At 53.4% G+C, this 69,941-nt stretch overlaps 1 protein-coding gene across 1 annotated transcript; it reads left to right on the forward strand.

Moving 5' to 3' along the window:
* The first annotated feature begins 27,579 nt into the window (after nt 1–27,579).
* LOC146765965 (trifunctional purine biosynthetic protein adenosine-3-like) lies at nt 27,580–47,904 on the forward strand. The gene is made up of 14 exons (XM_085592799.1): nt 27,580–31,936; nt 33,348–33,443; nt 34,050–34,224; nt 35,599–35,710; nt 36,162–36,221; nt 37,031–37,156; nt 37,500–37,587; nt 38,322–38,407; nt 38,826–38,994; nt 42,316–42,547; nt 42,659–42,749; nt 43,430–43,564; nt 46,468–46,666; nt 47,471–47,904. The coding sequence occupies exons 1-14, from the start codon at nt 31,792–31,794 to the stop codon at nt 47,902–47,904; spliced, it is 2,148 nt and encodes a 715-aa protein (XP_085448925.1). The 5' UTR covers nt 27,580–31,791.
* Nucleotides 47,905–69,941: the final 22,037 nt, after the last annotated feature.

The raw sequence follows: 69,941 nt of genomic DNA on the forward strand, positions 1-69,941 counted from the left end.
ACTTCTGCAGCCCATGAAAGAGGGGAAGGCAGGAATTCTCCTTTCTTTCTGTCTTTTCCACACCAAAGGAGACTCCTGCAGTGGGAAAAGGAATTGTTCATGCTGGAGCTGCCCCGTGGGGCTCCAGCCCACAGGAGAGGCCTGCGGGATATCAGGTGTGCTCCCACCTGCAGGTCGGCACTTCATAGCTGTGCCAGGAGTGGAAAAATTGGAGAGAAAACAGATTGTCCAGAACCACACTTGATCTGTCTCCTCTCGGTCCCTGCACTTGCAGAAGGTGCAGGAAAAATGATGGAGGGCAAGTGTAGGAAATCGGGAGGAACTCTGATTTTACCCCCCGTGTGCTGCCGTGCAGCCTCGGAAAGGAGAGGAACTTTTGTGCACGGCTGAAGCGTGCGAGTCCTCCGGGAGTTCCACAACCATTCTGAAGCCTTGGACCCAGCTGTTGGTTCTTCCCTGATGCTGCTCAGTTTTTCTACAATGTGCCAAAAATAAAGAAGGTCACAGGAAACAAATTTAAACATTGTAAAAGGCAAGAGCAACAGGTGACAGGACAGTGTAAATTTTTGATAGCCTAGCTTTTAGATTTATTGAATCTTTTGTCAGTAGAGATGTTGCTAACTACTTGTTTACGACTTTTGACCCACAGGGACCTCTAATTATGACAGTTTAGAATTTATGATGTCTTTTCAAACCAGTGTACGACAGAACAGTGCAATCAAAAGCGGTTTTCTATCCCAAGGAGACTGAAACATTCATTTATATCTCCCAAGCAGACTAAAGCCTGTGGGCTTAGTGTCACATCCCACAGAGCTCAGGCCTGGAGCGCTGCTGCCGCGGCCGAGCGCAGCCCCGGGGCCGCTGTGCGGGTGCATTGGAAGGGCACGGACACAATGGCAGCGCCGTGTGTCTTTGTGCTCCAGGTTTGCGCTGCCCGTGCGGGCGGAGCGGGGCTGGCGGGAGCCGCGCTCCCCTCAGAGCCCCTGAGTGCGGCAGCGATGGTGGCGCCGCTCCCTCAGCGCCCGGCCCCGGCCCCGGCGGGCGGGGAGCCCTCGGCAGCGCCCGGCCGGCAGCAGGGAGCGAGCCCCGGCCCGGCCGCTCTGCCCGTGGGGCCGCAGGGGCGAGGGGAGAGCCGCAGGAGCCGCTGCCTCGGGCCCTGCCCCGGGCCGGGGGCAGCGGCCGGGCCCCGGCCCTGCGGCAGCGCAGGAGGCTCTGGCGGTGCCGCTTCTCCAGCTCGGCCCGGTGCCCGGGCACGGCCCCGGCCTCGGGGCTGCCCCTGCCCCGCTCGGCTGCCCGTGCCCTGCCCGGCCGCCGAGGCCGCGCTCGCTGCCCCCGGGTGCCGCTGCTGCGGGCAGGGCCGAGCCCCGGGGCCCGGGCACAGCCCTGAGGGACACCCCTGCTCCCCGGGCTGCCGCGGCTCCTGGAGCTGCTGCACACGAGCCCCCGGCACGGCCGTGCGGCCAATTCCTCGTGCCCTGGGCAGTGCAGCCCGCACGGCCAGGGCTCGGCACTGCGGGGCTGGGCTGCCGTGGGCCAGCGGGGCCAAAGCCTCGCAGGGCTCGGGGCACAGCAGGGCCCGCCAGGACACCGCTCCGGGGATGCTCCCGGCCAGCTCCTGCCCGAGCCCCCGGAACCCGGGCTGGCTCTGTGCGCTCCGGCAGCCACCACGGGAACGGCCAACAGCCGGGGACTGGGCTTTGCCCACAGCTGAACCTGCAGAGCTGCAAGCTCTGCCCTGCACGCTGTTACAGCCACGGCAGGGACCAGGCCAGGGAGGAAGGAGGAGCCTCTTTGCCTTCAGCTTCCACGGGGAAAGTTTATTCGAGGTGCAGGGAGCAGGATAAAAAAGTGCCCCTCACCCTCATTTGCAAGGGGTTTTGAAAGGAACAGGGTCTATGCTTTTATCAGTGTTCAGCTCTTTATTAAAAATTCAGCTCAGCAGGGGGGGTGTTGTAGCTTCTTCCAGTAGCCAAAGGGTAAGAAAGCGTGCTGAGTCTGTCCCTGGAGTCTCTGTGGCACAGTGGTAGCCAGAGGTGAAGAGGTGTCCAGTCTGTATCTGAAGTCCGGATCAGCATATCGTCCTCTCTCCTTTCCTCCTGGCACACTGGTAGCTGAAGGGTGGGGAGATGTGCAGAGCCTGCTGCCGAGGTCCAGCAGCAGCTATCCCTCTCCTTCCCTCCTGGTAAGACCAGGAAGAGTGTCTGTTTTCCTTGTGCCTGCTTCCCACAGCCCAGTACAGTCTGGTCCTCTGCAGGTTATGGTGACAGGTCAAACACAGATCTCCAACCTACACACCCATCTAGTCCCCTCTACTGTGCCCCTCTTATTCATTTTGGGGTGTTTTTCATCCCCAAAACCCCCTCCCATGATTCCACTGGGTTATTTTGCATCCCAGTCCTAGTTTGGGTGAGGGTGTAGGTGATTCCTAGGAGCAATTAGGTAATTAAAATTTCAATGTCCGTACATAGTTTAAGCCAAGTGTCATGGCCAGGCTGTTTTCTTCATAACACAGAGAGCAGGATAAAAAAGAGCCCTCCCCATTATTTGCAAGGGGTTTTGCTCACATCCAAGTCAGGCGGTGGGCACAAACAGTGAAGCAACAGGGAATCCTCAGGGCAGGAGTGAGGGGATTACATCAACACTGTGGGACCATCAGGATCAGGGGAGCAGAGGGAAAGGCACAGGGGCCAATGGGGCAACATGGATTAGGGGATTTCCAAGTGGGGGTTTCAATCAGGGGTTGGCCTTGGGGCTGAGTGGCAGGGAACATTCAGGAAAAAGGGGCAGGCTTGCCTGGACAGGCAGGGAAGGGACTGGGACAAAGGGAGGGGAATAACTTGGGGAACACCTATAATGGGAGTGTACAACTTAGGGAAAAAAAACAACTTGAGGAAAACATGGGCTGTCAACAGAATGTGACACTTAACAATAACTTAATGAAATAAACATAAACTGCAACAGGTTCCTGTCAGCTCCACTGCCGTTGGGGTGCCGGGGCTGGCCCTTTGTGATACGGCACATGGTGTCATGGCCCTTTGTGATGTGGGCCATGATGGTGGCCAGAGACCCTTGTGACATCAGGGAGCCCCACCCGGGCTGAGGGTCTCCAAGGGGCGCAGAGCCCTGGGGTGCCCAGTCCCAGGAGAGCCGCTCTCTGAGGAGGACGCAGCTCCCTGGCTCTGTCTGCGCCAGACGCCGACAGCGACAGCGGCCGACAGCGACAGACAGAGACAGCAGAGAGGAGAAAGCCAACTCCACCTCCCGGTCCCACAGCACCTTGCCCAGCTGGCTGGAAGCCACCAGCGAGCAGTGGTCAGGGGCAGTGGGCAGCTCAGTCCTGCCACTATCAGAGACTGAGGAGGAGGAGGAGAAACTCTTCGCCAAAATGGACCGAGAGCTTTCCCAGAGGGAAGATGTGCAAGAGAACCGCCCAAGAGGAGTTCCAGGAGTCCAAGAAATGTCCCGGAGGGGAGCCAGGAGCAGCCAAGAGCTGTACCAAGGCCAGGTGCGTGTGGGAGTTTGGGAAGTTTCTCAGTACAGAGGGGGGACACACCAAGACCTCAATGAATGGGAAGAAACCATCAGAGCTCAGGAGCTGTCCCAGTGGGAGGAGGACAGTGAGATGTACCAAGAGGGGTGGGAGAGGGAAGAACGTGTGACAACCCAAGAGATTTCCCAGTGGGAAATAGATGTGAGTGGGCGGCAGGAGATGGGATGGGGAGAAGACGAGAGATGCCACCAGGGCTGTCCCTGCAGAGAGATCTGAGTGTCCCAGAGGATTCCCAAGGGGATGATGTCCAAGACATGTCCTGGAGGGAAGGTGAGAGGTACCAAGACCTCTCAGCATGGGGAACAAGGTGTACACTCCCACATGTCCCAATGGGAAGACAAGAGAGAGCTGGAATTGTCCCAAGTGGGAGACAGCAGTGGCAGGGAGCTGTGCCAAGGACCAGGGCTGCAGCCCAAGAGCTGCCCCGGTGGGACGATGTGAGTGAGCGAAAGCTGTCCCAAAGGGAGGAAGATGTGAGCAGGCAGGAGCTGTCCCAATGGGGACACAACATCAGCTCTGAGATCTGGGACAGACCCTTGTGCCCAGGAAGGGACGAGGAGCCTCAGCCTTGTCCCCCAGAGGGGCCCAGCTCTGCCGGCCCCGTGGGCACAGAGGTGGCAGCAGAGGCAGTGCCTGCCCTGACCAGCGCCTCTCCTTCCCTGCAGAGTCCCACGGAGGCCGAGCCGGCAGCTGCTGCCCCGGCGGGAGCTGCTGAGGAGGAGGAGGAGCCCCCTGAGCCTGTTGTCCCTCAGGCAGAAAAGGCAGCGGAGCCTCCTGCCCCCAGGGAGGAGCTGCCATCAGCAGGGACACAGAGCTCGGTCCCTGCCCCTCCCAGCGCCCCGGGCTGCAGCCAGGCTCTGCTGGACTTGGCCTGGAGCATCAGCGGTAGGATCCTGAGCTGGGCACTGCTGCACATCCAGGGATGGAGGCAGCAGGAACAGAGGCAGCTGGGGGAAATGGAGGATCCAGCAGGGGCAGCAAGAGGCCCGGCAGAGAGGGCAGAGAGCCCGGTGCCTGCCCCACACAGCCCCCCCAGCCCCTCGTCTGCCCACCTGGGAGCCCTGGACCCTGGGCAGGAGCCAGAGTGGTCAGTGTTGGCGCTGCAAGGGCCAGTGCTGTCACAGCAATACAGCCTGGAGTCCTCGGCTTCGTACTGTGTCTGGGAATCTGACACTGAGGAAGAGAGTCCAGTGTCTGCCCCACACAGTCTCCCCAGCCCCTCATCTGCCCCGCTGGGAGCCCTGAACCCTGTGGAGGAGCCGGAGTGGTCAGTGTTGGCACTGCAAGGGCCAGTGCTGGCACAGCAATACAGCCTGGAGTCCTTGGCTTCGTACTGTGTCTGGAAATCCGATAGTGAGGAAGAGAGCCCAGTGCCTGCCCCACACAGTCTCCCTGGCCCCTCATCTGCCCCGCTGGGAGCCCTGACCCCCATGGAGGAGCCGGAGTGGTCAGTGTTGGCACTGCAAGGGCCAGTGCTGGCAAAGCAATACAGCCTGGAGTCCTTGGCCTCATACTGTGTCTGGAAATCCGATAATGAGGAAGAGGAAGGAGAAATAGAGCCAGAGCTGTCCCAGGGGACATTCTCTCTTGCCCAAAAGCTGTCCCTGGAGGAGGACGATGTGAGCTCCAGCTCTGGGGAGAAGCCTGTGGGCCCATTGAAGGAGGAGGACACCCAGCCTTCTCCCCCTGAGGGGCCCAGCTCTGCCAGCCCCGTGGGCACAGAGGTGACAGCAGAGGCAGCCCCTGCCCTGCCCAGCGCCTCTCTTGCCCCAGGCAGTCCCACGGAGGCCGAGCCGGCAGCTGCTGCCCCGTCCAGAGCTGCTGAGGAGGCAGCAGTGGGGTCAGGGATGGCACTGCAGGACAGCATAGATGACGAGGATTGGGATATGAAATTTTGGCAATTAATTGATGACCTGGAGCCTTTCCTGCTTGGAGACCCTGAGCTGTCCCACGAAGAGGCCTACTGTGCACAATGCACAGAGAAAGATCTGCCCCACGGGGAAGTCACAAGTTATCACCAACTCTTTGAGTGGGAAAAATATTTCGACCAAGACCTGTCCCAGGGAGAAGTCAGAAGCTCCCAAAACCCCTCGGACTGGGAAGACTGCATGGAGCAAGTGCTGTGCGGAGGAGATGTCTTCAGCTGTGAAGAACTTTCAGACTGGGAAGAATACATTGGCCAGAACGTGTCCAGTGGGAATGGCAGCAGACCCTCAGGACACTCCAGCTGGGAAGACGACAGTGACACGGGGCTCGTGCAGGAGAACTGGCCTGAGCACGTGATCTTGGCCAAGCCCTTGTGCCCAGAGGACGATGAGTGGGATGATGTGAGCCTCCTGGAGCTGCCCCCAGAAGACAACAAGGATCAAAAATGGAAAGTTTTTGTGTCAGAGGGGCTCGCAGTGCCCGTCCCTCGGGAGGCCTGGGCTGAGTGCCCGGCACAGGAGCCGTGCAGCCGAGGGCCGGCGCCTGCCCCGCACAGCCCCCCCAGCCCCCGGCCTGCCCGGCTCGGAGCCCAGGCCCTCCGCGGGCAGCCGGCTGCCCCCAGGAAACGTCCCTCCCGCTTCAGGCGGGCGCTGCGGGCGCTGCGGGGGCTGTTCCACTGTCCCTGCCTCAGGCCACGCACTGAGGAGTGAAAGAGACCCGGAGAAAGGTGAAGAAGATGAAGAGAAGGAAGGTGAAGAACAGGAAGAAGATGAAGATCATCGCTCCTGCCAATCCCGCTCCTCTGTGTTGGAGCAGCAGCTGTCCTGTTCAGCTCGAGGGGCTCAGAGATTGCTGCTGCAGCTCCTCCAAACCAGGGAACAGAAAAGCCTTTGGATGGGCCAAGCAAGCCAAGCAAAACCCAACAAGGCAGAGCCACGAATGCCTGGGCAGTGGGGCTTGGAAAATGCCCACCCAAAGAACCCAAAGCTCCCCCATCCCTGCCCCGCACACACCCGGCCCCGGGCTGGAAGGTGCAGCAACCATTTCTGGGGCACAAAGCAGAGGCTCCTGGAACAGACTCTCAGCACAAACCACTCCAGGACAACGGCAAAGACGACAAAGACGACAAAGATGACAAAGACAAAGATGAAGACAAAGACAAAGAAAAAAATGAAGAAGATGAAGACGACCTATCAGATGAAGAAGACGAAGACAGTGAAGAAGATGAAGACAAATAGGATGGAGAAGATAGCAAAGAGGAAGAAGACAAAGATGAAGACTAAAAAGACAAGACAGAGAATGTTTCTTTAAGAATAGATAGAAGAAGTATAATAATAAGAATTTAGAGATACTTAGAAGAAGAGTCATAGGAATAGGAATAAGAATGTCAAAATATGTAGAAAAAGAATAGGAATAGGAATAAGGATTTAAAAATATGTAGAAGAAGAAGAAAAATAAGAATAGAAATAAGAATATAAAAATACATACTAGTAGCAAAGAAGTATAATAAGAGTAGGAAGAAGAAGAAGAAGAAGAAAACTATAAGAAGAATAAGAATTGATATATGAAGAGAAAATTGAAGGAATAAGTAAAACTAGCAAATAATTTATTTTTATTACATATTGTATATTTCTTTCACAGTTATGAAATAAAAACATTAATGTACATTATGTTCTAATCACAATTCATTCTAATGTCCCCACGCTGTTCTCGTGATTGAAGAATCTGTGTGTTTCTAATAAAGTCTGTAGGGCACCAGAGCAGAGTGCCCGGATTCCATGTCCTGTCTCCCCGAGGTGCCGATGGATTGTCCCAGCCCGAGCCACGGAACACCCCGCGAGCAGCGCGGGTTCAGCCCCGGCGGCAGCGGGAGAGTTCCCGGCTGGGCCGGTGGGGCAGGGCTGTCGCTGCTCTCTGCAGGCAAACGGGAGGCGCAGGCTGAGCCCGGCTGGCAGAGAGCTGTGCCGGGCAGCCCTTTGCAGCAGGGCTGTGCAGCCAGCACAGCCAAGGCAGCAGAGCCCCGCTCTGCCGCTGCCCGTGGCCGGGGAGCCGGGCCGGGGCTGTTCCTGCAGCCCTGCCTGCCTCCAGCAGCCCTGGGCCGGGCGGGAGGGGTTCCCCCGCTGCAGCCCCAGCTCAGGCAGCAGCAGCAGCTCTGTGCTGCTCCTGGCACATCCCTGCGGCAGCAGCTGCACGGGGCTGGGCAGCCGCAGAGCCCAAAGCAGCGCAGCAGCAGCGCAGCAGCAGCGCAGCTCTGGGGCTCTGCTGCTGCTGCTGCTGGGCAGCTCCACAGGGCTCAGGGCTGAGCAGCCGTGCCTGGAGCCCGCTCCTGGCTCCTCCAGCCTCGGGGCTGCTCCTCTGCTGCTCCAGGGCAGGGCCTTTCTCCGGGACTGGCTTTTCTTTCTGCTGGGAGTACTCTCACAAACCCCAGGATCCCTGGGGCTGGAAAAGCCCTCCCAGCCCAGGGAGTCCCAGCTGGGCCCCATGCCCACCTTGTCCCCAGCCCAGAGCACTCAGTGCCACCTCCAGGGGACACCTGTAGGGATGGGCACTCCAAAGCTCCCTGGGCAGCCCCTGCCAGGGCCTGAGCACCCTTTCCATGGGGAAATTCCTGCTGCTGTTCCAGCTGAGCCTGCCCTGGCCCAGCCTGAGGCCGTTCCCTCTCCTCTCCCTGTTCCCTGGAGCAGAGCCCGACCACCCGGCTGTCCCCTCCTGTTCCAGGCTACAGAAGGATTGTTCCTTTCCTAGGCGTTCTCCTCCTCGTGTTCTCTGCTTTCCAAAACTAAAAAGGAATCACTGAATGATGACAAATCCCACGCGAATATTTGGGACTGGATGTTGGCCTGTTTCTTGTGTCCACAGGGACAACCAAGTGTCTTCCTCCTCCCGTTCCCAAAATCCAACAGCAGAGAGTCTCTAGGCCAGCATTCTCTCTGTGGGAGCAGCAGTGTCATGGTTTGACATGGAAAAAGAGTTTTATTGGAAAGAAGAGGTCAATTTGGATATTGACCAATTGAAGGTGGACACGCCTCTGAGAACACAGAGGGGTTAAAAGCAGAATTCCCAGGAGAACTCGCTCTCTTTGGTTCTGGTCGGGGTGCAGTGCAGCCTCTCCCCTGCCCGGCCGTGGCTGGGTGGGGAGGGGAAGGCCCATGGCCTGACTGAGGTAGTCTCAAGGGTGGAGGTTGGAACTGGGCTGGCCCCTGCAGATGGAAGGGTGGAGCAAATCTGGGATGACTCCTTTCCCCCCCCAGGGTTTCTCTCCCGAGAGGGAGAGAGAAAGAGACAGCAGCAGTTTTGTCAGCAATTTCACTGTGGGGAAGGAGGAGCAGGGGGAGCCGCAAGGTGCCCAGCTGCCTGTGAGAGTCGGAGAATCTGGACATCGAGCCATCCTGGGAGTCAGGACTTTTAACCCTTCCTTGAGAAATGAAAGCTTTGTGAATTTTTTTTTTCCCCTCCTCAGTTTGAAAGAGAGGAAGAGGGACACCTTGGACCCTGGGATGTTAGAAAGAGAAATTCTAGATGGGAGGGGAACATGGAGTGGCTTTTGGCTGGACTTTTCTGTGTTGGCCACAAACTGAACCAATCTTCTCCTTCAAGAGAGACTGTATTTTAGGAGGATGCCAGAGCAAAGTCAAGAGACCTGCTTCAGCTGGGAAAAGACAGAAGTGGAGTGAACAGAGGAAAATTAGGGGGTTTGTGCTGGTGCACCCTGTCCTTAGAGAAGGAGAGAAGAAGATCTCAGTTCTTGGACTCTCGGCGCCAGAGGAAAATGGTGGGGGACTGTGGTCCCAAAAAATGAAAAACTGAACTGTTGTTTTCTCCCCTCTTGGCAGGGCATACTTGAAAGGAAATATCTTAAAAGCAGTCTGTCCATCCATGCATTGGTGGTGAGAGCACTGTGCATGAAAAGGAGAAGTGTCACCATGGCAAACTTTTTTTTTCCGAGCAGTGCCATGTGTGACATGGAAGCACAGGATGTTCCAGCTGTGTTTCTTTGGGGGTCTGTGGCACAGGAGAGACTCTGTTCCCTCGATGGACGGAGTATCGATTGTCTGGAGGGTGGAAACCTGATTGAGGTCCAGATTGTGTCTCACTGTGGTTTGTTGGAGTTGGGTGGTGGGAGGAGGAATGCTTTGCAAAGTTTTCATTTTGATCTCTGTGTGTGTTTTTTTTCCTTCCTTTCTTTCTTTTATACTAGTAGCTTAATAAAGTTTTTTCCTGTTATTAAGTTTGGCCTGCTTTGCTCTGTTCTCGATTCCATTTCACACCATTCAATTGAGAGATTACATTTTCATGGGTGCACTGGCATTGTGCCTATGTCAAACCATGAAAAGCGGGAAGGAAGTTTGAGGACTTCTGCAGCCCATGAAAGAGGGGAAGGCAGGAATTCTCCTTTCTTTCTGTCTTTTCCACACCAAAGGAGACTCCTGCAGTGGGAAAAGGAATTGTTCATGCTGGAGCTGCCCCGTGGGGCTCCAGCCCACAGGAGAGGCCTGCGGGATATCAGGTGTGCTCCCACCTGCAGGTTGGCACTTCATAGCTGTGCCAGGAGTGGAAAAATTGGAGAGAAAACAGATTGTCCAGAACCACACTTGATCTGTCTCCTCTCGGTCCCTGCACTTGCAGAAGGTGCTGGAAAAATGATGGAGGGCAAGTGTAGGAAATCGGGAGGAACTCTGATTTTACCCCCCGTGTGCTGCCGTGCAGCCTCGGAAAGGAGAGGAGCTTTTGTGCACGGCTGAAGCGTGCGAGTCCTCTGGGAGTTCCACAACCATTCTGAAGCCTTGGACCCAGCTGTTGGTTCTTCCCTGATGCTGCTCAGTTTTTCTACAATGTGCCAAAAATAAAGAAGGTCACAGGAAACAAATTTAAACATTGTAAAAGGCAAGAGCAACAGGTGACAGGACAGTGTAAATTTTTGACAGCCTAGCTTTTAGATTTATTGAATCTTTTGTCAGTAGAGATGTTGCTAACTACTTGTTTACGACTTTTGACACACAGGGACCTCTAATTATGACAGTTTAGTATTTATGATGTCTTTTCAAACCAGTGTACGACAGAACATTGCATACAAAAGCGGTTTTCTATCCCAAGGAGACTGAAACATTCATTTATATCTCCCAAGCAGACTAAAGCCTGTGGGCTTAGTGTCACATCCCACAGAGCTCAGGCCTGGAGCGCTGCTGCCGCGGCCGAGCGCAGCCCCGGGGCCGCTGTGCGGGTGCATTGGAAGGGCACGGACACAATGGCAGCGCCGTGTGTCTTTGTGCTCCAGGTTTGCGCTGCCCGTGCGGGCGGAGCGGGGCTGGCGGGAGCCGCGCTCCCCTCAGAGCCCCTGAGTGCGGCAGCGATGGTGGCGCCGCTCCCTCAGCGCCCGGCCCCGGCCCCGGCGGGCGGGGAGCCCTCGGCAGCGCCCGGCCGGCAGCAGGGAGCGAGCCCCGGCCCGGCCGCTCTGCCCGAGGGGCCGCAGGGGCGAGGGGAGAGCCGCAGGAGCCGCTGCCTCGGGCCCTGCCCCGGGCCGGGGGCAGCGGCCGGGCCCCGGCCCTGCGGCAGCGCAGGAGGCTCTGGCGGTGCCGCTTCTCCAGCTCGGCCCGGTGCCCGGGCACGGCCCCGGCCTCGGGGCTGCCCCTGCCCCGCTCGGCTGCCCGTGCCCTGCCCAGCCGCCGAGGCCGCGCTCGCTGCCCCCGGGTGCCGCTGCTGCGGGCAGGGCCGAGCCCCGGGGCCCGGGCACAGCCCTGAGGGACACCCCTGCTCCCCGGGCTGCCGCGGCTCCTGGAGCTGCTGCCCACGAGCCCCCGGCACGGCCGTGCGGCCAATTCCTCGTGCCCTGGGCAGTGCAGCCCGCACGGCCAGGGCTCGGCACTGCGGGGCTGGGCTGCCGTGGGCCAGCGGGGCCAAAGTCTCGCAGGGCTCGGGGCACAGCAGGGCCCGCCAGGACACCGCTCCGGGGATGCTCCCGGCCAGCTCCTGCCCGAGCCCCCGGAACCCGGGCTGGCTCTGTGCGCTCCGGCAGCCACCACGGGAACGGCCAACAGCCGGGGACTGGGCTTTGCCCACAGCTGAACCTGCAGAGCTGCAAGCTCTGCCCTGCACGCTGTTACAGCTACGGCAGGGACCAGGCCAGGGAGGAAGGAGGAGCCTCTTTGCCTTCAGCTTCCGCGGGGAAAGTTTATTCAAAGTGCAGGGAGCAGGATAAAAAAGTGCCCCTCACCCTCATTTGCAAGGGGTTTTGAAAGGAACAGGGTCTATGCTTTTATCAGTGTTCAGCTCTTTATTAAAAATTCAGCTCGGCAGGGGGGGTGTTGTAGCTTCTTCCAGTAGCCAAAGGGTAAGAAAGCGTGCTGAGTCTGTCCCTGGAGTCTCTGTGGCACAGTGGTAGCCAGAGGTGAAGAGGTGTCCAGTCTGTATCTGAAGTCCGGATCAGCATATCGTCCTCTCTCCTTTCCTCCTGGCACACTGGTAGCTGAAGGGTGGGGAGATGTGCAGAGCCTGCTGCCGAGGTCCAGCAGCAGCTATCCCTCTCCTTCCCTCCTGGTAAGACCAGGAAGAGTGTCTGTTTTCCTTGTGCCTGCTTCCCACAGCCCAGTACAGTCTGGTCCTCTGCAGGTTATGGTGACAGGTCAAACACAGATCTCCTACCTACACACCCATCTAGTCCCCTCTACTGTGCCCCTCTTATTCATTTTGGGGTGTTTTTCATCCCCAAAACCCCCTCCCATGATTCCACTGGGTTATTTTGCATCCCAGTCCTAGTTTGGGTGAGGGTGTAGGTGATTCCTAGGAGCAATTAGGTAATTAAAATTTCAATGTCCGTACATAGTTTAAGCCAAGTGTCATGGCCAGGCTGTTTTCTTCATAACACAGAGAGCAGGATAAAAAAGAGCCCTCCCCATTATTTGCAAGGGGTTTTGCTCACATCCAAGTCAGGCGGTGGGCACAAACAGTGAAGCAACAGGGAATCCTCAGGGCAGGAGTGAGGGGATTACATCAACACTGTGGGACCATCAGGATCAGGGGAGCAGAGGGAAAGGCACAGGGGCCAATGGGGCAACATGGATTAGGGGATTTCCAAGTGGGGGTTTCAATCAGGGGTTGGCCTTGGGGCTGAGTGGCAGGGAACATTCAGGAAAAAGGGGCAGGCTTGCCTGGACAGGCAGGGAAGGGACTGGGACAAAGGGAGGGGAATAACTTGGGGAACACCTATAATGGGAGTGTACAACTTAGGGAAAAAAAACAACTTGAGGAAAACATGGGCTGTCAACAGAATGTGACACTTAACAATAACTTAATGAAATAAACATAAACTGCAACAGGTTCCTGTCTGCTCCACTGCCGTTGGGGTGCCAGGGCTGGCCCTTTGTGATACGGCACATGGTGTCATGGCCCTTTGTGATGTGGGCCATGATGGTGGCCAGAGACCCTTGTGACATCAGGGAGCCCCACCCGGGCTGAGGGTCTCCAAGGGGCGCAGAGCCCTGGGGTGCCCAGTCCCAGGAGAGCCGCTCTCTGAGGAGGACGCAGCTCCCTGGCTCTGTCTGCGCCAGACGCCGACAGCGACAGCGGCCGACAGCGACAGACAGAGACAGCAGAGAGGAGAAAGCCAACTCCACCTCCCGGTCCCACAGCACCTTGCCCAGCTGGCTGGAAGCCACCAGCGAGCAGTGGTCAGGGGCAGTGGGCAGCTCAGTCCTGCCACTGTCACAGACTGAGGAGGAGGAGGAGAAACTCTTCGCCAAAATGGACCGAGAGCTTTCCCAGAGGGAAGATGTGCAAGAGAACCGCCCAAGAGGAGTTCCAGGAGTCCAAGAAATGTCCCGGAGGGGAGCCAGGAGCAGCCAAGAGCTGTACCAAGGCCAGGTGCGTGTGGGAGTTTGGGAAGTTTCTCAGTACAGAGGGGGGACACACCAAGACCTCAATGAATGGGAAGAAACCATCAGAGCTCAGAAGCTGTCCCAGTGGGAGGAGGACAGTGAGATGTACCAAGAGGGGTGGGAGAGGGAAGAACGTGTGACAACCCAAGAGATTTCCCAGTGGGAAATAGATGTGAGTGGGCGGCAGGAGATGGGATGGGGAGAAGACGAGAGATGCCACCAGGGCTGTCCCTGCAGAGAGATCTGAGTGTCCCAGAGGATTCCCAAGGGGATGATGTCCAAGACATGTCCTGGAGGGAAGGTGAGAGGTACCAAGACCTCTCAGCATGGGGAACAAGGTGTACACTCCCACATGTCCCAATGGGAAGACAGGAGAGAGCTGGAATTGTCCCAAGTGGGAGACAGCAGTGGCAGGGAGCTGTGCCAAGGACCAGGGCTGCAGCCCAAGAGCTGCCCCGGTGGGACGATGTGAGTGAGCGAAAGCTGTCCCAAAGGGAGGAAGATGTGAGCAGGCAGGAGCTGTCCCAATGGGGACACAACATCAGCTCTGAGATCTGGGACAGACCCTTGTGCCCAGGAAGGGACGAGGAGCCTCAGCCTTGTCCCCCAGAGGGGCCCAGCTCTGCCGGCCCCGTGGGCACAGAGGTGGCAGCAGAGGCAGTGCCTGCCCTGACCAGCGCCTCTCCTTCCCTGCAGAGTCCCACGGAGGCCGAGCCGGCAGCTGCTGCCCCGGCGGGAGCTGCTGAGGAGGAGGAGGAGCCCCCTGAGCCTGTTGTCCCTCAGGCAGAAAAGGCAGCGGAGCCTCCTGCCCCCAGGGAGGAGCTGCCATCAGCAGGGACACAGAGCTCGGTCCCTGCCCCTCCCAGCGCCCCGGGCTGCAGCCAGGCTCTGCTGGACTTGGCCTGGAGCATCAGCGGTAGGATCCTGAGCTGGGCACTGCTGCACATCCAGGGATGGAGGCAGCAGGAACAGAGGCAGCTGGGGGAAATGGAGGATCCAGCAGGGGCAGCAAGAGGCCCGGCAGAGAGGGCAGAGAGCCCGGTGCCTGCCGCACACAGCCCCCCCAGCCCCTCGTCTGCCCACCTGGGAGCCCTGGACCCTGGGCAGGAGCCAGAGTGGTCAGTGTTTGCGCTGCAAGGGCCAGTGCTGGCACAGCAATACAGCCTGGAGTCCTCGGCTTCGTACTGTGTCTGGGAATCTGACACTGAGGAAGAGAGTCCAGTGTCTGCCCCACACAGTCTCCCCAGCCCCTCATCTGCCCCGCTGGGAGCCCTGAACCCTGTGGAGGAGCCAGAGTGGTCAGTGTTGGCACTGCAAGGGCCAGTGCTGGCACAGCAATACAGCCTGGAGTCCTTGGCTTCGTACTGTGTCTGGAAATCCGATAGTGAGGAAGAGAGCCCAGTGCCTGCCCCACACAGTCTCCCTGGCCCCTCATCTGCCCCGCTGGGAGCCCTGACCCCCATGGAGGAGCCGGAGTGGTCAGTGTTGGCACTGCAAGGGCCAGTGCTGGCAAAGCAATACAGCCTGGAGTCCTTGGCCTCATACTGTGTCTGGAAATCCGATAATGAGGAAGAGGAAGGAGAAATAGAGCCAGAGCTGTCCCAGGGGACATTCTCTCTTGCCCAAAAGCTGTCCCTGGAGGAGGACGATGTGAGCTCCAGCTCTGGGGAGAAGCCTGTGGGCCCATTGAAGGAGGAGGACACCCAGCCTTCTCCCCCTGAGGGGCCCAGCTCTGCCAGCCCCGTGGGCACAGAGGTGACAGCAGAGGCAGCCCCTGCCCTGCCCAGCGCCTCTCTTGCCCCAGGCAGTCCCACGGAGGCCGAGCCGGCAGCTGCTGCCCCGTCCAGATCTGCTGAGGAGGCAGCAGTGGGGTCAGGGATGGCACTGCAGGACAGCATAGATGACGAGGATTGGGATATGAAATTTTGGCAATTCATGGATGACCTGGAGCCTTTCCTGCTTGGAGACCCTGAGCTGTCCCACGAAGAGGCCTACTGTGCACAATGCACAGAGAAAGATCTGCCCCACGGGGAAGTCACAAGTTATCACCAACTCTTTGACTGGGAAAAATATTTCGACCAAGACCTGTCCCAGGGAGAAGTCAGAAGCTCCCAAAACCCCTCGGACTGGGAAGACTGCATGGAGCAAGTGCTGTGTGGAGGAGATGTCTTCAGCTGTGAAGAACTTTCAGACTGGGAAGAATACATTGGCCAGAACGTGTCCAGTGGGAATGGCAGCAGACCCTCAGGACACTCCAGCTGGGAAGACGACAGTGACACGGGGCTCGTGCAGGAGAACTGGCCTGAGCACGTGATCTTGGCCAAGCCCTTGTGCCCAGAGGACGATGAGTGGGATGATGTGAGCCTCCTGGAGCTGCCCCCAGAAGACAACAAGGATCAAAAATGGAAAGTTTTTGTGTCAGAGGGGCTCGCAGTGCCCGTCCCTCGGGAGGCCTGGGCTGAGTGCCCGGCACAGGAGCCGTGCAGCCGAGGGCCGGCGCCTGCCCCGCACAGCCCCCCCAGCCCCCGGCCTGCCCGGCTCGGAGCCCAGGCCCTCCGCGGGCAGCCGGCTGCCCCCAGGAAACGTCCCTCCCGCTTCAGGCGGGCGCTGCGGGCGCTGCGGGGGCTGTTCCACTGTCCCTGCCTCAGGCCACGCACTGAGGAGTGAAAGAGACCCGGAGAAAGGTGAAGAAGATGAAGAGAAGGAAGGTGAAGAACAGGAAGAAGATGAAGATCATCGCTCCTGCCAATCCCGCTCCTCTGTGTTGGAGCAGCAGCTGTCCTGTTCAGCTCGAGGGGCTCAGAGATTGCTGCTGCAGCTCCTCCAAACCAGGGAACAGAAAAGCCTTTGGATGGGCCAAGCAAGCCAAGCAAAACCCAACCAGGCAGAGCCACGAATGCCTGGGCAGTGGGGCTTGGAAAATGCCCACCCAAAGAGCCCAAAGCTCCCCCATCCCTGCCCCGCACACACCCGGCCCCGGGCTGGAAGGTGCAGCAACCATTTCTGGGGCACAAAGCAGAGGCTCCTGGAACAGACTCTCAGCACAAACCTCTCCAGGACAACGGCAAAGACGACAAAGACGACAAAGATGACAAAGACAAAGATGAAGACAAAGACAAAGAAAAAAATGAAGAAGATGAAGACGACCTATCAGATGAAGAAGACGAAGACAGTGAAGAAGATGAAGACAAATAGGATGGAGAAGATAGCAAAGAGGAAGAAGACAAAGATGAAGACTAAAAAGACAAGACAGAGAATGTTTCTTTAAGAATAGATAGAAGAAGTATAATAATAAGAATTTAGAGATATTTAGAAGAAGAGTCATAGGAATAGGAATAAGAATGTCAAAATATGTAGAAGAAGAATAGGAATAGGAATAAGGATTTAAAAATATGTAGAAGAAGAAGAAAAATAAGAATAGAAATAAGAATATAAAAATACATACTAGTAGCAAAGAAGTATAATAAGAGTAGGAAGAAGAAGAAGAAGAAGAAAACTATAAGAAGAATAAGAATTGATATATGAAGAGAAAATTGAAGGAATAAGTAAAACTAGCAAATAATTTATTTTTATTACATATTGTATATTTCTTTCACAGTTATGAAATAAAAACATTAATGTACATTATGTTCTAATCACAATTCATTCTAATGTCCCCACGCTGTTCTCGTGATTGAAGAATCTGTGTGTTTCTAATAAAGTCTGTAGGGCACCAGAGCAGAGTGCCCGGATTCCATGTCCTGTCTCCCCGAGGTGCCGATGGATTGTCCCAGCCCGAGCCAAGGAACACCCCGCGAGCAGCGCGGGTTCAGCCCCGGCGGCAGCGGGAGAGTTCCCGGCTGGGCCGGTGGGGCAGGGCTGTCGCTGCTCTCTGCAGGCAAACGGGAGGCGCAGGCTGAGCCCGGCTGGCAGAGAGCTGTGCCGGGCAGCCCTTTGCAGCAGGGCTGTGCAGCCAGCACAGCCAAGGCAGCAGAGCCCCGCTCTGCCGCTGCCCGTGGCCGGGGAGCCGGGCCGGGGCTGTTCCTGCAGCCCTGCCTGCCTCCAGCAGCCCTGGGCCGGGCGGGAGGGGTTCCCCCGCTGCAGCCCCAGCTCAGGCAGCAGCAGCAGCTCTGTGCTGCTCCTGGCACATCCCTGCGGCAGCAGCTGCACGGGGCTGGGCAGCCGCAGAGCCCAAAGCAGCGCAGCAGCAGCGCAGCAGCAGCGCAGCTCTGGGGCGCTGCTGCTGCTTCTGCTGGGCAGCTCCACAGGGCTCAGGGCTGAGCAGCCGTGCCTGGAGCCCGCTCCTGGCTCCTCCAGCCTCGGGGCTGCTCCTCTGCTGCTCCAGGGCAGGGCCTTTCTCCGGGACTGGCTTTTCTTTCTGCTGGGAGTACTCTCACAAACCCCAGGATCCCTGGGGCTGGAAAAGCCCTCCCAGCCCAGGGAGTCCCAGCTGGGCCCCATGCCCACCTTGTCCCCAGCCCAGAGCACTCAGTGCCACCTCCAGGGGACACCTGTAGGGATGGGCACTCCAAAGCTCCCTGGGCAGCCCCTGCCAGGGCCTGAGCACCCTTTCCATGGGGAAATTCCTGCTGCTGTTCCAGCTGAGCCTGCCCTGGCCCAGCCTGAGGCCGTTCCCTCTCCTCTCCCTGTTCCCTGGAGCAGAGCCCGACCACCCGGCTGTCCCCTCCTGTTCCAGGCTACAGAAGGATTGTTCCTTTCCTAGGCGTTCTCCTCCTCGTGTTCTCTGCTTTCCAAAACTAAAAAGGAATCACTGAATGATGACAAATCCCACGCGAATATTTGGGACTGGATGTTGGCCTGTTTCTTGTGTTCACAGGGACAACCAAGTGTCTTCCTCCTCCCGTTCCCAAAATCCAACAGCAGAGAGTCTCTAGGCCAGCATTCTCTCTGTGGGAGCAGCAGTGTCATGGTTTGACATGGAAAAAGAGTTTTATTGGAAAGAAGAGGTCAATTTGGATATTGACCAATTGAAGGTGGACACGCCTCTGAGAACACAGAGGGGTTAAAAGCAGAATTCCCAGGAGAACTCGCTCTCTTTGGTTCTGGTCGGGGTGCAGTGCAGCCTCTCCCCTGCCCGGCCGTGGCTGGGTGGGGAGGGGAAGGCCCATGGCCTGACTGAGGTAGTCTCAAGGGTGGAGGTTGGAACTGGGTTGGCCCCTGCAGATGGAAGGGTGGAGCAAATCTGGGATGACTCCTTTCCCCCCCCAGGGTTTCTCTCCCGAGAGGGAGAGAGAAAGAGACAGCAGCAGTTTTGTCAGCAATTTCACTGTGGGGAAGGAGGAGCAGGGGGAGCCGCAAGGTGCCCAGCTGCCTGTGAGAGTCGGAGAATCTGGACATCGAGCCATCCTGGGAGTCAGGACTTTTAACCCTTCCTTGAGAAATGAAAGCTTTGTGAATTTTTTTTTTCCCCTCCTCAGTTTGAAAGAGAGGAAGAGGGACACCTTGGACCCTGGGATGTTAGAAAGAGAAATTCTAGATGGGAGGGGAACATGGAGTGGCTTTTGGCTGGACTTTTCTGTGTTGGCCACAAACTGAACCAATCTTCTCCTTCAAGAGAGACTGTATTTTAGGAGGATGCCAGAGCAAAGTCAAGAGACCTGCTTCAGCTGGGAAAAGACAGAAGTGGAGTGAACAGAGGAAAATTAGGGGGTTTGTGCTGGTGCACCCTGTCCTTAGAGAAGGAGAGAAGAAGATCTCAGTTCTTGGACTCTCGGCGCCAGGGGAAAATGGTGGGGGACTGTGGTCCCAAAAAATGAAAAACTGAACTGTTGTTTTCTCCCCTCTTGGCAGGGCATACTTGAAAGGAAATATCTTAAAAGCAGTCTGTCCATCCATGCATTGGTGGTGAGAGCACTGTGCATGAAAAGGAGAAGTGTCACCATGGCAAACTTTTTTTTTCCGAGCAGTGCCATGTGTGACATGGAAGCACAGGATGTTCCAGCTGTGTTTCTTGGGGGGTCTGTGGCACAGGAGAGACTCTGTTCCCTCGATGGACGGAGTATCGATTGTCTGGAGGGTGGAAACCTGATTGAGGTCCAGATTGTGTCTCACTGTGGTTTGTTGGAGTTGGGTGGTGGGAGGAGGAATGCTTTGCAAAGTTTTCATTTTGATCTCTGTGTGTGTTTTTTTTCCTTCCTTTCTTTCTTTTATACTAGTAGCTTAATAAAATTTTTTCCTGTTATTATGTTTGGCCTGCTTTGCTCTGTTCTCGATTCCATTTCACACCATTCAATTGAGAGATTACATTTTCATGGGGGCACTGGCATTGTGCCTATGTCAAACCATGACAAGCGGGAAGGAAGTTTGAGGACTTCTGCAGCCCATGAAAGAGGGGAAGGCAGGAATTCTCCTTTCTTTCTGTCTTTTCCACACCAAAGGAGACTCCTGCAGTGGGAAAAGGAATTGTTCATGCTGGAGCTGCCCCGTGGGGCTCCAGCCCACAGGAGAGGCCTGCGGGATATCAGGTGTGCTCCCACCTGCAGGTCGGCACTTCATAGCTGTGCCAGGAGTGGAAAAATTGGAGAGAAAACAGATTGTCCAGAACCACACTTGATCTGTCTCCTCTCGGTCCCTGCACTTGCAGAAGGTGCTGGAAAAATGATGGAGGGCAAGTGTAGGAAATCGGGAGGAACTCTGATTTTACCCCCCGTGTGCTGCCGTGCAGCCTCGGAAAGGAGAGGAGCTTTTGTGCACGGCTGAAGCGTGCGAGTCCTCTGGGAGTTCCACAACCATTCTGAAGCCTTGGACCCAGCTGTTGGTTCTTCCCTGATGCTGCTCAGTTTTTCTACAATGTGCCAAAAATAAAGAAGGTCACAGGAAATTTAAACATTGTAAAAGGCAAGAGCAACAGGTGACAGGACAGTGTAAATTTTTGATAGCCTAGCTTTTAGATTTATTGAATCTTTTGTCAGTAGAGATGTTGCTAACTACTTGTTTACGACTTTTGACCCACAGGGACCTCTAATTATGACAGTTTAGTATTTATGATGTCTTTTCAAACCAGTGTACGACAGAACAGTGCAATCAAAAGCGGTTTTCTATCCCAAGGAGACTGAAACATTCATTTATATCTCCCAAGCAGACTAAAGCCTGTGGGCTTAGTGTCACATCCCACAGAGCTCAGGCCTGGAGCGCTGCTGCCGCGGCTGAGCGCAGCCCCGGGGCCGCTGTGCGGGTGCATTGGAAGGGCACGGACACAATGGCAGCGCCGTGTGTCTTTGTGCTCCAGGTTTGCGCTGCCCGTGCGGGCGGAGCGGGGCTGGCGGGAGCCGCGCTCCCCTCAGAGCCCCTGAGTGCGGCAGCGATGGTGGTGCCGCTCCCTCAGCGCCCGGCCCCGGCCCCGGCGGGCGGGGAGCCCTTGGCAGCGCCCGGCCGGCAGCAGGGAGCGAGCCCCGGCCCGGCCGCTCTGCCCGTGGGGCCGCAGGGGCGAGGGGAGAGCCGCAGGAGCCGCTGCCTCGGGCCCTGCCCCGGGCCGGGGGCAGCGGCCGGGCCCCGGCCCTGTGGCAGCGCAGGAGGCTCTGGCGGTGCCGCTTCTCCAGCTCGGCCCGGTGCCCGGGCACGGCCCCGGCCTCGGGGCTGCCCCTGCCCCGCTCGGCTGCCCGTGCCCTGCCCGGCCGCCGAGGCCGCGCTCGCTGCCCCCGGGTGCCGCTGCTGCGGGCAGGGCCGAGCCCCGGGGCCCGGGCACAGCCCTGAGGGACACCCCTGCTCCCCGGGCTGCCGCGGCTCCTGGAGCTGCTGCCCACGAGCCCCCGGCACGGCCGTGCGGCCAATTCCTCGTGCCCTGGGCAGTGCAGCCCGCACGGCCAGGGCTCGGCACTGCGGGGCTGGGCTGCCGTGGGCCAGCGGGGCCAAAGCCTCACAGGGCTCGGGGCACAGCAGGGCCCGCCAGGACACCGCTCCGGGGATGCTCCCGGCCAGCTCCTGCCCGAGCCCCCGGAACCCGGGCTGGCTCTGTGCGCTCCGGCAGCCACCACGGGAACGGCCAACAGCCGGGGACTGGGCTTTGCCCACAGCTGAACCTGCAGAGCTGCAAGCTCTGCCCTGCACGCTGTTACAGCCATGGCAGGGACCAGGCCAGGGAGGAAGGAGGAGCCTCTTTGCCTTCAGCTTCCACGGGGAAAGTTTATTCGAGGTGCAGGGAGCAGGATAAAAAAGTGCCCCTCACCCTCATTTGCAAGGGGTTTTGAAAGGAACAGGGTCTATGCTTTTATCAGTGTTCAGCTCTTTATTAAAAATTCAGCTCAGCAGGGGGGGTGTTGTAGCTTCTTCCAGTAGCCAAAGGGTAAGAAAGCGTGCTGAGTCTGTCCCTGGAGTCTCTGTGGCACAGTGGTAGCCAGAGGTGAAGAGGTGTCCAGTCTGTATCTGAAGTCCGGATCAGCATATCGTCCTCTCTCCTTTCCTCCTGGCACACTGGTAGCTGAAGGGTGGGGAGATGTGCAGAGCCTGCTGCCGAGGTCCAGCAGCAGCTATCCCTCTCCTTCCCTCCTGGTAAGACCAGGAAGAGTGTCTGTTTTCCTTGTGCCTGCTTCCCACAGCCCAGTACAGTCTGGTCCTCTGCAGGTTATGGTGACAGGTCAAACACAGATCTCCAACCTACACACCCATCTAGTCCCCTCTACTGTGCCCCTCTTATTCATTTTGGGGTGTTTTTCATCCCCAAAACCCCCTCCCATGATTCCACTGGGTTATTTTGCATCCCAGTCCTAGTTTGGGTGAGGGTGTAGGTGATTCCTAGGAGCAATTAGGTAATTAAAATTTCAATGTCCGTACATAGTTTAAGCCAAGTGTCATGGCCAGGCTGTTTTCTTCATAACACAGAGAGCAGGATAAAAAAGAGCCCTCCCCATTATTTGCAAGGGGTTTTGCTCACATCCAAGTCAGGCGGTGGGCACAAACAGTGAAGCAACAGGGAATCCTCAGGGCAGGAGTGAGGGGATTACATCAACACTGTGGGACCATCAGGATCAGGGGAGCAGAGGGAAAGGCACAGGGGCCAATGGGGCAACATGGATTAGGGGATTTCCAAGTGGGGGTTTCAATCAGGGGTTGGCCTTGGGGCTGAGTGGCAGGGAACATTCAGGAAAAAGGGGCAGGCTTGCCTGGACAGGCAGGGAAGGGACTGGGACAAAGGGAGGGGAATAACTTGGGGAACACCTATAATGGGAGTGTACAACTTAGGGAAAAAAAACAACTTGAGGAAAACATGGGCTGTCAACAGAATGTGACACTTAACAATAACTTAATGAAATAAACATAAACTGCAACAGGTTCCTGTCTGCTCCACTGCCGTTGGGGTGCCAGGGCTGGCCCTTTGTGATACGGCACATGGTGTCATGGCCCTTTGTGATGTGGGCCATGATGGTGGCCAGAGACCCTTGTGACATCAGGGAGCCCCACCCGGGCTGAGGGTCTCCAAGGGGCGCAGAGCCCTGGGGTGCCCAGTCCCAGGAGAGCCGCTCTCTGAGGAGGACGCAGCTCCCTGGCTCTGTCTGCGCCAGACGCCGACAGCGACAGCGGCCGACAGCGACAGACAGAGACAGCAGAGAGGAGAAAGCCAACTCCACCTCCCGGTCCCACAGCACCTTGCCCAGCTGGCTGGAAGCCACCAGCGAGCAGTGGTCAGGGGCAGTGGGCAGCTCAGTCCTGCCACTATCAGAGACTGAGGAGGAGGAGGAGAAACTTTTCACCAAAATGGACCGAGAGCTTTCCCAGAGGGAAGATGTGCAAGAGAACCGCCCAAGAGGAGTTCCAGGAGTCCAAGAAATGTCCCGGAGGGGAGCCAGGAGCAGCCAAGAGCTGTACCAAGGCCAGGTACGTGTGGGAGTTTGGGAAGTTTCTCAGTACAGAGGGGGGACACACCAAGACCTCAATGAATGGGAAGAAACCATCAGAGCTCAGGAGCTGTCCCAGTGGGTGGAGGACAGTGAGATGTACCAAGAGGGGTGGGAGAGGGAAGAACGTGTGACAACCCAAGAGATTTCCCAGTGGGAAATAGATGTGAGTGGGCGGCAGGAGATGGGATGGGGAGAAGACGAGAGATGCCACCAGGGCTGTCCCTGCAGAGAGATCTGAGTGTCCCAGAGGATTCCCAAGGGGATGATGTCCAAGACATGTCCTGGAGGGAAGGTGAGAGGTACCAAGACCTCTCAGCATGAGGAACAAGCTGTACACTCCCACATGTCCCAATGGGAAGACAGGAGAGAGCTGGAATTGTCCCAAGTGGGAGACAGCAGTGGCAGGGAGCTGTGCCAAGGACCAGGGCTGCAGCCCAAGAGCTGCCCCGGTGGGACGATGTGAGTGAGCGAAAGCTGTCCCAAAGGGAGGAAGATGTGAGCAGGCAGGAGCTGTCCCAATGGGGACACAACATCAGCTCTGAGATCTGGGACAGACCCTTGTGCCCAGGAAGGGACGAGGAGCCTCAGCCTTGTCCCCCAGAGGGGCCCAGCTCTGCCGGCCCCGTGGGCACAGAGGTGGCAGCAGAGGCAGTCCCTGCCCTGACCAGCGCCTCTCCTTCCCTGCAGAGTCCCACGGAGGCCGAGCCGGCAGCTGCTGCCCCGGCGGGAGCTGCTGAGGAGGAGGAGGAGCCCCCTGAGCCTGTTGTCCCTCAGGCAGAAAAGGCAGCGGAGCCTCCTGCCCCCAGGGAGGAGCTGCCATCAGCAGGGACACAGAGCTCGGTCCCTGCCCCTCCCAGCGCCCCGGGCTGCAGCCAGGCTCTGCTGGACTTGGCCTGGAGCATCAGCGGTAGGATCCTGAGCTGGGCACTGCTGCACATCCAGGGATGGAGGCAGCAGGAACAGAGGCAGCTGGGGGAAATGGAGGATCCAGCAGGGGCAGCAAGAGGCCCGGCAGAGAGGGCAGAGAGCCCGGTGCCTGCCCCACACAGCCCCCCCAGCCCCTCGTCTGCCCAGCTGGGAGCCCTGGACCCTGGGCAGGAGCCGGAGTGGTCACTGTTGGCGCTGCAAGGGCCAGTGCTGTCACAGCAATACAGCCTGGAGTCCTTGGCTTCGTACTGTGTCTGGGAATCTGACACTGAGGAAGAGAGCCCAGTGTCTGCCCCACACAGTCTCCCTGGCCCCTCATCTGCCCCGCTGGGAGCCCTGAACCCTGGGCAGGAGCCGGAGTGGTCAGTGTTGGCACTGCAAGGGCCAGTGCTGGCACAGCAATACAGCCTGGAGTCCTTGGCTTCGTACTGTGTCTGGAAATCCGATAGTGAGGAAGAGAGCCCAGTGCCTGCCCCACACAGTCTCCCTGGCCCCTCATCTGCCCCGCTGGGAGCCCTGACCCCCATGGAGGAGCCGGAGTGGTCAGTGTTGGCACTGCAAGGGCCAGTGCTGGCAAAGCAATACAGCCTGGAGTCCTTGGCCTCATACTGTGTCTGGAAATCTGATAATGAGGAAGAGGAAGGAGAAATAGAGCCAGAGCTGTCCCAGGGGACATTCTGTCTTGCCCAAAAGCTGTCCCAGGAGGAGGACAAGGTGAGCTCCAACTCTGGGGAGAAGCCTGTGGGCCCATTGAAGGAGGAGGACACCCAGCCTTCTCCCCCTGAGGGGCCCAGCTCTGCCAGCACCATGGGCACAGAGGTGACAGCAGAGGCAGCCCCTGCCCTGCCCAGCGCCTCTCTTGCCCCAGGCAGTCCCACGGAGGCCGAGCCGGCAGCTGCTGCCCCGTCCAGAGCTGCTGAGGAGGCAGCAGTGGGGTCAGGGATGGCACTGCAGGACAGCATAGATGACGAGGATTGGGATATGAAATTTTGGCAATTCATGGATGACCTGGAGCCTTTCCTGCTTGGAGACCCTGAGCTGTCCCACGAAGAGGCCTACTGTGCACAATGCACAGAGAAAGATCTGCCCCACGGGGAAGTCACAAGTTATCACCAACTCTTTGACTGGGAAAAATATTTCGACCAAGACCTGTCCCAGGGAGAAGTCAGAAGCTCCCAAAACCCCTCAGACTGGGAAGACTGCATGGAGCAAGTGCTGTGCGGAGGAGATGTCTTCAGCTGTGAAGAACTTTCAGACTGGGAAGAATACATTGGCCAGAACGTGTCCAGAGGGAATGGCAGCAGACCCTCAGGACACTCCAGCTGGGAAGACGATAGTGACACGGGGCTCGTGCAGGAGAACTGGCCTGAGCACGTGATCTTGGCCAAGCCCTTGTGCCCAGAGGACGATGAGTGGGATGATGTGAGCCTCCTGGAGCTGCCCCCAGAAGACAACAAGGATCAAAAATGGAAAGTTTTTGTGTCAGAGGGGCTCGCAGTGCCCGTCCCTCGGGAGGCCTGGGCTGAGTGCCTGGCACAGGAGCCGTGCAGCCGAGGGCCGGCGCCTGCCCCGCACAGCCCCCCCAGCCCCCGGCCTGCCCGGCTGGGAGCCCAGGCCCTCCGCGGGCAGCCGGCTGCCCCCAGGAAACGTCCCTCCCGCTTCAGGCGGGCGCTGCGGGCGCTGCGGGGGCTGTTCCACTGTCCCTGCCTCAGGCCACGCACTGAGGAGTGAAAGAGACCCGGAGAAAGGTGAAGAAGATTAAGAGAAGGAAGGTGAAGAACAGGAAGAAGATGAAGATCATCGCTCCTGCCAATCCCGCTCCTCTGTGTTGGAGCAGCAGCTGTCCTGTTCGGCTTGAGGGGCTCAGAGATTGCTGCTGCAGCTCCTCCAAACCAGGGAACAGAAAAGCCTTTGGATGGGCCAAGCAAGCCAAGCAAAACCCAACCAGGCAGAGCCACGAATGCCTGGGCAGTGGGGCTTGGAAAATGCCCACCCAAAGAGCCCAAAGCTCCCCCATCCCTGCCCCGCACACACCCGGCCCCGGGCTGGAAGGTGCAGCAACCATTTCTGGGGCACAACGCAGAGGCTCCTGGAACAGACTCTCAGCACAAACCGCTCCAGGACAATGGCAAAGAAAAGATAAAGACAAAGATGAAGACAAAGACACAGAAAAAAAATGAAGATGAAGACGACCTATCAGATGAAGAAGACAAAGACAGTGAAGAAGATGAAGACAAATAGGATGGAGAAGATAGCAAAGAGGAAGAAGACAAAGATGAAGACTAAAAAGACAAGACAGAGAATGTTTCTTTAAGAATAGATAGAAGAAGTATAGTAATAAGAATTTAGAGATACTTAGAAGAAGAGTCATAGGAATAGGAATAAGAATTTCAAAATATGTAGAAGAAGAATAGGAATAGGAATAAGGATTTAAAAATATGTAGAAGAAGAAGAAAAATAAGAATAGAAATAAGAATATAAAAATACATAGAAGTAGCAAAGAAGTATAATAAGAGTAGGAAGAAGAAGAAGAAGAAGAAAACTATAAGAAGAATAAGAATTGATATATGAAGAGAAAATTGAAGGAATAAGTAAAACTAGCAAATAATTTATTTTTATTACATATTGTATATTTCTTTCACAGTTATGAAATAAAAACATTAATGTACATTATGTTCTAATCACAATTCACTCTAATGTCCCCACGCTGTTCCCGTGATTGAAGAATCTGTGTGTTTCTAATAAAGTCTGTAGGGCACCAGAGCAGAGTGCCTGGATTCCATGTCCTGTCTCCCCGAGGTGCTGATGGATTGTCCCAGCCCGAGCCACGGAGCGCCCCGCGAGCAGCGCGGGCTCAGCCCCGGCGGCAGCGGGAGAGTTCCCGGCCGGGCCGGTGGGGCAGGGCTGTCGCTGCTCTCTGCAGGCAAACGGGAGGCGCAGGCTGAGCCCGGCTGGCAGAGAGCTGTGCCGGGCAGCCCTTTGCAGCAGGGCTGTGCGGCCAGCACAGCCAAGGCAGCAGAGCCCCGCTCTGCCGCTGCCCGTGGCCGGGGAGCCGGGCCGGGGCTGTTCCTGCAGCCCTGCCTGCCTCCAGCAGCCCCGGGCCGGGCGGGAGGGGTTCCCCCGCTGCAGCCCCAGCTCAGGCAGCAGCAGCAGCTCTGTGCTGCTCCTGGCACATCCCTGCGGCAGCAGCTGCACGGGGCTGGGCAGCCGTAGAGCCCAAAGCAGCGCAGCAGCAGCACAGCAGCAGCGCAGCTCTGGGGCTCTGCTGCTGCTGCTGCTGCTGGGCAGCCCCACAGGGCTCAGGGCTGAGCAGCCGTGCCTGGAGCCCGCTCCTGGCTCCTCCAGCCTCGGGGCTGCTCCTCTGCTGCTCCAGGGCAGGGCCTTTCTCCGGGACTGGATTTTCTCTCTGCTGGGAGAACTCTCACAAACCCCAGGATCCCTGGGGCTGGAAAAGTCCTCCCAGCCCAGGGAGTCCCAGCTGGGCCCCATGCCCACCTTGTCCCCAGCCCAGAGCACTCAGTGCCACCTCCAGGGGACACCTGTAGGGATGGGCACTGCAAAGCTCCCTGGGCAGCCCCTGCCAGGGCCTGAGCACCCTTTCCATGGGGAAATTGCTGCTGCTGTCCCAGCTGAGCCTGCCCTGGCCCAGCCTGAGGCCGCTCCCTCTTCTCCTCTCCCTCTTCCCTGGAGCAGAGCCCGACCCCCCGGCTGTCCCCTCCTGGCAGGGTCTACAGAAGGATTGTTCCTTTCCTAGGCCCTCTCCTCCTGTTCTCTGCTTTACAAAACTAAAAAGGAATCACTGAATGATGGCAAATCCCACACGAATATTTGGGACTGGATGCTGGCTCATTTCTTGTGTCCACAGGGACAACCAAGTCTCCCTGCTCCCGTGCCCAAAATCCGACAGCAGAGAGTCTCTAGGCCAGCATTCTCTCTGTGGCAGCAGAAAGGAAGTTTGAGGACATCTGCACCTCATGAGAGAGGGGAAGGCAAGAATTCTCCTTTCTTTCTGTCTTTTCCACACCAAAGGAGACTCCTGCAATGGGAAAAGGAATTGTTCATGGTGGTGCTGCCCCGTGGGGCTCCAGCCCACAGGAGAGGCCTGCGGGATATCAGGTGTGCTCCCACCTGCAGGTTGGCACTTCATAGCTGTGCCAGGAGTGGAAAAATTGGAGAGAAAACAGATTGTCCGGAACCACACTTGATCTGTCTCCTCTCGCTCCCTGCACTTGGAGAAGGTGCTGGATAAATGATGGAGGGCAAGTGTAGGAAATCAGGAGGAACTCTGATTTTACTCCCCGTGTGCTGCCGTGCAGCCTCGGAAAGGAGAGGAGCTTTTGTGCACGGCTGAAGCGTGCGAGTCCTCCGGGAGTTCCACAACCATTCTGAAGCCTTGGACCCAGCTGTTGGTTCTTCCCTGATGCTGCTCAGTTTTGCTTCAGTGTGCCCAAAATAAAGAAGATCACAGGAAACAAATTTAAAAGTTCAAAAAGATGAGAGCAACAAATGACAAAATTGTTAAGTTTTTCTAACATATTTTTTTGTCTGCCTCTCTGAGATCCTTCCCCTGGTAGGGGATATACAGTTGTTCTTGCTTGAGATCTGAGTACTGAGCTCAGCTTTGAGACACTTTGTCCCTGGGGCGTTTTCTCTGGGGCTGAATCCTATTTCCATGGTCAGACAGGCTGGTGGGAGGATCTGTTTGTGACCTTAACCAAGGAGGATGGAGGGAGAGAGAGGAGTATCCACAGTGCTGAGGACGGGGAGGACTTGAAGGGTGGGAGGCACCGAGGGGATGCTGCTGGGAATCCTCCGGTGACGGTGGAGGATCAAGGGGAACAGGGCAGCTGCAGGTCTGGCTGCCTCTTCCACCTCTTATGCTGTGCTTTAGGAGATCAGAAATCATTTGGAGCTGAAGCAGGAGCTGGAGGAAGATCCTTCTGGAGGACTCCTTTTGTGTGGGCAAACAGCAGAGTCTGACACGGTAAGGGAAAAGAATTCCACTGAGACGTCCCTCTCCAGTCTTTCTTCCAGCATCAGGAGTCCTTGAAGTTCTCTTTTTCTCCAGCAGCTCTGTCCCTCTCTCCAGCCTTCCCTCCTGGTCCAGCTTACTGACCAAATTTCCTCTCTTCCAGCATGCTTTTGCTTGGCTTTGCAAAAAACATCCTTAGTGTCCTCCCTGGGAGGTGGAATGGGAAAGTGAATTTTCCCCAAAGGGCTGGAGGCACTGCTCACTCTCACTGTCTTCCCAGCTGGGAACTTTAATTCATTCTTCTTTAGAAACTTCACAGAATTGTGAGATTATGGGCAGGGTGGGATGGGGGGGAGGGGGTGTGGGTGTGGATTGCTTTTAAAACCACTTTCCTTTTTATTGATAACTGTTGTACCATACTGGAGCCTCGCAGAGAGCATTGGTGCCCTTGTTAGAGACAGAACAGTTGTAACACATCTTCATATTCACAGCCACTTCCAGAGATTATTTCTCAGGCAGTGACAAAGGACAAAGCCTGACACTCTGGATTGTTACCCAACAAAAAGGCTAAGAAAAGTCTTTTGCAAGGAAATCAGTCTGTCCCTGGTAGAGCATGAAGCATGTGTTCTGTGTTTGTACTCCTAGAGCACAATAGCTTAAATTTAAAAGCAAATAACCCCCAAAACTCTGCAGTTCCAGGAGCTGGGCTCTGAGAATTCCTGACTTTGTACTTGGGCAATTCAAGAGCGATGAAACAGAGAGAGTTAAATTGGATTTTTTTGTGAGCTAAGGCGGTGTAATCCTGTCTCAGGAGCTCCAAGCACAATTCTAGCTGTATCACAGCTCTATGAACATCTTGCCTGGAATATTCTCCCTCAGTGTCACCATTTAGCTCCCATTTGCCTTCGGAAGCTGCACAATGAATTAAACCCAGGGGCTGTGATTCCTCAGGAGAAGGCAGCAGCACTTGCTGGTGTCTGTGGTACCTTTAATTTATGATCTCTCTCCTGGCTGGGGACTGGTTTCTCCATTAACACCCCTCTTAAAGGTCACATTCGGAGATGCATTTTTCTCTCTGACATTTGTCCACATGCAGCATATAGGGAGAAATTAAGTTTGCAGATGTGACCTATGATAACATTTCTGAAATAAATCCAAACTAATCTGCCACAAAATATTGCTGAGGAACTGCTTGAAATGTCAGTGTGCCAGTGAGATGAACAGTTGTCTTTTATTGAATGTGCTGCTCTGCTGAAGTGTCCTCCAAGCAATTGCCCGTGGATAAAATCTGTCCTAAAATCTGCCTTTGCCATTTATTGCCAAGCATGATTGCACTCTTAAAAGCTTCTAGACCAATCACAGCATTCAGAATGAAATATGTTTATATTAAATATGAAAAGAAGATCAACAATTACATTTTTATTTTTGCACATCTATTTATTATATAGTTATTCATTATATAGACATTCATTGCTTAGTTCTGTCTTATATATTTTATTATCACTTGTTTATTAGATATAAATTTCTTTATTTTTGTTCAGAAATAAATACATATATAACATATAAAATATATTAAAATATATTTTTAGAGCATTTGTATGACACTTTTATTCCTGTCCTGCGCAGTTGTACAAAGGACCCGATGAAACTTACTCAATTATTTCATATCTGTGTGTGCTTAAGAGATGAAATCTTGACTCTGCTGGAACAAGTGGGGACAATTCCCATTTGTTGTGTGCATTTCAACCAGATGTGACTGATGTGACCGATGTTTGAAGGAGCTGGGGCTGTTCAGCCTGGAGAAGAGGTGTCACCCTAATTCTTAAGATTTTCTAAAGCCTTCTGAGTTTACATTCTGTTGGAGATCTTTCCCACACAATTTCTATAAACAAGATATTGTTTTGCATTCCTTTATGGGGGTGTAGAAACTTGATGTACTAGCGGTTTGTCCAATGTCTTTGGACAGGTGGCTCATTCACTCTCCAATCCAATGTCACCTTTGGGAAAGTATAAAAGTTGGAGTCAGGGAATAAACTTTCTTCTTTACCTTGCAAATAGCAGGTGGCTCACATTGTGCTTTCACGTGTCCTATAGTGACAAAGAGGAAGCTCAGAGGTGCCCTCATTGCTCTCTACACTCCCTGAAGGGAGGTTCAGACAGGAGAGGTTGGTCTCTCCCACCAGGCAGCACTGACAGAACAAGAGGACACAGCCCCAGCTACTTCAGGGAAGGTGCAGGTTGGATATTAGGGAAAAATTTTCACTGAAAGAATAATAAAGCACTGGAATTGTCTTCCCAGGGAGGTGGTGGAATCACCATCTTTGGATGTGTTTAAAAAAAAGACTGGACATGGCACTTGGTGCTATAGTCTGGTTGAGGTGTTAGGCATGGGTTGGACTTGATGATCTTAGAGGTCTCTTCCAGCCTCATTATTCTAGGATTCTGTGATTCTCTGATTCTGTGACTCTGGAATTCTGGGATTCTGTGACTCTGGGATTCTGTGATTCTGTGACTCTAGGATTCTGGGACTCTGGGATTCTGGGACTCTGTGTCCATCCAGTGGCACCGCTGGCACAACCACCGTGTCCCGTGGCTACGAGCACCTTTGTGCCACAAACGGGGTTAAAATCACCTGGAACCTGCAGCAGTGGGTGGGATGTCTCTGTCTGGGCTCCCTGGTGAGGCAGTGGTGCTGCTGTGCTCCGCAGGGCCATGGCTGAGCGGGTGCTGGTGATTGGCAGCAGGGGCAGGGAGCACGCCCTGGCCTGGAAGTTGGCCCAGTCCCCACACGTCAAACACGTGTTTGTGGCTCCAGGAAACGCAGGCACAGCTGACAACGGGAAAATCTCCAATTCAGGTAAAAAGAAGGGGGTGAAATCCCAGAACAAGCAATCAGCACTGCAGCAGCTGGGACAAACCAGCTGTGCCAGAGCCCAGCACATCCCTCTGGCTGCCCTGGCTGGCTCCAGACCCTGGCACGGGGCTTGGAGACCCTGGCACAAAGTCAAAAATACTTGTGGCTTCAATTTTAGCCCATGGAAAAGGTTGCCAAGTTTATATGAGGAATTATAAGCCACAAGGGTTTGAGCAGTGTGATATTTGGATTAACACAGGGTGGAAAAGTAGAAATTTGGGGTTTTTAGAATGTAATTCAGGGGGTCAAGATGGAGGAATTTGGGCATGTCCTGACCTTCTTCTCCTTCTTCTTGCCCTCCATGTCTTGGTGTGATGGTGGCACTTTTCTGTTGGTTTAAGGTAGAGACACACTGTCCAACATAAATGATCGGCATTGGCACAATATTGTAAATATAGTACAGTAATTTTGAATATATAATATAAACTCCACCTGAGGCGAGAGGCAGATGGCCATGGCTTCCTTTCTAGACAGACTTGGGCAGGTCAGAGAAAGAATGTTACAGATAAGGAAAAGTAACCTTGAGAACTCGACCCTACACATTTCAGACTCCTCCTTTGGCTGCATGAGCTGGGAAACGAGGATTTGACACTCCTGGGGTCCCAACAGGCTGCCCCCGAGACAACTGGGCAGGTACCAGTTGCTGTCTTTTACTGGTGCCACAGATGATTGAGGGCACAGATTCCTTCTTCATTTTGTGCTTTGTTTCTGAATTTCAGAGCTGCCTCCTAAAACACCCTGCCCTGTTTGTTTTTAGCCTTGCTGCCTAAGCTAGCGAGGCTACTGCATTTCCACACCTCATCTCTTCCACGTTTGTGCTTGAATTCTGTGACCAGTTCCAGTGAAACTTAACCCAGAAGCAGAGGGCTCAAAGCTCTTAAATCTGAACAGAAACATCTCTGTGTCTGCCCAGGCTGCTCAGCGAAATTTAGCTGCACTATCCAATGCTTTAAGTGAATCTTTACTCAGCTGTTGAAATTGAGTTTCTTTCCCAATCTAAAAAATAAAATTGTTATTGTTAAAATTGTTATTGTTATGATAAGCCTCTTTTTTGTGATGTTGAATTGTTATTGTTCTGATAAGCAGCTTTTAAAAATATATCTTGATTACATACGGCAAGTAAAAGAGATTTAATCAGTTAGCAGATATGTATTAAAAACAGTAAATTGTGCAAATTGGAGCTGTTCCCGGGTCCTTTTGGACTCTGCTATTATTACATTGATATTCTACTTTGCCCTTAGTGGGCTGCTTCATGATTTTAATCACACTCTTAGGAGGATGGAAAAAAGACATTTTCATCTCCTGCCCCTTATTTAGGCTTTACAGCCATCAGTTAATTATTTTTCCTTTCCAGCTGTATTAGTGAGCAATCACACTATCGTTACCCAGTTCTGCAAAGACCACAACATTGGGCTTGTGGTAGTCGGCCCAGAAGCTCTTTTGGCAGCTGGTAAGTTAATAAAATAATTCAATAAACCTAATTTGACAGAAAAAATAAATAAACGGTATGATAATATTATAATATAGTAAATGAACGTAACATAATAATATCAAAGAATATATTAGGTTGAATTAAAATGGGGGGGTAACTTAATAAAATCATTCAATAAACCTAATTTGATAGAAAAAAGAAATAAATGCTATGATAATATAATCGTAACATAATAATATCAAAGAATATAATTAGGTTGAATTAAAATGGGGGGGGGGGGGTAACTGTGGGAGTGCTCAGGAAAGCACAGAGATAAAGAGCCCTAAAACCAGAGGCTGAGACGGGTCAGTGGATATTCAGAACCTCATTTGGAGGGTGAATGAATTACCTGAGAGTGGATATTCAGAACCTCATTTGGAGGGTGAATGAATTACCTGAGAGTGGATATTCAGAACCTCATTTGGAGGGTGAATGAATTACCTGGGTGGATATTCAGAACCTCATTTGGAGGGTGAATGAATTACCTGAGACAAAGGGAGGAGGAACACAGGGATGAAGGGAATCCCCTTTTGCCGCCCGGCTCCCCAAGAGCCCCCTTGGTGCTTGTGCTGTTCTGTGGCTCAGGGATCGTGGATGACCTGAGGGCAGCAGGAGTTCGGTGCTTCGGGCCCTGGGCCAGGGCAGCCCAGCTGGCCTCGGACAGCAGCTCCAGCAAAGCCTTCCTGGAGCGCCACGGGATCGCCACGGCGCGCTGGAGAGCCTTCAGCACGCCCCAGGAGGCCTGCAGGTTCATCACCAGGTACCCCTGCTCCTCTGCCTCCTACCTGAGCTTCCCACGGGGCTCGGGAGCTCCTCAGCTCTTGCCCTCCTGCAGCAGGTGTGGGTTAATCAGCTCTGTAATTAGAGACAGCTGATGGAGATGCAGGTGTGGAGCCAGCTGGGAGAGCTGGGGATGTTCAACCTGGAGAGGAGAAGCTCCAGGCAGAGCTCAGAGCCCTGCCAGGGCCTGGAGGGGCTCCAGGAGAGCTGCGGAGGGACTGGGGACAAGGATGGAGGGACAGGAGCCAGGGAATGGCTCCCACTGCCAGAGGGTAGGGCTGGGTGGGAGATTGGGAATTGGGAATTGTTCCCTGGCAGGGTGGGCAGGGCTGGGATGGAATTCCCACATTCCCCTGGATCCCTGGCAGTGCCCAAGGCCAGGTTGGACACTGGGCCTGGCACAGTGGGAGGTATCCCTGACATGGCAGGGCTGGCACTGGGTGGGCTTTGAGGTGTCTCCAACCCAACCCTTCCATGATTTCACAATTCTGTGAACTGCAGCAGGTTGATTTTTCTGTTCTGAATTCCCAGCTTTTCTTTTCCACCTGCTCCTTAAGGATACTCAATAAGTCATTTATAGACAAAAAATTGTCATAAAGAAAATATTTCAACGAATCTTTCAGTTAGTTAAGGGCTAAGAATGATTTCTACCCAGACAGATGCCAGCAAAACATTCTCTGAGGATGATTTGGAAGGTTTTGGTCAGATATCCATAACTAAAGGAGAACAGTCCCATTTCCTTGCCTGTGGGTTGCGTTCCCAGACTCCCTGTCCTTGCTGCCAAGTGCTCCATGTGGGATAAACTCATGGAACCTGTGGGGTTTTTTTTAATAAAACCCTTTTTATAAAGGTTGGGAATAAAACCAACTTTTTCACTGGTTTTGCTCTGTAAGAACACCCAGTTTATGTTGCTGCCACACAGAGACAAGGCCGACACCTTCTCTGTCAGCAAGTGCAAGGCTCCAAAGGGAAAACTGTCCCAGGTGTGCACAGCAAGATGGGGAGAAGGGGTGGGAGCTTGGGTGGTATAAACTGGGTTGAGGTTTAACCTAACAGAAATCATAGTGTGGAAAGGAGAGTGAAGTGTTCTTTCAGGAAAAAGGAAATTCAGCCCTTCAAAAAATGTTTTATTTGGCTGCTCACAAGCCAGAGGGTGAGTGGGTGAAGTTAAAATCCATTTATTACCAGGGTGATGCTTTGTTCTTTTTTAACTTCTGGATTTAGTTTGTGTTTTGGAGTAAGTGGGGAAACTCTGGAGGTACAGTGGGAGTGTGGGGGGGTTCCAGGAGCAGAGTGGTGCCTTCCCTGGATTCCCTGGATGCAGCAGGGATGTCTGACCTCTCTTCCCTTAAAGCACAGACTTCCCTGCCCGGGTGGTGCGGGCGCGGGGGCCAGCGGCCAGGAAAGAAGTGACCATTGCAGCCAGCAAGGAGGAGGCCTGCAGAGCTGTCCAGGAGATTATGCAGGTGGGAAAATCCTTAATTAATCCCTGCCAGTCCAAATCTTGGTGCTCTGTACTCTGGGAGTGTGTAATTCCTGCTGCAGGGGGCAAGAATTTCTGGGAGAAATTGGTTGTTCCACTCAAGAGTTTCCCTGGGTCTCGGATTCCACCTGTGTTATCCAGGCAGGGCTGGGAGATTTTGTGACTGAACTTCTGTTCCAGCCTCAGATGCCATTTCTCTGCCCCTCCAAATTGTAATTTTTCCTTGTCTCCCAGGCCTGATAAGGAATATTTCAGTGTTGCCTCCTTACGTCCAAATGAAATTCCATTGGCTTTCCCCACTGGCCTTCAAGCAAGCTGGCACTCCTCATACACATTGGTTTTTTGTTTGTTAAAAGAAAATTAAGAGAGTATTTAGGCAGTGGATTTATATCTGTTCACTGGAGGTTTCTTTTGTTTTGTTCTGTCTTTTACAGGACAGAATGTTTGGAGAGATGGTTGTTATTGAAGAACTTCTTCAAGGGGAAGAACTTTCTGTAGGTATTGATGGTGTGATGTGCTTTTATATTTTGGCATTATTGCTGTGCTTCTGTATAAACATACAAGTTTATTGTTTAAATTTTGTTTGTTTTATTTGCACCTTGAGAAATGTATACCTATTGCATATATATAGCATGCAATCTAAGCCGTGTCATGCTAACCAATGCATGTTGTCAGTAGATCTTTCTTCTACATTAATAATGACATTGCAGTGGTTATTTTAGGGGGGAAATGTGGGGTTTTTTCCCATAAAGTGACCTGAAAGTTTTTTTTATGGAATCTGCCTTGGTTATTTTTTGTTACATCAGTAACTTTGTGCTAATATTTAGTGCCTCTTTTAGGCTATTCACATGCCAGAGGACAGGCATGTGTCCATGCGACTCAAAATGTGATTCATCAAAAAGGAATTGTAATGAGAGCCGCCTTTTCTCTTGGTAATTTAAACATGAGAAAGGAACAATGAGAAAGAAACCTTCAGGTCAATGGGCTTGCAGCAGAATAAATGGATCCTATTGGATCTAAATGGATTCTGAGAAATTCTTTACTCAGAGCATAAAGGGCACAGGGTGCCCAGAGCAGCTGGGACTGCCCTGGATCCCTGGCAGTGCCCAGGGCCGGGTTGGATTTGGGGCTGGAGCAGCCTGGGACAGTGGGTGGTGTCCCTGCCCATGGCAGTGGTGGCACTGGGTGGGATTTAATATCCTTTGCAGTCTGGGCTTCTGCAATTTCTACATTTTCCAGCAGAACTGAGCCTCGCCCCGTGCCCAGGGTGTTGTCACCGCTGTGTCTGTGTCTCTCCCCGCAGTGCTCCTGCTTCACCGACGGTGTCACCGTGGCCTCCATGCCCCCGGCCCAGCCCCACAAGCGGCTGCTGGACGGGGAGCAGGGCCCCACCACGGCAGGGATGGGAGCCTTGTGCCCCGTGCCTCAGGTACAGCCCCTGCAGCTGCCCCTGGATCCCTGCAGCTGCCCCTGGATCCCTGCAGCTGCCCCTGGATCCCTGCAGCTGCCCCTGGATCCCTGCAGCTGCCCCTGGATCCCTGCTCCTGCAGCTGCCCCTGGATCCCTGCAGCTGCCCCTGGATCCCTGCAGCTGCCCCATCCCTCCTGCTGCCCCATCCCTCCTGCTGCCCCATCCCTCCTGCTGCCCCATCCCTCCTGCTGCCCCATTCCTGCTCCTGCCCCTGGATCCCTGCTCCTGCCCCTGAATCCCTGTTCCTGCCCCATCCCTGCTGCTGCCCCAGCCCTGCCTCGTGGCTTTCCTCTGGTTGTCAGGTTCCAGAAGCTCTCCTAGAGCAAATCAGGAGTGCAATCCTCCAGCACGTCGTGGACAGCTTGAGACAAGAAGGAGCAGCCTATGTAGGTGAGTGAGCAGCTGAAAACCAAGGTAAGCCCCTATCCAGGCCACTTCCATGGTCAGAGGCTACTTCTCAATGCCAGATGGTATTTGATTTAAAAAAACAACCCAGCAGCAGCTCATTTTTCATGCAGTGTTAAGCCCCACTCGTTTGGTTCACAGCTCTTTGGGAGAGTACTTTGGCCTCGTTTCCTTAAAACACCACGATTTTATGAAATTTTTTTTTAATAAAACAGATTTATTTGCAGTTCAGGGCAGAACATATACTTCAGTCCTGCAGTACTGCTCACTCCTACATACAACAATGTCCATTTTCTCCAGATCTTTATCCAGAGGCTGTTTTAGGAAAGGCAGGTGCCCACAGGTGTCATTTGATGCCAAGGGCTGCTGTTGACACTGAAGAGATCTCAGACCTCCAAAGAGTTGGGCTCCCACCCACATCTTCAGCTTCTGCTTTTTGGGGCCTTTTTTACAATGCCTGAGTAAGAGTGGAGTGGGAGTTGAGTAAGGATGGAGTTGGGTGCACGATGTCAGAGAACTTTGTGGCGTTTAAACTGTGGTGCCCTGCTCCTCTGGTGGCTGCTTGTCACCTTTATGGATATTTGGGAATTCTTATGGCTTGCAGAACTCTTGCCCCTAACGCCTTCTGATTTGCAGAATGCTCCAAAATATTTATTTTAACAGAGTTCTTGAAAGAAAGAAAGGAATGTTTAATTTCATTTGCTTGGCTTTGTGTCCAGGTGTGCTGCAAACAGGTTTGATGCTGACCAAAGAGGGGGTGAAGGTTTTAAACTTTAAATGCCAGTTTGGGGACCCCCAGTGTCAGGTGAGTGGAACACACTGGAAAATTAAAGATGCTACATTCTTTTACCTCTTACTGTTGTAGTTTATTTCTAGGGAAAGATCAGGATGTGAACATCTGAGGTAACTTAACATTTTGTCAGCTCCTGTGAGCTTTTTTATTAGTTTAAAAAATCTGTTCCTCAGATTTTGTTTTTTCTGGCTAGAATCAGAATGGGAGGGGCCTAAATTAATGTTCCTTCTACAGAAGCCCACACCTTATGTTTCTAAATTTATGACTGGTGCCAAAAGATGCTGCAAATTAAATTAAAACCCAGAGTTTCCAACTCTACTGGCTTGGCACATACAGATTGTATTCCATCAACTGAATTTTCCCTAAGGTGAATTTCAACAAGCAAGCAAAATAAAAATTAACTTACATCACTCTGAAAACTTTTCTACAGGTAATTCTCCCTCTGCTTAAAAATTATTTGTATGAAGTGATTCAAGCAACAATTGATGGCAGACTCTGCAGCTGCATGCCAGCCTGGCTGGAGAACAGAACTGCTGTGTGTGTGGTCATGGCCAGCCCAGGATACCCAGGAGACTCTGACAAGGGCATGGAGGTAACAGGTAACTCTGGGGGCTTGTTAATTATTTAATTACTCACAGGGCTCCAGAGTCTGGGCAAGGTGGGCATTGGGATATTCTGTATTTATGTAGGTATTCAATATTAACTTAGATATTAGAGATAGGTATTCAGTATTCATGTAGGTATTAGAATAGATTTTCTATATAGATACATTAGCTATAGATAGTCAATATTCATTTGGATATTTGATATTAAATATTCATATATATTATACATATGTATTCAATATTTATATGAATATTTGATAGAGGTATTCAATATTAATATAGATATTTGATATAAATGTTTGGTATTTGCATAGGTATCCAATATCTATGCATATGTTAGATACAGATACTCAATTATCATATGGATGTTTGACACTGATATTCAATCTTCATACAGCTATTAGAAATATATATTCAATATCCATATATATATTCAACATAGATATTCAGGATTCTACAGGTATATTCAATATTCATTTAGATGTCAATAGCATTTGGATATTGGATACAGATATTCAGGATTCATACAGGTATGCAATATCCACTTAGATATCAATATCCATTTGGATATTGAATAAAGATATTCAGGATTCATGCAGGTATTCAATATTCTTTTAGATGTCAGTACCATTTGGATTTTGGATATAGAAATTCAAGATTCATGCAGGTATTCAATATCCATTTGGATATTGGATATAGATATTCAGGAGTCATGCAGGTATTCAATATCCATTTGGATATTGGATATAGATATTCAGGAGTCATGCAGGTATTCAATATCCATTTGATATTGGATATTGATATTCAGGATTCATACAGATATTCAATATTCATTTAGATGTTAATACCATTTGGATGCTGGATATAGATATTGAGGGTTCATGCAGGTACTCAATATCCATTTCGATATTAGAATAGATATTCAGGATTCATGCAGGTACTCAATATCCATTTGGATGTTGGATATGGAAATTCAGGATTCCTGCAGGTACTCAATATCCATTTGATATTGGATCTAGAAATTCAGGATTCCTGCAGGTACTCAATATCCATTTGATATTGGATCTAGAAATTCGGGATTCCTGCAGGTACTCAATGTCCATTTTCTCTGTTCAGTACTCCTGGTTCAGGATCTCCTGAGATATTTGCAATGTTTACAAGCAGAGGGAACTCTTGCAGAACCATTTCCTGCCCTCTCAGCTCCTGCCCTGCCAGTCCCACCCTCTCCTGGTCTCAGCTCCTGGCCAGGGCTCCTGAATTTTGGCAGCAATTTTTGGCATTTTCTCTCTGGGAACCCTCCATGAACCAGGGACAAGGCTGTGCACTGGTGCTTTGTCCCTGGCAGGGTTTCTGACATCAAATAAATAGAATTCAATCCATTCTTTTATTATTCCTTTATTTATTATAATCTTCTAGTATTTATTTTATTAATTATAATGATATCATTATAATTATTATTATTTATTGAATTCTTATATTATTATTCCGTTATTATCTTCCACTTCTGAGTTTCATGGGGTTTATTAGTTTTTATTCTCTTTTTCACACTGAATCACATATTTTTGGATGATGCTTCCAGGGTGGGATTGTTGGGGTGTCCTGTGCAGGGTCAGGGGTGGGACTGGGTGATCCCTGTGTGTGCTTCCAGCTCAGGATATTCTGTGATTCTCTCCTTTTAATGGCTTGGCAAACGTTCTGTTCTGTAGTATTCCTTAAAACAGGATGCAAAGGGATTGGATTGCAGCAGGGCCAGGGGGGAGAATCCCCTGAGCCTGTAGCAAGGAGAAAACTGTGCTTGGTTCTCATTTCCCCAGGCGATGGCAGCAGTTCCTCCTCTTCTCTTCCCTCAAAATAGGAATCTAAAAAACCCCAAACCTTGAACAGTTTTGCTTCCCTGTGTCTGAGCAGCCACCTGTGAGTGTTTGTGGAGCACCAGCTCCAGGTGTTGTAGGGAATTGTGTGGAGGGGGCAGGATGGAATAGTTGGGGAGAGCAGAGGTAACATCAGCACTGAAGGTGGAATGTCAGGGAGAGGGGAGAATCCAGGCAGGAAATGGCTGTGGATTGTGATTTCCTGCAGGAAAACCCTGCACAAATCACCCACAGCTCCCAGAGAGAGCACAGCTTTCCTGGCACAGGGCAGGGATATGTGTGGTGGCTCCTGCATCCCATATTTCTGTCCCTATGGGATTTCTTGCTTTACTTTCGGGGCGTCCCAGATGTGGACATGTAGGAGAGGGCCCAGAGGAGGCTCCAGGATGAGCAGAGGGATGGAGCAGCTCTGCTGGCAGGAAAGGCTGGCACAGCTGGGATTGTTCACCTGCACAGGAGAAGCTTTGGGCTGAGCTCAGGGTGGCCTGGCAGGGCCTGGAGGAGCCCCAGGAAAGCTGGAGAGAGACAATTTCCAGGGATGGAGGGACAGGACACAGGGAATGGCTCCCACTGCCAGAGGGCAGGGCTGGATGGGAGATTGGGAATTGGGAATTGTTCCCTGGCAGGGTGGGCAGGGCTGGGATGGAATTCCCAGAGTAGCTGTGGCTGCCTCTGGATCCCTGGCAGTGCCCCAGGCCAGGCTGGACACTGGGGCTGGAGCAGCCTGGGGCAGTGGAAGGTGTCCCAGCCATGGCAGGGGTGGCACTGGACGGGCTGTGAGGTTCTTCCCAGTCCAAACCAGTCTGGAATTCCTTGATGCCTTAGTGCATGGCTCAGAAGGGGATTCCTGGGGTCTGTGCAGTGGGATGTCTTTCACTGGTGATGAAGGTTCTCAGAAAAAAGCAAAGGTGAAAATTTCTGTTGTTCCTTGACTGAATACAAGACTTCAATTTTCAGTGTTTGGTCCACAGAAGGGAAAGGATCTGGGGAAAGGTCTGGAAAATACATCCTGGAAGGAGCAGCTGAGGGAGCTGGGAGGTATCAGCTGGAGATGAGGAGGCTCAGGAAGGACCTCACTGCTCTGCACAGTCCCTGACAGGAGGGGCAGTGAGGGGGTCGGGCTCTGCTGCCGTGTCCCAAGGGAAAGGAGAAGAGGAAATGGCCTCAAATGGCACCAGGGGAGGCTCAGGTTGGAGATTGGGAAAGGGAATTTCCCTTCAGGAGGCGTGAGACCTTGGGATGAGCTCCCAGGGAGGTTTGGAGTCACTGTCTGTGGGAGTGCTCAGGAGGAGCCTGGGTGTAGCCCCTGGGGACAGGGTTTGGGTGATGCTGGTGGGGCTGGGGTGCAATTGGATGACCCTGAAGGGCTCTTCCCACCTTAATTCAGGACTGTCAGCAGAGAATGCAATTCAGAAGCCTCAGAGGATCCCCTTTGTTTTTGCAGGGCTTCTGCAAGCCAAGGAGCTGGGGCTGCAGGTGTTCCACGGGGCCACAGCGCTGAAGGATGGCCGGGTGGTGACAAGTGGTGGCAGAGTCCTGTCCATCACTGCTGTCAGGCAGGACCTGATGGAAGCTCTGGGAGAAGCCAACAGAGGCGTGGCCACCATCCACTTCCAGGGGGCCACCTTCAGGAGGGACATCGGGCACCGGGGCCTGCGGCTGCTCCGCCAGCCCCTGTACGTGAGCGCAGCCCAGATGTTCCTCCCTGCCCCTCACATCTGGGCCACCTCTGCTGGGCACTGCAGAAGGGTCCCTGCTGCTGCCAGCTCGTCCTTGCCTCCCCACAGGGCCCTGGTGTACAAGGACAGACACGTGGGAGCTGGAAGCAGGGAGGTTTTGAGTCGTCTGCCACAAACATCTTCTGTGAGAGGCTCCAGGGCAGATAGGACTGGGAAGAATGTGGGAATTCCCTCAGTATACTGGTTTTTTTATCCCTAGAGGTTGGGCAATGCACTTGTGACATTGAAACTGAGCTTAGGGAAATTGGGCTGGCATCAGCACAAAGAAAGAAAATTGATTTTTTTCTTGCCACTCCTCTCATGATTAATTACCAAATGCCTGCCTTGCCATGGAGGCGATTGTGCTTCTTAGAGGTGCAGAATGGAGAGGAATATAATGGAAATAAGTGAATAAATAAAATAATAGTAATTAAAACCCTGGGGAAAAGGAGGCTCAGGGAGGACCTTGTGGCTCTCACAGCTCCTGCCAGGAGGGGACAGCCGGGGGGTCGGGCTCTGCTCCAGGAACAGGGAGAGGAGGAGAGGGAGCCGGCCTCAGGCTGGGCCAGGGCAGGCTCAGCTGGAACAGCAGCAGCAATTTCCCCATGGAAAGGGGGCTCAGGCCCTGGCAGGGGCTGCCCAGGGAGCTTTGCAGTGCCCATCCCTGCAGGTGTCCCCTGGAGGTGGCACTGAGTGCTCTGGGCTGGGGACAAGGTGGGCATGGGGCCCAGCTGGGACTCCCTGGGCTGGGAGGGCTTTGCCAGCCCCAGGGATTTGGGGATAATTTGCAGTTCTTTTCTTGGAGAGAGTTTTGGGGGTTTTTATCTCCCATAAATGCAGTCCATGCCGTGTTTGTACCTGGCAGGGGGGTGCTCAGAAGGAGGAGGCTTTGCTGCTTTCTTTGACCTGAGGGCATCTGGTTATGATGATCCCATCCTGGTGTCCCAGACCAAGGGCCTTGGCCCCAAACTGCAGGTTTGTAACTGGCAGCTCCTCTGCAGCAAAGCTGATGTCACCTGCTGCTGATTTTTATGATTTTTAAATTATTATTATTGATTTCTAAAATAATTTTTATCTCTAGGAATAGAGGACTTCTTCTCTCTTTGGGGGTATAGGGTCTTATCATTTTCCCCTCTTTCTCTTTTTAAGCTTCCTCTAGATTACAACGGCTTTATTTTCTGTTAACTTTGGTATGGAAGCTTTTGTTTGATATCAGTTTGATCACTTTCATCTCTCTATACTTTCATCTGTTATAGGGAAAAAGAGTTTTTCCCTATAGTTTTACAAGAGTTTTTCTTAAGCCTTAAGATTAAGACATTTCCTCATCCTCCCTATTTGGTATTTGACTTTTTCTTTACTGACTTCGATGCCTTTATGTTGTTTCTTTACATGTTTGTATCTTGTTGTATCTTGGACTGAGATGTTTATTAGTTTTTTATTTATGTTACAGTTTTACAAGTTGTGAGTTTTACAATGCAAGGTAAAAAATGGAGTCGTATCTCTCTTTCTATAAGGTTTTTTAAGGATAAAGTGTCTAATTAAGAAATTACACTTAAGTTATTTTTACTTTTAACTTTGTAACTAACTAGTGACTCATAATGTGGATTTTTTTATCTAATTGCACAATACTGCTTAAACCTATGAAGAAGGTGAAGAAGAAGGTAAAGAAGAAGGAGTAGCTTCTGCTTAAAAACTTTTATGTTGTTTTATATCTATTACTATATGCTAAAACTTCAAACTGTAGGTTTTTTACCATGTGATATTACACAATTCTATTTAAACGATGCACCCATCATTTCAGTTTTATCATTTAATTTTGGAAGCTTTCTCCACAGTTTCAGGTCAAATGCAGTGTTCTCTTGGGGGCCAGTGTTTGGTGGCACAGAAAGTCTGAAATTCTCAGCAGCCAGGGTTCCAACAAGCTGCCAGGGCTGTTGCAGTGTTCCAGTCCCACCACCTGCACCCTGCTGAGTTCTACAAACACTCCTGAGCCCACCACAGGGGCACCTGCACTTGGAAAATGGTGATTTGTGCAAGGCCTGGGCATACTTCACTGGGCATGTGGATATTTTGTGGTGAAATGATAGCAGCCCAAAATGTAGCTGCAAACCTGAGGCACTAAAGCCCAGAATTTCTGCTCTAAATTAGAGGTTCCATTGGCTTTGAGGAGGATCTGTGTGGAGGAGCACAGGGAGTTGTTGAAATGAGAACTGGCAGGCTCAGCCTAATACATTGTGTGTGGAGAGGGAGAACAGGTACCTCTGCCAGGGCACTGGGGAAAGGAAGGATGGAAAAAATAAACATTAAAGAAGCTGAGAAATAAAGAATTTTAATTAGCCAAGAGCACACAGGATAAGCTGAGTTAGGAATATATTTATGTAGAGAATTGGGACAAATTGAACCAGGGGTATATTTATGTATTGAATCAGGATAAGTTGACCTGGAGATTTATTTATCTATTAAATCAGAAGGTTTTCAACCATCAGGAGATCTGAAGCTCCTTTCACTGTCAAGCACAGCCATGTCCCTTGTTTCAAATGATTTCTGCCTTTAATGCCAGGACAACGAACAGCAGGAGATTGAGCAGAGTCATCCCAAAGGTTTTTGGCAGTCTCACACCCTCAGGCACCTCTGAGCATGAAAAAGTGATTGCTGCAGGCTCTTGTGGGTCTTTGTTCCAACTGCTTGGCACAGAGACATCCCCAGCTGTGTTCCCAAGGTTCTTCCTTGGCCAAGGAAAGGTTGGCTGCTGCCTGCCAGGATTGCTGCTGGAGCAGTGGGAGGGAGGTGTTGTCATGCACAAAGGCCGTGGGGTGCCTGTTTCCATAGCACTCCTAAATCCAGCAGCCAGGGAAATCAATCAGGAATCCAAGCCCAGCCTTTGTTTGGGTGCTGCTCCCTCACCATTTGGAATCCAGTGGTGTTTATCCAGGTTTTCCCCTCGCCCATCCCTCTGTCTTGGGCTTTTCTGCACAGCTGGAGCTGTGTCAGTGAAAGTTTATCCACTGATGATAAAGGCCTTTTACACCCTAAATAATTCTCTGATTTTATAATTCCGTGATCCCTGTGTCACCTTTGTCCATGGCAGCCCTGTGAGCTGAGCAGGACACTCCAGGGTACCCCTGAGAGCTGGAAATGTCAGAACTTCATGGGAGCCACAACACCTGAGCCAGGTTTTATTACTTGTGAAATGCAAACACCCTGAGGACTTCTAAAAACAGACAGGAAGTTCCCTGAGGGAACTGTCTGTGCTTGACCAAAGACCTGCCAGGGCCTGGAGGGGCTCCAGGAGAGCTGCAGAGGGACTGGGGACAAGGATGGAGGGACAGGAGCCAGGGAATGGCTCCCACTGCCAGAGGGCAGGGCTGGGTGGGAGATTGGGAATTGGGAATTGTTCCCTGGCAGGGTGGGCAGGGCTGGGATGGAATTCCCAGATTCCCCTGGATCCCTGGCAGTGCCCAAGGCCAGGTTGGACACTGGGGCTGGAGCAGCCTGGGACAGTGGGAGGTGTCCCTGCTGTGGCAGGGGATGGGATGGGATGAGCTTTAAGGTCCCTCCCAACCCAAATCATTCCATGATTCTGTGATAATATTTCAGAAAGCAAACAAACAAACAAAAAAAAAATCTCAAAATGACAATTTCTAGGTAGCTATGGCTGAAATTCGAACTAATATTGAAAGAAACAGCAAAATAGATTTTTCTTTTTCTGTCTGCAAGAAAACTAGCTGTTTTCTCTTGATTTCTAGCAGGTAATGCACCAGGTTCTATCTTCCATGTGTGTCCTGCAGTGATTTCTTTCAGAGAAAAGAAGGTTTCTGCTGTTTTCACTGATGAATAATTGAGTTTTGCCTGTTTCTCATTCCCACCATGTCTTGCAGGTTGCCCAGGTCTGTAAAAGACACGACACCATCGGGCAGGACCTGGTGGCTCTGTGTGTCAACGACCTCCTGGCCCAGGGGGCTGAGCCCCTCTTCTTCCTCAGCCATTTGGCCTGTGCCAAACTCAATGCTGAGGTGATGGAGACAATCAAAGAAGGAATAGCTGAGGCTTGCAGGAGTGCAGGCTGTGCTTTCCTGGGTATGGACCCTCCTCTCCTCTGAGATGTGAAGGGGCTGAGGTTGAATTTATCACCAGAGAAATGGACTTGGCAGGAGGCAGAGGCAGAATGTGGCCCTGGAATTGTTGGTTTCTGTTTGGTGGGAAAAAAACAGTTGAGAATTTGTGCTTCAGTTCTTCCTGCTCTGTAAAATGGGTCAGCACAGAAAGATGGGGTTTAGTGCTTGTGCACGTGGATCCTTGTTCTTCCTTCTTTATCCCTGAACAAAGGAGAACAGAACTGGAAGCCTCACATTCCTCAATATTAATATTTCCAAGCCCTCTCCCATACTCAGGGAGGTGCCATGTGAGTACCAGAAACAATAATGACAAAACCACTTCTTTCATGAAGCTTTGTTTTGTTGGAGTCTTGAGGTGAAGTAAGAAACCAAGAAGAATTTAATAAGATATCTGAATCTTCTTGGGCTGTGTGTCCCTGGATGTGCTGCTGACTTTAGGAGATGCCATAAATTTAAAATGGTGTTACAAGAATGGCTTTGAGCTTAGGGAGGGCTGGCTGGGTGGGAGATTGGCAATTGGGAATTGTTCCCTGGCAGGGTGAGCAGGGCTGGGATGGAATTCCCAGATTCCCCTGGATCCCTGGCAGTGCCCAAGGCCAGGTTGGACACTGGGGCTGGAGCAGCCTGGCACAGTGGGAGGTGTCCCTGCCATGGCTGGGGTGGCACTGGATGGGTTTAGGCTCCCTCCCAACCCAAACCATTCTGGGATTCTGGGAGTCCAAAACGAGCAGAAGCAGGAGGTGCTGACTGCTCTCTCCCCTTGCAGGTGCGGAGGTGACAGAAGTGGCAGCTCCGTGTCCCCCGGGCCACTGTGACCTGGCCGGGTTCGCGGTGGGCGCGGTGGAGCGGGGCCAGAGGCTGCCGGGGCTGCAGAGAGCCGAGGAGGGGGACGCACTCCTGGGGCTGGGCTCTGCCGCCATCCATGGCCACGCCTTCGGCGTGGTGCGGAGGATCCTGCTGACATCCTCCCTGCACTGCTCCTCACCTGCCCCGGGCAGCTGCGGGGACACCACGCTGGGTGGGCACTGCTGCTTCCCCGGGCTGTGCAGGGCCAGGGCTGCTCCCATCCGGCCGGGCTCCTCAGCCTTTGGGGTCCGCTGCTCTCCTGCAGCACCCCTGCCTCCTTCCCCAGGCCTGCTGCAAGGACTGGGAGAGAACCTGCTCAGGGAAGCATTCCCAAAAACACCCCACGGCCTGTGAAACAAATTCATTGATTTCAGCCTGGGGAATGGGAGGCTCCGGGATTGCTCAGAGCCCTTCCAATTCCTAAAGGGGCTCCGGGAGAGCTGGAGAGGGACTTGGGGCAAGGGATGGAGGGACACGACAAGGGGGAAGAGAGGGGACATTTAGGCTGGATATGGGGTTGGAATTGTTCCCTGGCAGGGTGGGCAGGCCCTGGCACAGGGTGCCCAGAACAGTTGGGGCTGCCCTGGATCCCTGGCAGTGCCCAAGGCCAGGTTGGACACTGGGGCTGGAGCAGCCTGGCACAGTGAAAGGCGTCCCTGCCATGGCAGGGGTGGCACTGGGTGGGCTTTGAGCTCCCTTTCAATTCAAACCAGTCTGTGGTATTTTGATTCTCAACCTCTCCTGAGGTTTTAAAACAGGACTGAGCTGAGGCTGTTGTTTGCAGGAGATGTTCTGCTGACCCAAGGGAAGATGTTCAGCCCAGCTCTGCTGCCCGTCCTTCGCTCGGGGCACGTGAAGGGCTTTGCCCCCACGGCTGAGGGGCTCCTGGGGGGCATCTCCAGACTCCTGCCCGAGCACCTCAGCGCTGTCCTGGGTGAGTACCTGAGGTGCTCCTGTGAGACAGAACTCGGGCCCAGCACGGCCTTGACCTCCCAGCTGCAGCTGGAATCCTCAGAAACGTCCCTGCAGAGGGGAACAGCCCCAGGTGGGTGCTTCCCAAAACCATTCCTATTCCAACTCACGAGCCCCATTGTTTGTTGAAGGGAAATTCCAGAGAAGATTAAGGGCAGCACATCTCTAGGACAAAATGTGTTGGAGAAGATCTTGTGTTCTTCAGGACACCTCTCCAAACAAAACATTTTGACAAAATACTGAGGTTTGGTAGGGCAATAAATTTGCATTATTTTCTCCACACACACACACACATACACATTTAATGCACTTTTTGGTAGCCTCCCCATCACATCTGACATCTATGAGTAAGGCAGGACTTTTTCTGATGAAGCCAAAACTGGGAAAAGAATTTAGACGTTTGAAATACTAAAGAAAACCATGTTCATGTGAGTATAAAAATACAGTGGGGAGGGGGAAAGAAAGGTGTCTTGGGTGTGTTGGGATTGTATTTCTCTAGAATGAAGTTGGAAAGAAAGAAATTTCCAAGGCCAGGTTGGACACTGGGGCTTGGAGCACCCTGGGATAGTGGAAGGTGTCCCTGCCCATGGCAGAGGATGGATTGAGATGGGTTTTAAGGTCCCCTCAGCTGGAACAGCAGCAGCAATTTCCCCATGGAAAGGGTGCTCAGGCCCTGGCAGGGGCTGCCCAGGGAGCTTTGGAGTGCCCATCCCTGCAGGTGTCCCCTGGAGGTGGCACTGAGTGCTCTGGGCTGGGGACAAGGTGGGCATGGGGCCCAGCTGGGACTCCATGGGCTGGGAGGGCTTTGCCAGCCCCAGGGATTTGGGATTGTGTGGCAGCAAGAATTGCTCTCTACCAGCTCTTCTGACACATCACTGTCATTGCAGACAGTAAATAATAAATAATAACAAACATTTGTGGTGCCCACACACCCATTTCAATCTTTCCCAGATGCTCTCAGCTGGAAGATCCCTGAAATCTTTGGCTGGCTCTACAAGGAGGGGAACCTCTCTGCAGAGGAGATGGCTCAGACCTTTCCCTGTGGGATCGGGGCTGTCTTGGTCGTGCAGAAGGAGCTGGCCCAGCACGTTCTCCAGGACATCCAGAGGCAGCAGGAGGCCTGGCTGATTGGGAAGGTGGTTGCCCCTTGTCACACAGGTGAGCAGTCCCTTGTGGGACTGAAGAGACTCCCTGTTCCGAAGTCTGTGTAGTTCACACCACTTTCCTGTTGTTTCACTAAGCTGGAGACTGCTGGACACCTCCACATTTACATTTCAGTATTAAATAAATGAGAAATGAGTTCTTGTTTCAGAGTGGCAGCACCTGGATAACCTCTTCCCCTCCCTGAGGCTTCAGGGAATCCCTGTGCTGATTGTTCCAAAAATCAGGGCATATTTTTCCACACTCATGATGATCAGCTCCCCTACTGTCCAGCCACTCCCAGCTCACACAGACCTGAGTAAAGGTTGAGGAGAGGCCACAGCTTTGTACAGTCATGTGTGGTGATGGTCAGTCTGAATCCTGGTGTGTCACTGATTGACAACCAGCAGGACATGAACCAAAATCCCTCTGGAAACCCAAGAATTTGGACAGCCAAAATGTCACCTCAGCTCATTTTTAGTGTCCTTTTGCAACATGGGAGGTATAAAAGATGGGACTAATCCTTGCAAAGGCCATGCCTGGGCCTTTGTGAACAACTCTGTGAGCAGGTAACACCAGAGACTAGCACGGCTCCTGAGACCTGGGATCCCTCTGGAGCTCTATCTGTGCCAGCATAAATTCATTGCAGGCACAATTTCCTGTCGTTAAAACATTATTAATAAACTACACCAAGTAAGTTTAGAAGGAAAGGTAAAATCTAACCATTTTCTCATGTGTTTGGAGCAGGTTCTCACATTGAAGTGGAGAATCTTGCAGAGGCCCTGCAGCTGAGCAGCCCCCAGCAGCTGCTGGACGCCAGCACTGCCAAGATCCAGCCCCAGCCCAGGAAGAGAAAGGTGAAGGTGGCTGTTCTGGTCTCTGGAGCAGGTGAGTTGTCACTTGTCCTGGCACAGAGAATGTCCTCACACAGGAGAGGCTGATTCAGGTGTGTCCACCTGGCCTTTCTTCCAGTGGACTCTCCAGACCCCTCAAAGTCCAGGGTTTCACTTTGCAAGTCAAGGAGTTGTGTTGCACTGCTTAAAAACTGAGCTTTATCAGCGCCCCCACCCTCAGTCCTGTTTGTGGACCAGCAGATCTTTGTCCATGCAGCAGCTGAGAGCCCCTCCCAGGGCTGTGGTGTAGCAGAGTGGGGTTTGGCTGGTGGGTGCTGCTGCCTGTAATCCCCATTAAGCATCTCCAGGAAAAGCTGCTTGGGGAGGCATTCAGGCAAGGCAGTCAAGCCACCTGTAAAAAGCACGTTCACTCTGCTGTGAAAATGTAAAAGTTCAATAAAGGACAATGGGAGACAAGGATCACAGAGCAAAGGTTATTACTCGGGCAAGAGCACCCCATTATCTTCGGGGACACCCCTTAAATACCTTTTCATTACATCAGCCCTTTGCATATTCATAGACCCTTATGCACAGTAAACTTCTCCCCAAAGTTTATATGTTCCAAGAATTGTTTATTTTATCTTCTTGGAGGCACTTTTTTAGAGCATGTTTACTCTTTGATTGTGCTTTTAGTCCTTTTTTACATCCCCCCCAGTTCTGGGCCCTGGCCCACTCTGCCTTCAGAGGGTGAGTGCTGATGGCTGGCACATCTGTCCAGGTGTGCTCATCCTGTGTCCTTTGGGTGTTATCCCATCCCAGCAGGCATTTTAACACAGGCACACTGATAGCAGCTATTGCACTGAGCTTCATTACCAAGAGAAATAAAAACCATCTCTTTATAACAAAGTTGCTTTAACACCGCACATATGGAATACACTTTAATATCTGTGAAAAGCCAAAATTATAATGTGTATCTATAACATACCACAGCCAGCTCAGCCAAGAGGGGCAAAAGGGCCTTTTGCAGGGTCAGTTCCAGCGAGGTTTATTTCAGCAGGCTGAAGGGAAACCAGGGACAAAAGATGAGCCCATGTGCTGTGCACAAGGTTTAAGCAGGGGATGGCACAAGGGGCAGGGCAAAGGGCCTCGCCCTACAGGGAAGATGGGGCCACCCACCAGGGATACCACAGCCAGTGAGGGAACAGGGAAAGGAGAAACCAGGAGAATTTGGGACGTACGGGGAAGGGAACTGGGATGGATCCTGGTGTTGTACAAGACTCCATGAGGAAGTACTTTCCAGCTAGGGTGAACTCTACTGAAGTCTCTCCAAGGCAGGGCTCTGGGATTTCCCTGAGGGGAAAGGACTCGGAGGACTCCCCAGCGTGGGTGCTGAGGTGTCCCCCACCCTCTGCTCTCTCCCCGCCGGAGGCACGGCCCTGCCGGCGCTCATCGGCTCCGCCCGGGAGCCGGGCAGCTGTGCCCAGCTGGTGCTGGTCATCTCCAACAGACCCGGCGTGCAGGAGCTGCGGAGCGCCGCCCGCGCCGGGATCCCCACCAGGGTGAGTGCCGGGAGCGACCGCTCACTCGGAAAGTGTTCAAGGCTTTGTTAAACCTCAACAAAAATTACAGCACAAGGACTAAATAAGGGGAAATTGTAGCGCTGGGAGCTGCCCTCGTGGGTACCCGGGTACCGCCTCGTGGGTGGCTGGCTCATCTTCAAGATGGGTGCTCAGTCTTTTATACCCCTGGGGGTTGCATCAGCCACCCCGAGCCCTTCCCAAAGTCTGTCAGTCAGCTCTTCTTTGCTGTATTTCGGTGGATTGCTTTCTTGTAACTTGATTGGAGGTCAGGTGTTGTCATACCCTCCCCCAGCAACAAGCTTTTCCATTCCCAGCTGCCCCATGGAAGGGGTGTATGTACATGGCTTCTTTCTACCTGTCCTAAACAACCCAGGTGGGAACAATGCAGAGGGGGAGAAAAGGGGACTCTGGGGACAACAGAGGACATTTAAATAATAATAACTATACATCAACAAAGCCTCTCTTAATATACACACAGTATTCATCCCTTAATTGGGAGAGCTAATCATCTCATTATCCATCTGTAACAGTAAGGACACATCCCCTTCTCCTTTCTGTTCCCAGCTGCTGAGCCTGTGGCTGCGCAGGAAATGCTTCCTGAGCGTTGAGGTTTCACTTCAAAGTAAAACTTTCCCCCTGGATGCAGCACAGAGCTGGGAGTCCTCACTGGGCTCTGGCAGCTTTTCCCAGCTTGGCAATGAGTGCTGCATGCCAGGGAAGGGATTTCAATGGATGATTTGGGTCTGAGACTACAGCCCATGAGCCTCAAGCTTAAGCTGAAATCAGCCCAACTTCAGGTTCTGCAAAGCACAGGAATGTGTTGTCTCCTGGGTTTATCCCTCCTTGGAATCACAGAATCCAAAAATGCTTTGGGTTGGGAGGGACCTCAAATCCCACCCAGTGCCACCCCTGCCATGGCAGGGACACCTCCCACTGTGCCAGGCTGCTCCAGCCCCAGTGTCCAACCTGGCCTTGGGCACTGCCAGGGGTCCAGGGGAATCTGGGAATTCCATCCCAGCCCTGCCCACCCTGCCAGGGGACAATTCCCAATTCCCAATATTCCATCAAATCCTAATTTGAAGCCATTCCCTGGCTCCTGTCCCTCCATCCTTGTCCCCAGTCCCTCTGCAGCTCTCCTGGAGCCCCTTCAGGCCCTGGCAGGGCTCTGAGCTCTCCCTGGAACCTTCTTCAGGATGAAAACCTGTGTCTCACATTGTGCCCAGTCCCATACAAGTTTTCTCCTGCCTGTGGGCCACAAAGCAGCTCTTTGGGACAGGAATTTGTTCGGTTAGTTCCATAAAAACCCCTGGCAAGGACCATCAGCATTGTCTGAGAACATTCCATGACGGCATGTCAAAGGCAGGAACTCCCCCTTCTGACATCAAGTGGGTTTGAGCAGTTCTTACAGCTGTGCACAGGTGGAAATAAACTCTGCTAGAGGCTGTCCCTGCATGGAAAGGGTTCTGAAGCAGTTTCTTCAGCTCTTGGGTTGGATTCACATGATATTTTTCAAAATAAAAAAGTTATATCAAAATTCACTCACATTTTCACAGGTAAGGGCACAAAGTTTTGTGAGCCCCTTGTTTGCAGGTCCTCAGGAGAGTCAGGAATCAGCACTCACCTGGGGGGCTGAAAATGGGAGGTGGGGCAAGAATAAAGGACCTCCTCCTCCCCTTACCCAGAAGGCCTGGCCAACTGACTCCACTGCCTCCCTGGGCCACTCATTCCATGCCTGACCACTCTTAAAAGGGAAAAATTGTTTCTAATCTTCAATCCGAACCTCCCCTCGTGCAATTTAGGGCCAGTTCCTCTCAGCCTTTCACTTGGGACATGGCAGAAAGACTGACCCCACTTCACTGCACCCTCCTTTCAAATCATGGAGCATCCTGGAATTAATCTGGTTTGTTCCTCACTTGTTGCCCATTCCCACCTTTTGTTGTGTCTCACTGCTCCAGGTGATTGATCACAAATTGTACGGGAGTCGCTCGGAATTTGACAGCACCATTGACCGAGTCCTGGAGGAATTCTCTGTGGAGCTCATCTGTCGGTCAGGGTTCTTGAGAGTTCTGTCCAGCCCTTTTCTCTGAAAATGGAAAGGTAAGAAATTAAATGGAAAACAGAAACTAAAGCAGGGCTGGTTGGTCTCACCAGGATTCCACTGCCAGAGCTCCTTGTCCTTTGATTAAATCCCTCAGCCCTGCTGGCACTGCTGACATTCCGGGAAGGAAACCCTGTGCTTCCCTCTGGCAGTGGGGCTGTGGGAATTCTGGTGTGGGAATTCTCAATATGGGATTCTGCTTCCATTCCCTCTGGCAGTGAGGCTGTGGGAATTCTGAATATGGGATTCTGCTTTCCTTCCCTCTTTCAGTGGGGCTGTGGGCATTCTGGTGTGGGAATTCTCAATATGGGATTCTGCTTCCCTTTCCTCTGGCAGTGGGGCTGTGGGAATCCTGGTCTGGGAATTCTGCATGTGGGATTCTGCTTCCCTCTGGCAGTGAGGCTATGTTGGGATTCTGCTTCCAATCCCCCTGGCAGTGGGATTGTATTGGGATTCTGGCTGAGGATTGCCAAGGAACCCCTTGTGCTGCCTCAGCAGTGAGAGAGGGGCAAAGCAGGGCCGTGGGGTGGCTCTGTGCCTTCCCCAGGGAAGGACTTCAATCCCATCCTTTGCCAGGGAGCTGTGCTGGGGAGTCCTGCTGAACTCTGAGCCCCTGCAATTCCCACTCAGAGAAAAATGGGAGAAAGATGGATTTATCCATTCCCAGGAGGGATTTCTCCCTCCCGTGGTGCCCTGCACACCCTGACACAGCTCCGTGGGTGCCCCAAGTGAGTGAGGGGTGAGCAGTATCAGCTCCTGAGGCCTCGCTCAGGAGTTACTCACTCACTGACAGCTTGGACAGGCTCCTTTGGGAATGTTGCTGCATCCATGCTTCTGAAAGAGCAGAATTCCCCCAGAGCAGAGCAGTGCTGCTCAGGGCTTGGACTGATGAACACATCTCATTTTATTTTTAAGAAAATTCTGTTCAAATTATCTTCTTTTTTTCCTTTTTTTTTTTTTTTTTTTTTTTTCTCTTCTCACATTGATGTCCAGGGAAAATTTTGAATGCTTCTCCATCACTTTTTCCACTCATCAAGGATGGAAATGCCCAGCAAGAGCCCCTGGAAAGTGGATTCAAAGTCACAGGCTGCACTGTGCATTTCGTCCTGGTGAGTAGCCTCAGAACTGGGAAAATTAGGAAAATTAGGAAGTTAGCAATTTGCTTTTTTCCTTTTCTTTTTGGGGGCAGAAACAGGCAGAGGTAACAGCTGTGGGAAGGGGTGGCATTGTTACCGGTAAAGACCAGGCACAGCTGGGGTTGCTTGAAGCCTTGTCTTCTCCCCTTGCATTTTGGGGTGGGTTCTTCCCATTTCTCCTGCTGGCAGGAGGAGACGAAACCTTTTCTTCCCGCATGCCCACACCGCAGCCCTTGCCCCGCTCTGTGCCCGCAGGAGGAGCCGGGCGCCGGCGCCGCGATCCGCCGGGAGCCGCTGCCGGCGGCACCGGGCCACCCGGAGGCAGCGCTGGGCGAGTGGCTGCAGGAGGCCGAGCTCAGGGCGTTCCCCCTGGCCCTGCAGCTGGTGGCCAGCGGGGCCGCCTGGCTGGGAGCCCACGGAAGGACGTACTGGAGGAGGCGGGAGAGCCGCGGGATGAGCCCGGAGCGGGGGCACGGAGCGGCCTCGCCCGAGGAGCCGCTGGAACGCGAGGGGATCTGGGCGGGTCCCTGAGGGGCTGTGGGGGACCCTGAGGGGATCAGGGCAGTCCCTGAGGGGCTCTGGGCGGGTCCCTGAGGGGATGTGGGGGATCCTGAGGGGCTCTGGGAGACCCTGAGGGGATCAGGGCAGTCCCTGAGGGGATCTGGGCGGGTCCCTGAGGGGATGTGGGGGACCCTGAGGGAATGTGGGAGAACCTGAGGGGATGTGGGGGATCCTGAGGGGATGTGGGGGAACCTGAGGGGCTCTGGGAAGTCCCTGAGGGGATCTGGGTCAGTCCCTGAGGGGATCTGGGCAGTCCTTGAGGGGCTCTGGGCAGTCCCTGAGGGGATCTGGGTCAGACCTTAAGGGACTCTGGGCTGAACCTTGTGGGACTCTGTGCAGATCCCTGAGAGGATCTGGGCTGGACTGCGGAGTTGCGTTATTTGTATGTTTTATTATCCCTATATTATGTATCAGTTTGTTCCTTTGTACCCCCATGTACAACTTGGTTTGTCCCCAGTTTTCCTGCCTTGTCCTCCCTTCCCGCCTCTCCAGTGGCTGTCCATCACCCCGGAAGAGGCGCGGTCCTTCCCTCTACCCCCCTCGGGTGCCTTGTCTATCACTCGGTGCCCCTTCCCATCCATCCAGAAGCTTCTACTCAGGGCACCGGGTGATTGGGCGAAGACCTGGGGCTCCCCCCGTATCCTTCTCCCACTGGTCCACAGGTGCATTACCCCGTCCAGGAACCACTCCCTACCTCCATCCCTATTGGTTACCGGTTTTCCCCTCCCTTACAGTTTATAAGCCGGTGCGAGCACCTTGTGCTTGTTCCTGTTGGCCGGCACCATTCTAGGATATTCGGCCCCGTTGGGCTGCAATAAACTCGGACTTAGCCCCAGCAGGATCCGCTCTTCATTCACCACCGCGAGGCTTGCTAGCGCTGCCCAGAACCCACAAAGGCACTCTCCAAACCCCAACTGGGAGCGGCGGAGGGTGCCTCAATCGCCCACTCTCGCCCCAGGAAGGGAGCTAGCCGGGGCTGAGACAAAGGGAGCCGGGGAGGGAGCGCGGCAGCTGGCGCCCAACATGGGGCCCCGTTTTCGTGGCGTTGGACCCCTCGTTTGAGGATCTTAGGGTCGTGCGGACCCGAAGAATCGTCCTCCCTGGCCGTCAGCTACCCTGGCAGGCAGCAGACCCACGTTCTAGTGGGTGGCACTGTCAGGGACAGGATCGGCAGCTCCGGAAGGCACCGCCGGAGTCGGTCCTCTCGCGGAGGAATCCTACGATTGGATTTTTTTCTTTTCCGCCCTTCCCTCTCGGACCCCCTTGGTTTGTGAGTATAGGGGCCCCTGGGGCTTTCCCGGTCCTTTTTTAGTTAGTTCCTTTCCCCTAGGGTTTAGGGAAAGGATTCCTTTTTGGTGGGTTTCTTTTTCCCTGGGGTTCGGGGAAAAAGTCCCTGTTTTTCGTGCTTCCCTTCCCGGGCGGGAAGCTTAAGGACTGCGGCAAAGCCAGAAGTGTGGTCTTTTGTTTTTCGTTCGTGTTTTCCCAATCGTAGGCGCTGTGGCACGATTTAACATCTAACAGCATGGGTGCAAGGCTGTCCGTGCCGCAGAAGAGCATTTATTCCCAAGTTGTGGGTATCCTTTTAGTGGGGGGAATTAAGGTTAAAAAATCTGAAGTTAAGAGGTTCGTTCAGTGGTTATCGCAGACTTTCCCTGATATTTCGGCAGCTAAATTATACCAAGCCCCTTTTTGGGAACAGGTGGCGGGGGAGATCCTGCGACAGTCGGATCTCTCTCTCTCCATATTCACCCATTTGGCTCTCCAAATTTGCGATATTATTAAAAATCGCTACGAAAGTCTGCCACAGCCAGCCGCAAACAAACCGATCCCCAGTTCAGCTGTTAGCTCTGAAAATCCTACTCCGCTTTCCTCTCCCTCTTCCCCAAAGTCGGGTATTATCAGACAGGCATCCCGGCATTGCCCGCAGGCAGATTCTGGCCCCTCTGAGAATACCCTAGACTCCCCGCAAAGCGGTGCAGGCACTGTCTCTGCTTCTACCCCTTCCCCTTCTTCCCCGCGCTGTACAGCCCCGTCCCGTAAAGACTCTGTTCGGTTTCAGTTATTCCAGACCCCCAAAGATCCCTCATTCCCTACCCACCATCCCCACACCCCCCAAAATGGCTCCCCTTCTCCCCCCTTCCCCAGGACACAAGATGGCGGTGACCGCGTGGGTTTTCCTGCCACTCGTGCTTCTTCTTCCCATGATCTGTCCTCCCCCCTCCCATAACCCCTTCCGGCAGACCAACCCTTTCTGCTCCCCGGATTTCTCCGCCCACCTCCCTCCTCCACCCCCCGCCGACTCCTCCTGTCTTGAATTATTCAACACCCCACCCCTCAGCTCCACCCCCGGGGGGGGGAGTCCCCACCATACCACTCCCCCTGCTCCAAACCACGCCTCGTCCCCTGGTTCCCACAACCCTACTTCCAGTTCCCACGCTTTCGGTTCCGGGGGGGGGAGCGTGGGAACCCCGATCCACCCCAATCCCTACCTGCCTTCTCGGCCGCACCTGTCACCTATACCCCGCGGCGGGGGGGTAGGCCCCTTGCACAGTGGTCCCCCATCCCCCAGCAGACCATCAAAGAGCTCTGCAAGGCCTAGAAGGAGTTCGGGAGGGAAAGTGAATACTTCCGAGGCTTATTAAAAGCAAGCCTCTCCTCCAAAGAATATGTCCCCGCGGACATTCGAACTCTCTTCTCCTGTTTAATTACCCACGGAGAATTCCTCATCTGGGAGTCCGAGTGGAAGCGGGAGATACAGGAGGTGTTGCCTGATCTCTGGGCCAATGCAGATAGCTCTAGGGATGAGGATGGGGCTGTAATATCGCTAGACCACTTGTGCGGGGAGGGGGATTGGAAAATGGGGACCAAGCAGGCGGAAAAAATCCCCAGAGAGGCGCTGCAAGTCAGCACCAGGGCGGCAGAGAAAGCGTTTTTTAAGTTAAGACCCAGCGGTACGGTTATTAACTTCTTGTCCCTAAAGCAGGAACCCCTAGAACCTTTTGTCGCGTTCGTGGATCGCTTGCATCACGCGATGGAGGCTCAGGTCCCGGACGAGAGGCTGCGAGAGGGGATGCTTGCCACAGTTGCGAGGCAGAACGCCAACGACGCGTGCCGGCAAGCCATCCTCAGCCTGCCCCTGGATCCTGAGCCTACCCTTCAAAGTATGCTGCAGGTCTGCGCGTGAAAGGTGACAGCCCCTGCTAGGGACACTCCAAGGACTCCTGAACAACCTACTAGGAGTGTAGCCTTCGTTGAAGCCGTAACACCGCCAGCCACCCCTTCTCCAGATCGCCGCCCTACAGGAGCACCCCCGAAGGGACAACAGCACCATCAGGCCTGCAATCTATGTAGGCAGAAGGGACATTGGGCTTCCCAATGCCCGCTGAGGGACGAGTTTTTTAAGTTTAAGCAGCAGCGACAGGGGAGGAGTGCCCCCAACTCGGGGGGAAAACAAAAAAACTGAGTGATCAGCGCAGTCCCTCCCTGCGCGAGGACATAAATATGGTGGGCTCTATAACATCAGAGGAGGGGAGGGATGACTACCTGCAATGCCCACCTGAGGACATTTCACTGGACTTGACACACCGGACTATGGCTGACAAACCAGTCTATATGAGGGAGGATGTGGATTTCATTCCCACTGCCTGGCTGGGTCGAGGCCCGAACCAGCCCAAGCCGGTACTTAACACCCCATCTGATTTCTCCCCATATAGGTTGGCCCTGACTGAGGCACTGCGCCTAAGGCACAGCAACTGGCACTCCATCACTGTCGACACAGAGGACCTGGGAACCTGGAGGAACCTCCACAGTAAGTATATCGTTCTTGAGGACACAAAATTCATGCCTCTCGAAGTCACTATTGCACCATCCCTAACATCTAGGAACACCGAGCAATTAGTGGTGTGGCTGCACTGCCCCCATCCTCCAGTCTTCCTTCCCAAGGGCCAAATCATCGCCCAGGCCATTCCAGCATCTGGGCCTCCGGTACACCCTGAGGATCTATGGAAGAAGTCAGCTAAGAAGAGCTACCAGGTGTGCCAGGCCCAGGTCATAGGGAAGGAAAGACCAAAGCTCTCCTGCTATATGCGGAAGGATGGAGAGTACAAACACCTAAGCGGTCTCCTGGACACAGGGGCAGACGTGACGGTCATCCCCACACGGGATTGGCCATCACGCTGGGAGCTGCAAAACGTGGCAGGAAAAATTCAAGGTGTAGGAGGCACCCAATTGGCCAAACAATCGAAAAACGTCATAAAATTTGAGGGGCCGAACGGGCAATCAGCTTATTTATGCCCGTTCGTTTTGGACTACACGGAGCCCCTGTGGGGGAGAGACCTGATGGCCCAGTGGGGGGTCACAATTGACATCCCGACCCCTCAGGTTTTTCGGGCAACAGTCACTGAAGAGCGTCCTACCCGAAAACTTAATTGGCTCACAGATACACCAGTGTGGGTAGAGCAGTGGCCGCTCAATAAACAGAAATTAAAAGCGCTTCAGGAGCTCGTGAAGGAGCAACTCACCAAAGGGAATATCCAGGAAACAACATCCCCCTGGAATTCCCCCGTCTTTGTCCTGAAAAAACCTGGCAAAGACGAGTGGCGCCTCCTCCACGACCTTCGTGCCATCAACAACGTAATAGAAGATATGGGTCCTCTCCAGCCAGGGATGCCGTCCCCTACGATGTTACCGGAAAATTGGGAATTGGCTGTGATTGATATCAAGAATTGTTTTTTCCAAATTCCCCTACACCCTGATGACGTGCCACGGTTTGCCTTCTCGGTTCCTTCCATCAACCGAGAAGCCCCAATGGAGAGATACCACTGGAAAGTTCTTCCCCAAGGCATGAAAGTCAGCCCAACCATCTGCCAGTGGTACGTCTCTTCATTGCTGTCCCCTGTGCGTGCAGCCACCGAGGGCGTGATCATCCAGCATTACATGGATGATATCCTTATTTGTGCCCCCAACAGCGATCTACTTACGCACGTGCTTGAACTGACAACCAGTGCGTTGGTTGCTGTAGGGTTCGAGCTGCGAGAAGATAAGATTCAAAAGATGCCACCTTGGAAGTACCTAAGTTTGGAGATAAACAAGCGGACCATTGTTCCACAGAAATTGGCAATAAAAAATTCAATTAGGACTCTAGCTGACGTGCAGCAGCTGTGTGGGTCTTTAAACTGGGTAAGACCCTGGTTAGGTATTAACAACGAAGACCTAGGCCCTCTTTTCAATTTATTGAAAGGGGGGGAAGAGCCTAGTTCTCCCAGGGTACTCACTCCAGAGGCCAAAGCTGCTTTGCAGAAGGTCCAGGAGGCAATGTCTGCCAGGCAGGCCCACAGGTACAATCCGGGCCTGCCCTTCAGATTCATCATATTGGGCAGACTGCCACACCGCCACGGAGTCATCTTCCAGTGGGCAGACACCCTAGGAAAGGGCAAGGATCAGGACAAAAGGGACCCACTCTCCATCATAGAGTGGGTTTTCCTGAGTCACTCCAGATCCAAAAGAATGACACGGCCACAAGAGCTGGTGGCAGAACTAATCCGCAAGGCAAGAACGCGGATTCGGGAGCTGGCGGGGTGTGACTTTGATCACATCCACATTCCTTTGAAATTGGAATCGGGCCAATTCACAAAGGCAATGTTAGAACACCTGCTGCAAGAGAATGAATCATTGCAGTTTGCACTAGACAGCTACACCGGAAAAATTTCTGTTTTGAGACCGGCCCACAAAATTTTCAATTCGGAAATCCAATTCACTTTAACAACAAAACAGATTCAGAGTAAAAAACCCTTAAAGGCTCTAACAGTTTTTACGGACGCGTCCGGAGGGTCCCACAAGTCAGTAGTGACTTGGAAAGATCCTCAAACTCAGCAGTGGGAGGCAGATGTTGTTGAGGTGGAAGGATCCCCTCAAGTAGCTGAGTTGGCCGCAGTCGTTAGAGCTTTTGAGCGGTTCTCTGAACCTTTCAATTTGGTCACCGATTCGGCCTATGTAGCAGGTGTAGTGTCCAGAGCACAGGATGCAATCCTGCAAAGTGTCTCCAACGATGCCCTCAATAGGTTGCTCTCAAAGCTAATAAGGCTAGTCTCCCACCGAGAGCAACCATTTTATGTGATGCACATCAGGTCACACACCGACCTGCCGGGGTTCCTGGCCGAGGGCAATCGGCGTGCCGATTCCCTCGCTGCCGCCCCTGCACAGCTGGCGCCGCTCCCGGACAAATTCCAGCAAGCAAAAATAAGCCACCAGCTCTACCATCAGAATGCGCCTGGTCTGGTCCGGCAGTTCCATCTAACCCGGGACCAGGCCAAGGCCATTGTGGCCACATGCCCGTCCTGTAAGTCGCTCCCTCTACCATCGGTGAGCGCAGGGGCTAATCCTAGGGGTCTGAAGTCCTGTGAGGTGTGGCAGATGGACATTACTCATATCCCCTCCTTCGGGAGGATGAAGTACGTCCATGTCTCCGTGGACACCTTCTCTGGAGCAGTTTTCGCCTCTGCCCACACAGGGGAGAAGGCCAAGGACGTGGAGAAACACCTGATACAAGCCTTCTCCATGCTGGGCGTCCCAAAACTGATAAAAACAGACAATGCCCCTGGGTACACGTCCAAGGAATTCGCAGGCTTTCTGCAGCAATGGGGAATAGAACATAAAACTGGCATCGCCTATTCCCCGACAGGTCAAGCCGTAGTGGTGGAACGGACTCAACAGAGCATTAAAAGAATGCTCAAACAACAACAAGCGTCAGCTAAAAATGAGTCCCCACAGGTTCAGTTAGCGCGGGCCCTTTTTACCATCAATTTCTTAAACTGTTCCTTCGAGTGCCTCACCCCCCCCATCGCGAGGCACTTTAATTCCTACGAGCAGAGCAAGGTCAGGGAGAAGCCGCCAGTTCTCATTAAAGACCCTGAGACCTGGCAGCAGGAAGGACCCTATGACTTGGTCACCTGGGGACGGGGGTACGCTTGCGTATCCACGCCCTCAGGCCTGAGATGGGTCCCTTCCAAATTCGTCAGACCATATGTCCCTAAGACCCAGAAGAGAAAACCGGACAGTCCTCAGGTTCGGCACGCCGCCCTCAGACGGCGGAGAAGGTCCCCCTCACCTGATCCCCCCTCTTCCCTCTCTGGCTCCTGGGATTCTCTGTTCCCCTTTGAGTTAGAACTCCCCTACCTCGATTATTGATTTATATTTCAGTTGTTTTCCAGACACACACTCCACCCTAAAACCACCCAAGATGCTGTCATCTATGAGCCTCATCCTTCTGGGCATCACCATCGCCCTAAGACCCCCCAGCATGTGTGGATCGTTCCTCAGCCTCCAGCAAAAGTTCCAGGGCTGAGGACGTCCGCACTTCCATCGCTTCAGGATGACTGGGGTCGCTGTTTGAAGGATGAGGACTCTCTGGGTGGGTTCAATCAATTTTAAAAACAGGATTCCTGCTGCTGCTAGGACTCATTGTGTTTATCATAAGCTTCAGCGTAGTGAAGAGTTTAATTTTAAAAGCAATTAACTCCACCATCAGTGTCAACCACGCTGCACTGACAGTGCCTTACAAACTGGAACCATTAAATCAGGAAGGGTTCAAAAAGAAGAATTCCTGAAGAAGACAACATCTAGTTTCAGGATGAGCCCAGAGACTGTGCAGCCCCCGTTTAAAGACTCATTTTGCCCATTTCCTCTTTCTTTTTAAACAAAAAAAGGAGGAGATGTGGAGTTGCGTTATTTGTATGTTTTATTATCCCTATATTATGTATCGGTTTATTCCTTTGTACCCCCATGTACAACTTGGTTTGTCCCCAGTTTTCCCGCCTTGTCCCCCCTTCCCGCCTCTCCAGTGGCTGGAAGGGGCGTAGTCCTTCCCTTTACCCCCCCCCCCCGGTGCCTTGTCTATCACTCGGTGCCCTTCCCATCCATCCAGAAGCTTCTACTCAGGGCACCGGGTGATTGGGCGAAGGCCTGGGGCTCCCCCCATATCCTTCTCCCACTGGTCCACAGGTGCATCACCCCGTCCAGGAACCACTCCCTACCTCCATCCCTATTGGTTACCGGTTTTCCCCTCCCTTACAGTATATAAGCTGGTGTCAGAACCTTGTGCTTGTTCCTGTTGGCCGGCACCGTTCTAGGATATTCGGCCCCGTTGGGCTGCAATAAACTCGGACTTAGCTCCCAGCAGGATCCGCTCTTCATTCACCACCGCGAGGCTTGCTAGCGCTGCCCAGAACCCACAAAGGCACTCTCCAAAATCCCAACTGGGAGTGGCGGAGGGTGCCTCAATCGCCCACTCTCGCCCCAGGAAGGGAGCTAGCCGGGGCTGAGACAAAGGGAGCCGGGGCGGGAGCGCAGCAAGACGCTGCAGCCCAAGAGCTGCCCCGGTGGGACGATGTGAGTGAGCGAAAGCTGTCCCAAAGGGAGGAAGATGTGAGCAGGCAGGAGCTGTCCCAATGGGGACACAACATCAGCTCTGAGATCTGGGACAGACCCTTGTGCCCAGGGAGGGACGAGGAGCCTCAGCCTCATCCCCCAGAAGGGCCCAGCTCTGCCAGCCCCGTGGGCACAGAGGTGGCAGCAGAGGCAGTGCCTGCCCTGACCAGCGCCTCTCCTTCCCTGCAGAGTCCCAGGGAGGCCGAGCCGGCAGCTGCTGCCCCGGCTGGAGCTGCTGAGGAGGAGGACGAGCTGGGCTGGGCAGTGGCAGAGCGGACAGGGGCAGAGCTGGCAGAGGAAGACAGCGTGGAGACCTTGACTTCTGACAGTGATTGGGATGCCGAGAGTGAGGAAGAGAGCCCGGTACCTTCCCCACACAGTCCCTCCGGCCCCTCGTCTGCCCCGCTGGGAGCCCCGGCTCCCGGGGAGGAGCCGGAGAGTGCAGTGGCAGAGCGGAGAGGGGCAGTGCTGGCAGTGGAAGACAGTGTGGAGGCCTTGGTTTGGGCAAGTCTCTGGGAGTCAGACAGTGAGGAAGAGCTCTGCCAGGAGACACTCTGTCTTGTCCAAGAGCAGTCCCAGAAGAACGATGATGTAAGCTCCAGCTCTGAGGAGAAGTCTGTCAGCCCAGTGAAGGATGGGGACACCCAGCCTTCCCTCCCTGAGGGGCCCAGCTCTGCCAGCCCCATGGGCACAGAGGTGACAGCAGAGGCAGCCCCTGCCCTGCCCAGTGCTTCTCGTACCCCAGGCAGTCCCACGGAGGCCGAGCCAGCAGCTGCTGCCACGTCCGGAGCTGCTGAGGAGGCAGCAACTGGGTCAGGGATGGCAGTGCAGGACAGCATAGATGACGAGGATTGGGATATGAAATTTTGGCAATTCATGGATGACCTGGAGCCTTTCCTGCTTGGAGACCCTGAGCTGTCCCACGAAGCGTCCTACTGTGCACAATGCACAGAGAAAGATCTGCCCCACGGGGAAGTCACAAGTTATCACCAACTCTTTGAGTGGGAAAAATATTTCGACCAAGACCTGTCCCAGGGAGAAGTCAGAAGCTCCCAAAACCCCTCAGACTGGGAAGACTGCATGGAGCAAGTGCTGTGCGGAGGAGATGTCTTCAGCTGTGAAGAACTTTCAGACTGGGAAGAATACATTGGCCAGAACGTGTCCAGTGGGAATGGCAGCAGACCCTCAGGACACTCCAGCTGGGAAGACGACAGTGACACGGGGCTCGTGCAGGAGAACTGGCCTGAGCACGTGATCTTGGCCAAGCCCTTGTGCCCAGAGGACGATGAGTGGGATGATGTGAGCCTCCTGGAGCTGCCCCCAGAAGACAACAAGGATTAAAAAAGAAAAGTTTTTGTGTCAGAGGGGCTCGCAGTGCCCGTCCCTCGGGAGGCCTGGGCTGAGTGCCCGGCACAGGAGCCGTGCAGCCGAGGGCCGGCGCCTGCCCCGCGCAGCCCCCCCAGCCCCCGGCCTGCCCGGCTGGTAGCCCAGGCCCTCCGCGGGCAGCCAGCTGCCCCCAGGAAACGTCCCTCCCGCTTCAGGCGGGCGCTGCGGGCGCTGCGGGGGCTGTTCCACTGTCCCTGCCTCAGGCCACGCACTGAGGAGTGAAAGAGACCCGGAGAAAGGTGAAGAAGATGAAGAGAAGGAAGGTGAAGAACAGGAAGAAGATGAAGATCATCGCTCCTGCCAATCCCGCTCCTCTGTGTTGGAGCAGCAGCTGTCCTGTTCGGCTCGAGGGGCTCAGAGATTGCTGCTGCAGCTCCTCCAAGCCAGGGAAGAGAAAAGCCTTTGGATGGGCCAAGCAAGACAAGCAAAACCCAACCAGGCAGAGCCACAAAGGCCTGGGCAGTGGGGCTTGGAAAATGCCCACCCAAAGAGCCCAAAGCTCCCCCATCCCTGCCCCGCACACACCCGGCCCCGGGCTGGAAGGTGCAGCAACCATTTCTGGGGCACAAAGCAGAGGCTCCTGGAACAGACTCTCAGCACAAACCGCTCCAGGACAATGGCAAAGAAAAGACAAAGACAAAGATGAAGACAAAGACACAGAAAAAAAATGAAGATGAAGACGACCTATCAGATGAAGAAGACAAAGACAGTGAAGATGATGAAGATGACCTCTCAGATTAAGAAGATGAAGACAGTGAAGAAGATGAAGACGACCTATCAGATGAAGAAGACAAAGACAGTGAAGAAGATGAAGACAAATAGGATGGAGAAGATAGCAAAGAGGAAGAAGACAAAGATGAAGACTAAAAAGACAAGACAGAGAATGTTTCTTTAAGAATAGATAGAAGAAGTATAGTAATAAGAATTTAGAGATACTTAGAAGAAGAGTCATAGGAATAGGAATAAGAATTTCAAAATATGTAGAAGAAGAATAGGAATAGGAATAAGGATTTAAAAATATGTAGAAGAAGAAGAAAAATAAGAATAGAAATAAGAATATAAAAATACATAGAAGTAGCAAAGAAGTATAATAAGAGTAGGAAGAAGAAGAAGAAGAAGAAGAAAACTATAAGAAGAAGAAGAATTGATATATGAAGAGAAAATTGAAGGAATAAGTAAAACTAGCAAATAATTTATTTTTATAACATATTGTATATTTCTTTCACAGTTATGAAATAAAAACATTAATGTACATTATGTTCTAATCACAATTCACTCTAATGTCCCCACGCTGTTCCCGTGATTGAAGAATCTGTGTGTTTCTAATAAAGTCTGTAGGGCACCAGAGCAGAGTGCCCGGATTCCATGTCCTGTCTCCCCGAGGTGCCGATGGATTGTCCCAGCCCGAGCCACGGAGCGCCCCGCGAGCAGCGTGGGCTCAGCCCCGGCGGCAGCGGGAGAGTTCCCGGCCGGGCCGGCGGGGCAGGGCTGTCGCTGCTCTCTGCAGGCAAACGGGAGGCGCAGGCTGAGCCTGGCTGGCAGAGAGCTGTGCCGGGCAGCCCTTTGCAGCAGGGCTGTGCAGCCAGCACAGCCAAGGCAGCAGAGCCCCGCTCTGCCGCTGCCCGTGGCCGGGGAGCCGGGCCGGGGCTGTTCCTGCAGCCCTGCCTGCCTCCAGCAGCCCCGGGCCGGGCGGGAGGGGTTCCCCCGCTGCAGCCCCAGCTCAGGCAGCAGCAGCAGCTCTGTGCTGCTCCTGGCACATCCCTGCGGCAGCAGCTGCACGGGGCTGGGCAGCCGCAGAGCCCAAAGCAGCGCAGCACCAGAGCAGCAGCAGCGCAGCTCTGGGGCTCTGCTGCTGCTGCTGCTGGGCAGTTCCACAGGGCTCAGGGCTGAGCAGCCGTGCCTGGAGCCCGCTCCTGGCTCCTCCAGCCTCGGGGCTGCTCCTCTGCTGCTCCAGGGCAGGGCCTTTCTCCGGGACTGGATTTTCTTTCTGCTGGGAGAACTCTCACAAACCCCAGGATCCCTGGGGCTGGAAAAGCCCTCCCAGCCCAGGGAGTCCCAGCTGGGCCCCATGCCCACCTTGTCCCCAGCCCAGAGCACTCAGTGCCACCTCCAGGGGACACCTGCAGGATGGGCACTCCAAAGCTCCCTGGGCAGCCCCTGCCTGGGCCTGAGCACCCTTTCCATGGGGAAATTGCTGCTGCTGGCCCAGCTGAGCCTGCCCTGGCCCAGCCTGAGGCCGCTCCCTCTCCTCCTCTCCCTCTTCCCTGGAGCAGAGCCCGACCACCCGGCTGTCCCCTCCTGGCAGGGGGTACAGAAGGAATGTTCCTTTCCTAGGCGTTCTCCTCCTCGTGTTCTCTGCTTTCCAAAACTAAAAAGGAATCACTGAAGGATGACAAATCCCACACAAATATTTGGGACTGGATGTTGGCCCATTTGTTGTGTCCACAGGGACAACCAAGTGTGTCCCTCCTCCCGTGACCAAAATCCAACAGCAGAGAGTCTCTAGGCCAGCATTCTCTCTGTGGGAGCAGCAGTGTCATGGTTTGACATGGAAAAAGAGTTTTATTGGAAAGAAGAGGTCAATTTGGATATTGACCAATTGAAGGTGGACACGCCTCTGAGAACACAGAGGGGTTAAAAGCAGAATTCCCAGGAGAACTCGCTCTCTTTGGTTCTGGTCGGGGTGCAGTGCAGCCTCTCCCCTGCCCGGCCGTGGCTGGGTGGGGAGGGGAAGGCCCATGGCCTGACTGAGGTAGTCTCAAGGGTGGAGGTTGGAACTGGGCTGGCCCCTGCAGATGGAAGGGTGGAGGAAATCTGGGATGACTCCTTTCCCCCCCCAGGGTTTCTCTCCCGAGAGGGAGAGAGAAAGAGACAGCAGCAGTTTTGTCAGCAATTTCACTGTGGGGAAGGAGGAGCAGGGGGAGCCGCAAGGTGCCCAGCTGCCTGTGAGAGTCGGAGAATCTGGACATCGAGCCATCCTGGGAGTCAGGACTTTTAACCCTTCCTTGAGAAATGAAAGCTTTGTGAATTTTTTTTTCCCCTCCTCAGTTTGAAAGAGAGGAAGAGGGACACCTTGGACCCTGGGATGTTAGAAAGAGAAATTCTAGATGGGAGGGGAACAAGGAGTGGCTTTTGGCTGGACTTTTCTGTGTTGGCCACAAACTGAACCAATCTTCTCCTTCAAGAGAGACTGTATTTTAGGAGGATGCCAGAGCAAAGTCAAGAGACGGGCTTCAGCTGGAAAAAGACAGAAGTGGAGTGAACAGAGGAAAATTAGGGGGTTTGTGGTGGTGCGCCCTGTCCTTAGAGAAGGAGAGAAGAAGATCTCAGTTCTTGGACCCTCGGCCCCAGGGGAAATAGTGGGGGAATGTGGTCCCAAAAAATGAAAAACTGAACTGTTGTTTTCTCCCCTCTTGGCAGTGCATACTTGAAAGGAAATATCTTAAAAGCAGTCTGTCCATCCATGCATTGGTGGTGAGGGCACTGTGCATGGAAAGGAGAAGGGTCACCATGGCAAACTGTTTTTTTCCGAGCAGTGCCATGTGTGACATGGAAGCACAGGATGTTCCAGCTATGTTTCTTTGGGGGTCTGTGGCACAGGAGAGACTGTTCCCTCGATGGATGGAGTATCGATTGTCTGGAGGGTGGAAACCTGATTGAGGTCCAGATTGTGTCTCACTGTGGTTTGTTGGAGTTGGGTGGTGGGAGGAGGAATGCTTTGCAAAGTTTTCATTTTGATCTCTGTGTGTGGTTTTCTTTTTCCTTCCTTTCTTTCTTTTATACTAGTAGCTTAATAAAGATTTTTCCCGGTATGAAGTTTGGCCTGCTTTGCTCTGTTCTCAATTCCATTTCACACCATTCAATTGAGAGATTACATTTTCATGGGGGCACTGGCATTGTGCCTATGTCAAACCATGACAAGCGGGAAGGAAGTTTGAGGACTTCTGCAGCCCATGAGAGAGGGGAAGGCAGGAATTCTCCTTTCTTTCTGTCTTTTCCACACCAAAGGAGACTCCTGCAGTGGGAAAAGGAATTGTTCATGCTGGAGCTGCCCCGTGGGGCTCCAGCCCACAGGAGAGGCCTGCGGGATATCAGGTGTGCTCCCACCTGCAGGTTGGCACTTCATAGCTGTGCCAGGAGTGGGAAAATTGGAGAGAAAACAGATTGTCCAGAACCACACTTGATCTGTCTCCACTCACTCCCTGCACTTGCAGAAGGTGCTGGATAAATGATGGAGGGCAAGTGTAGGAAATCAGGAGGA

This window comes from Lonchura striata, chromosome 15, assembly GCF_050655825.1.
Source record: "Lonchura striata isolate lonStrDom1 chromosome 15, ASM5065582v1, whole genome shotgun sequence".
Taxonomy (NCBI): Eukaryota; Metazoa; Chordata; class Aves; order Passeriformes; family Estrildidae; genus Lonchura; species Lonchura striata.

Excerpts from the sequence above, each read along its gene's own strand:
- LOC146765965 (XM_085592799.1), top strand. The coding sequence starts at position 31,792 with ATGGCTGAGCGGGTGCTGGTGATTGGCAGCAGGGGCAGGGAGCACGCC. Across the intron at positions 34,225-35,598 it reads GCCTGCAGGTTCATCACCAG|CACAGACTTCCCTGCCCGGG; the intron begins GTACCCCTGCTC and ends CTTCCCTTAAAG. Across the intron at positions 35,711-36,161 it reads CTGTCCAGGAGATTATGCAG|GACAGAATGTTTGGAGAGAT; the intron begins GTGGGAAAATCC and ends TGTCTTTTACAG.